Source organism: Micropterus salmoides, unplaced genomic scaffold, assembly GCF_014851395.1.
Source record: "Micropterus salmoides isolate LMB-PRFRI ecotype aquatic unplaced genomic scaffold, ASM1485139v1 Ms_hic_scaffold_17, whole genome shotgun sequence".
Lineage (NCBI taxonomy): Eukaryota > Metazoa > Chordata > Actinopteri > Centrarchiformes > Centrarchidae > Micropterus > Micropterus salmoides.
This window is the reverse complement of record NW_024040817.1, coordinates 4,397,179-4,451,649: the sequence shown is the minus strand read 5'-3', so window position 1 is coordinate 4,451,649 and position 54,471 is coordinate 4,397,179. Positions and strand designations below refer to the sequence as shown.

General features: G+C 40.6%; 1 long non-coding RNA gene and 13 gene segments (V, D, J or C); 9 read left to right on the top strand and 5 right to left on the bottom strand.

The window, feature by feature from the left end:
- Positions 1-608: 608 nt before the first annotated feature.
- LOC119907700 lies at positions 609-6,645 on the bottom strand. The segment is given in 3 exon segments: positions 609-1,127; positions 1,886-1,937; positions 6,568-6,645. Coding segments are annotated over 3 exon segments (477 nt in total).
- Positions 6,646-8,918: 2,273 nt separating this feature from the next.
- LOC119907560 lies at positions 8,919-9,542 on the top strand. The segment is given in 2 exon segments: positions 8,919-8,973; positions 9,190-9,542. Coding segments are annotated over 2 exon segments (372 nt in total).
- Positions 9,543-10,356: 814 nt separating this feature from the next.
- Positions 10,357-11,810, bottom strand: LOC119907699. The segment is given in 3 exon segments: positions 10,357-10,857; positions 11,598-11,649; positions 11,781-11,810. Coding segments are annotated over 3 exon segments (411 nt in total).
- Positions 11,811-12,178: 368 nt separating this feature from the next.
- Positions 12,179-12,673, top strand: LOC119907698. The segment is given in 2 exon segments: positions 12,179-12,234; positions 12,342-12,673. Coding segments are annotated over 2 exon segments (384 nt in total).
- A 4,420-nt stretch (positions 12,674-17,093) lies between these two features.
- On the top strand, positions 17,094-17,698 carry LOC119907559. The segment is given in 2 exon segments: positions 17,094-17,148; positions 17,290-17,698. Coding segments are annotated over 2 exon segments (372 nt in total).
- A 787-nt stretch (positions 17,699-18,485) lies between these two features.
- LOC119907697 lies at positions 18,486-20,177 on the bottom strand. The segment is given in 3 exon segments: positions 18,486-18,992; positions 19,965-20,016; positions 20,148-20,177. Coding segments are annotated over 3 exon segments (417 nt in total).
- A 368-nt stretch (positions 20,178-20,545) lies between these two features.
- On the top strand, positions 20,546-21,101 carry LOC119907549. The segment is given in 2 exon segments: positions 20,546-20,601; positions 20,709-21,101. Coding segments are annotated over 2 exon segments (384 nt in total).
- Positions 21,102-27,798: 6,697 nt separating this feature from the next.
- On the top strand, positions 27,799-28,418 carry LOC119907562. The segment is given in 2 exon segments: positions 27,799-27,853; positions 28,070-28,418. Coding segments are annotated over 2 exon segments (369 nt in total).
- Positions 28,419-30,170: 1,752 nt separating this feature from the next.
- On the bottom strand, positions 30,171-30,663 carry LOC119907585. Its single transcript, XR_005445118.1, has 2 exons — positions 30,508-30,663; positions 30,171-30,239 (listed from the first exon to the last, which is right to left on the bottom strand). It is a non-coding gene; the product is annotated as an uncharacterized LOC119907585 (long non-coding RNA).
- Positions 30,664-32,667: 2,004 nt separating this feature from the next.
- LOC119907548 lies at positions 32,668-34,060 on the top strand. The segment is given in 2 exon segments: positions 32,668-32,720; positions 32,828-34,060. Coding segments are annotated over 2 exon segments (390 nt in total).
- A 621-nt stretch (positions 34,061-34,681) lies between these two features.
- On the top strand, positions 34,682-35,186 carry LOC119907695. The segment is given in 2 exon segments: positions 34,682-34,745; positions 34,843-35,186. Coding segments are annotated over 2 exon segments (393 nt in total).
- Positions 35,187-40,185: 4,999 nt separating this feature from the next.
- Positions 40,186-40,940, top strand: LOC119907572. The segment is given in 2 exon segments: positions 40,186-40,240; positions 40,457-40,940. Coding segments are annotated over 2 exon segments (360 nt in total).
- A 2,543-nt stretch (positions 40,941-43,483) lies between these two features.
- On the bottom strand, positions 43,484-44,960 carry LOC119907694. The segment is given in 3 exon segments: positions 43,484-44,002; positions 44,748-44,823; positions 44,931-44,960. Coding segments are annotated over 3 exon segments (453 nt in total).
- Positions 44,961-45,328: 368 nt separating this feature from the next.
- LOC119907547 lies at positions 45,329-45,860 on the top strand. The segment is given in 2 exon segments: positions 45,329-45,383; positions 45,491-45,860. Coding segments are annotated over 2 exon segments (390 nt in total).
- Positions 45,861-54,471: the final 8,611 nt, after the last annotated feature.

The window sequence follows — 54,471 nt, the reverse complement described above, 5'->3', positions numbered from 1 at the left end:
TTTTCATTTGTCTTGTGGTTGAGCTCTTCAGCAGAAGCCGTATGTAAATATTTCCAGCTTTACATTTGAAGATGACTTATTTTGTATCTATGCTGATGATACACTACTTATTTCAGATGTATAAAATATTTTTCATACTAGTTATATTTGAAGAAGAATACATATTATTTGGAAACACCTAAACTATTATCATATTAAAGAGAGTCTTTAACAAATGTTATTCAGTGATAAGAGATGATTGGAGGCTTTTCATTGAAATTTTCCTACCATTGGTTTTGTTTTATTTGTTTTATATTGCACACAAATCTGTAATGATTATAACAGAAAAAGGTTTTACAGTCATGAAGGCATTTTAATTGATTGGAACAAATACTGGATTTTACTGGTTTTTACAAAATAATAAAGATATAATGGGGAGTTTTGTTTGAGTGTAAAAACTCTTCAGTATACATTATTTTTGTCTTTTCATTACACAGTCTTACTAATAATTTGTAAAATCATAATGGAGATTCTTGTTAACATTTTTGCTGGACGTAAAACAGTCACTGACACCATGAAGAGAACATTTATTAAGACACTTTGATAATAATAAACCTGAAAACAGCTGATTGGATGAAGAGGTCTTTATTATCTGGAAACACTGAAATAATATTGAAACAGTGCAACAAGCTAGTAAATCTTGCTGTTGAAAGATGTGAAATAAAAGAGAGAGACAGTTCCAGAGTGCAGAGTGAGAGCAGGAGCAGAGGAAAACCAGTAGCAGAGTCCCAGTGAGTCAGGTCAGGACTGGGAACACTGGTCTCTCCTCAGTGTCTCTGAGAGCGGAGTCTGGGAGCCCTGGGTGGCCTCACAGGTCACAGAGCCCACCTTCCTCCACTGGTCTGCAGAGAGCCTCAGGGTGCTGCTCCAGCTGTAGTGGCCGTCCTTCTGCAGCACCCCGGGGCTCCTGCTCTCCTCCCAGCTGCTGCTGCTGCTGCTGCTGCTGCTGCCGCTGCTGCCGTCCACCTTCCAGGCCAGACTCCAGTCTGAGGGGAAGCCCTTGTTGGCCAGGCACATGAGCGTGGCCTTCCCCTGCTGCAGCTCCTCGCTGGAGGGGGGCAGCACCGTCAGGGTGGGACGGGCATCACCTAGGAGAAGAACCAATCGGCTTAGAGGACGGGGACCACACAGCTGGTTTCTGCTCCACCAGTCACTCACTCACACATTGTTTCACTTCCTTTAAGAAACCTCTCATGCATATCAGCACAGAAAGAGTCCTCATATGAGCAGAAAGATATCAAACTGCACTGGAAATAAAACAACCAGGTTTTAAATTTGGAAATAAAAAAAACATATTTACTGTTAAAACTCTCAAAAGGGCAGAAGTTAATGAGATCCACTGTTAAAGGACATTATCAGCCCAAAATAAGAGACGACCACAGGTAACCTGTTCCTCAGACAGATTTAAAAACAGCGTCAGAGAACTGTCAACATTATTTCAAACTGAGGTTAAAAGACAATTTGAGCCATTTTAGAAGATCAGAGATTTGGAAACATTTTTATCTTCATTCACACTATTCAAAATAATTTTAACTCAACTTCTAAACAGTTTAAAATGCAGAATTAAAGGCTGAATCATTTTTAAAGTACGAGTGTTGTTCTTTAATCTTTGCTGCAGTTCAAGCTGTTCACATTTCACAAATTAAATGGAACGTTTAAAGAGAAGTTCAGTAAAGCTGCTTTGAGTTCAGCTTCATGGTTAAACAGGAGAAACGAACAATAAGATTGAGTCTTTAAAGTGATTTAGATCAGTCCAGAGGAAATTTATATCTACTACAAATGTTCAGACACAGAAATTAAAACCTTCGCTGATGATACGATATTTAATATTTGTGCAGAAACTTACTTCCAAACTCCAGTCTGGTTCCTCCACCAAAAGTCCACCACAGTGATACAAACTGATTGAGTCGTCGTACAAAAACCTCTCACTGTAGAGAGACACGGCTCTCTGACTTTGAACACAACAAACTCAACAAAAACACTTGCTGTTTTTAAAAGAATGAACTATTTCATGTTATATTTATCAAACAGTGACACAGTTGTTCAGAATGAATCCCATTTTTACGTATATATTGTTCCATTGGTGTGAAAGTCAAATTGATCCCTCTAGAATGAAATGAAAGCAGACAGAAGATGTTGTAAAAGAAAATCTTTCTGCAGTCATCAAAGCAAATGTCCATAAAAATGATCACTGACACATTCCTAATCAATCCTCTGGTAAACGTATTGATCCATTGAGAAGCAGCATCATCAGAGTAATCCAAGTCCCTGTTGGAGTCAGTCAGAGCATTTCCATAGAGAGCCACTTTGCATCAGCAGCACCATGCTCCAGTGCTCTGGGAGACTTTATAGTCCTGAGAGTTGAACACTGGATGACTGACAGCTGTCCTTCATGACAACAGAAGCCACAGAAATCCTCCTCATCAAAAACATGACTTTGGTCTCCGTCCTCATCTGGACTCTCCTCTGCTGCTGCTTCACAGATAAAGTCCAGAGAATCAAACTCCTCTCCTCTATGAACATCCGTCCCTCTGAAATGAAGCCCACAAAACCATGACGCTGCTTTATGTGTTTGTCTCTGTATCCTCAGAGTCCAGAGGCCAGATCACAGTGACTCAGCCTGGAGCAGTGAGCTCTGCTCTGGGAGCCTCCGTCTCCATCAGCTGTAGGGTCAGTCCACAGGTTCGGAGCTGTAGCAGTGCTTACTGTTTACACTGGTACCAACAGAGAGAAGGAGAAACTCCTAAACTACTCATTCGCAACACCAACGAGAGAATGTCAGGGATTCCAGGTCGTTTTTCAGGCAGTGGATCTGGGACTGATTTCACTCTGACCATCAGTGGGGTTCAAGCTGAAGATGCAGCAGTTTACTACTGTCAGAGTACACACTATATCAGTCAGTGGTTGTTCACACAGTGAAGAAGCATCGTACAAAAACCTCCCTCAGTCAGACTGAACAGAAACTGAACTGACTGCTGCAGCTGGAAGCTACTGCAGAGACTGATACAGTTCACTGAGGACACACACACACACACACACACACACACACACACACACACACACACACACTAAACGTTAATATCCAACATGTCAGCTTCATTGATGTCGACCAACAAACCACAGCTGAGTGAAAACAGCAAGCAGAGGATCAAACTCAGATGATGTCTCTTACTTTTCATTTCAGTGTATTAATTAATTTGGTTTTAATCACTTTTATCCAACACTGTCCACTCACCAAATATACATTTTTCAAAAGGTGGTTCCACTGTGCTCCAGCAAACATCACCCTGACCTCCATCAGACACAGTATACAAAGCTGAGACAGGAGACAGAGATCGACATCATGGAGCTGGAAGAAAATTACAAATTCACAGAACTGAAAACATAAAATATGAGCATATGTTGATCAATGTGGTTGCACCATGAGTCCAAAAACTAGATAAGTTCTTTGTAGGGGTGTGATTTACATGTATTCATGTAGATGACGTTTTCATCCAAAGCAACTTACTATTGCTATAAATGTCAGAGGTCACATACCTCTGGAGCAACGAGGGGTTAAGTTCCTTGTTCAGGGACACATTGGTGTGTTTTCGATGATGCATGAGGCGGTTTGAAGCACAACTTGAGGGATCTTCAGAAGAAGTTTCAAAAGCTGTCTGACCAAACAATGCTGAATGTTTTGGGGATGGAATGCACCATGTGAAGTGAGGTTTGGACAGTGGACATCATGCGGTGCATGAGGTCAGTGAACCGCTTGACATTTAGCACAGAGATTTCAAGTTGTTCTAAATATAATAAATTCTGTTTTGTCTTTCATTAACAGCGTGGAATTTGTCACATTCAGTAATGATTCTGATGAAAAAATAAGCACATTTTTATCAACAGAAATCATTTGGTGAAAAATGTACGACTGTGTATTATCTGCATTATGTGTATCATCTGTGTTTTCCAAAGTACCACAACTTTGAGTTTTAATTGGAACAAATAACTTCAGAAACCATCAGTTCTGTTTCACATGTTCACAATTAAAAGATGAAGTTGTTAACTTCCTCTTGACTGTTTTGCTCCCAAAATGAACTAAAGGGGCAGTATATAGTTTTCAGCGGTGCAGGTTTTAGATTGCGACCGTGTGCGCTCGTGCTTGAACTCATGAGCGAGCAGAATCTGGCACATCGGGAGACAGCATCACACAACATGCTGAAACGCACATAAACTCCCACTCCACATTTGCTTTGTACAGTTCCATCATTTGTTGGAGTCTCAAATCAACACTTTGACATAATACCGGTTGTACACAGGATAGTAAGATGGGTCACGTTAGCTGGTGATGTGGAAAGCCATGAAACTACAGTATTTAGCAAAGGATAACATTAGCAACTGGTCAGTGTTAGCCGGCGAGCTAATGTTATATAACATGAGCCAACTAAAGCACAAAATCACAATTTATTTAATGTGCCTTGCTGTAATATTAGTTTACCTGTCCAACAGGAAGAAAGCCAAGTCTGGGTCAGTTTTGTTGGTTCCAAAACAAGGTGGATGTCTGAAGCCTCTCTGATGTCGACTGCCCTTTCAACGCTTTCTGTGACTTTTATTCTTGTTTTTTATCCTGACTTGGAGTTTGTTTTGTCGTCTGTGTTGTGCTGGGACCTGGTTGTGTTTTTGTTTTAGGGAACTTCATGTCAGTAGCTGCAGTGTCGTAGCGCTGGGTCAGTAGACAAGGCAAGAGTGCATCAAAGCAAGGGATTTCTGTAAAATCCAACCCTGAGTCTTCCTCCAGATTTCCTCCATATAGGAACTGGCATACTGGCCTTCAGAGGTCACAATAAAACCCAGTAAGTGGATCGTTTGTGTGTGAGGTTACAACATCTTCACCCACAGGCAATAAAAAAGTGATTTGTTAATTTTTTTAAAACTACGTATAGCCCCTTTAAATCCAACTGAAACCTATTGTGCAGGACATCAACTTCAGCAGTAAAGGAGCATTTTCAAAAATGGAAGAATTATAACTAGCTACTATAACTATAACATGTCTGTGAAGGTTCTCAGTCATCCAGGTCATAGTTATCCAAAGAAGGTTAAAGTCAAGGCAACTGGACTTGGTTGAAGATAATGGAAGATGTTTTGTCTCTCATCCAAGAGACTTCTTCAGTTCTGACTGATCGGTAGGGAAACTCAGCTATTTAACCTCTGTGGGGTCGTTAGCTAGGATCATCGATACCGCTGGTTCATTTGTGCTCCTGGCAGTGGTAACAACATCATTGGTATCTTCACCTGAGGCCAATAGGTTACGCTTGTTCAGTTTCCTGGGAAGTGATGAAAGGACAGCATTGTATGTGGGGGATAAGTGGTGGCGTAGACCCCCTCCTCTGTTCAGCGACAGCTTCTCAACCCTGGTGTAGATGCTTCCTTGACACCTCTTTCAAACCATCCATCCTCTCTGTCTAAAATGTGCACCTGGTGGTCCTCAAACGAGTGTCCTCTGTCCTTCAGATGTAAGTAGACTGCAGAGTCTTGACCTGAGGAGTTGGCCCTTCTGTGTTGAGCCATGCGTTTGTGTAGTGGTTGTTTAGTCTCCCCAATGAACAGTTCTGTGCATTTCACTTTGTGTTGAAAAGTGGGGGGACACAAGTGCTCAAATTTGGGGCATGATGATACATTTTGGGTCATGAGACATGATGATGCACAACAACAAGACGAGAAGATTTTTAACACCATTTTGAAGAAATCTGAAATATATGAGTGGGGGTCTGGGGGTCTTCCCCCCCAAAATTGAAGCATTAAACACTTAATTTCCTGCATTCTGGAGACATTTTCTGCTCCAATTTATGGTGGAAATGTCTTTATTTATTCAAAGGGAAACAAAAAAATTCAGCTGAAGGGACAATTCATGAATATAAAATAGAATACAGAATACTGTATAAGGCATTTTTTATAACTTAAGTTACTTTTTTTGAACAGTGCACATTTGTTTCTTCTATATTTAAATTTCATTGCATGTTTTCTTAATGCAAATAAACCTTTCTCAAAACATTTTCATTTGTTAGGTAACATTTTTTGGTACAACCTATTTTTCAGAACATTTTTAACAAATGCTTTCAAAAAGTGGGTTGGACAAAATCAGCAATTTCAAAATGCGGTGGGGAGGCTTGACAGCCATCTGAATGCACAGCAGCATGTGTCAAATGCAACAGCCAGTGCCACTGCAGAGGTCCAGAGGTGAAGTATTTTACAGTGTGCTTTCTTTTGTGGTGTATAACATATGTGCATTTGACGCGTGTCAAGCGGATTTCTTCTCAACACGTCATCGCAGCATTATTGTTCGGACACCACATTTTATTGTAGCTTAGACTGCCTGGTTTGCTGTTATAGCAGATAATGATAATTTAAGGAAACTTTTTGAAACCTTATTTAGACATAGTGGCAGGTAGCAACATGTAGGCTACAGTTCTTGCAGCACTTACAATCAGAAAAAAAGCCTATAAATCTTCACGAGGCTTTGTCACTAGCCCTGGCTGTGCTGTTGCCCACCTCTCTTATGCCTTCAAGAATGGGCGTCATCACACCCTGATTTGCCAAGAAGAGAATCACCAAGCTGCTCTCAATCATTGTTAAGGAGTCAGTTCCCACACCCTGTGCAACAGGTGATCTCAATGATCCCAGAAGACCCAATGTCAACTCAAAGGAATGTTGACATTGAGCCAAAATGTATTGGAAACAGGGGATTTAAATTAGTGATGGGCAAAGCGAGGCTTTGTGAAACATTGAAACGTTTGAAGCAATTGTGCCGGAATTGTGTCGAGGCTTCGAAATCTTCGACTCCCGTCTCCACGGTGACACCTACTGGTCACTTTTGATATCGACACATCTTGGTCGGGGTTTCATTGAAACAATGACTGACCCGCGTTTACTATTCTAAATGTCTTATCAATACATGACCAACAGGATTTCGGAGAAATCACCATACAACAAAGAAACGCTTTCAGATTGTCAGAGACAGCAGATGGGGATTGCAATAAAAGTGTGTTTAAATAGGCTAAAACACATCTGTGTGTTGTTTCGTAAGTAATCACTCATTTAGCACACCAAAGGCATGTGTATTAACCACTACCCCATAGAGACAACTTGTTCGTGTTCAGAATCGGAATACTTTATTGATCTACCACGGTGAAGTCTTTGTTGCAGATACTCGCAAGGCATAAAAGGAATAAAAATACTAGGTAGAATTTAGTGATTAGAGAATATAATATAGTATACAAATCTAAGAATATAGCCTAATAATAAATGACAATAAATGTGAATATCTACGGTATTATACAGTAGCTTATTAATAAAGGTGGAATGATAATTAGCAGAAAAGATATTGGCCCTAGTGTAATAATAATTAATAATAATAATGAGTGCTGGCAGTGATGAGGTGTAATGGATTAAAAATCCGTAACTGAGTAAAGTTGAAGTTGTTTTAAGAAAAGTGGAACAATGTCTCATATTTGTTATATGTCAAGAATAGTATTCAGAAATATTCAGTTGTTTTGGGGCTGAGTCGGGTTTTTCCCCAGCCTTGGAAAAATTTGGTCACATGGAACATTTGTTGCTGGCAAAGATAAATATTTTTTTGCCATCATAGGCCTACAGGTGCGGATATACTACAGCACGCTCCAATAAATCAAATGATTGTGTGTCCTTGGAACAAATCTGTCAAATGAGTTAGAGGCTGATGTGCGGTTTGTTCCAAACACTGCGAATCAAGTGTAGAAACGGCAGGTGTGCCACCTGTCGAAACAGGGGTGAGACGCTCTGAAGCCTCGCTTCACTGCGGTCACGTGACATTGACGTTTTGAACCATGGTTTGGAGCAGTGTTGCGAAACGTCTGTGCTTCGGGATCTCGACACAGCCTAATTTAAATACCACCAAATACGTAAGAAGAGACTGCTTGTTACGACCCTACGGGTCATGTTTGGGTTGGGTTGTGTTCTCTCTCTCTCTCTCTCTCTCTCTCTCTCTCTCTCTCTCTCTCTCTCTCTCTCTCTCTCTCTCTCTCTCTCTCTCTCTCTCTCTCTCTCTCTCTCTCTCTCTCTCTCTCTCTCTCTCTCTCTCTCTCTCTCTCTCTCAGGTAGTGCCCCCCCCATGCCTCGGCTGCATGAGTGAGTGGCAGCAGGTGTGCCTGATCACATGATGTTTTTTCACAGCACTCGGTCTGTTTCCCTTTCTACCTGTTGCGACCACACTGCAGACCAACACCCGTGAACAGACCACTGCCAGCCCGTCAACCCAGCGGACAGAGGCAGCCCATTCAACCAGTGGGTTGAACACCGGCTTAGATCTTCTGTGAGTCCAGAACAGTGTCTGGTCACCTCCTCAGTGGAGAGCAGGAAAGGTTAACAACTGCTACATCCTATCTACCTGTACCCCTTACCTGCAACATTTCTTTTACATTGATTTAAATCTGTTCTGACTTGCTAACCTGCCAGGAAGCCGTTTCATCTTCACTTCGATCTATAAATTACTGTGCTTGTGTGCCTTGATTGTCTAACTTTGAATTGTCGTCACTCTGCTGCATGAATTCAACCCAAAGACAGTTTGAGGTCAATTTGAAACCTTTACAATGAAAAGACATCTCTTTTTTAAAACAAAGTTAAACTAACAGAAGCGTACATTTGAAAAATTTCAAATTTGTTTTTTTCATGTCACAAATATAGCCTGTTTGTGAGGCAGCTGTCCCAGCAGTGAGGAGGAAACAGCATGATATGTTGAGGACAGCTACAGTTCACTGACTCTGTGTGTTTGCATATCTGTCCTGCCTCTCTGCTCCCAGCCGTTAAGAGGCCAGTGTTGATCAGTGGCTGTCCAGGCCTTTCAGAGCCACTGACACGCCGGCAGCACAATGATGATGTCACTGATTCTACTGCTGGCCACCCTGGGGCTCCTTGTTCAGGGTGAGACTCTCTTCTGAAAACTTTGCTTCAGGATGCAACCAGCTTCACCACAATGATGTTCTGCTGTGATGGAGAAACACTGAAACAAGCAGCATTTACCTTCTTCCATCTGTTCTCCATCTTAAAGAAATGAGACTCTTCTGTTTGGATGCTGATCATCTTTCTCCAAGCTGGATTTGTCTCAATAACCCTTCTCCTCTTTTTCATCTTTTCCAGGTTCATCAGGACAAATCACGGTGACTCAGTCTCCTGGATCTCAGTCTGCTGTTCCAGGACAGGCTGTCTCTCTCAAATGTAAAACCAGTACAAGTGTTACTAGTTATGGGTCTAGCTGGCTCCACTGGTACCTTCAGAAACCTGGAGAAGCTCCTAAACTCCTGATTTATTATGCTACAACCCGTCAGTCTGGAGTTCCAGATCGTTTTAGTGGAAGTGGATCTGGGACTGACTTCACTCTGACCATCAGTGGAGTTCAGGCTGAAGATTCAGGAGTTTACTACTGTCAGCAGAGTAACAGCAGACCGTTCACACAGTGATACAACGTCGTACAAAAACCTCCCTCAGCTGGAGAGGAACTGATCTGACTCAACAGCTGCACTGAAACTAAAACAGAGGTTTATAAAAAACATTTAGACAATAACAACAACACTTTAAACATTTCAACACTAAATATTCTGTATTTAAGCCAAACATTTATAATCTAATTGAACTATTCTTCTGAAATTCACAGAGTATCATAACACTAAAATTGTAAATTTTTATGATTTTATATCTTACGATTTTTCATAGGAACTTCAACATACTTAACGAAATATCATCTCAATAAAATCTAATTTCATTCATCTAGTCAAAATGACCAATCATGTCTATAACAACATGTATAAATAACTTAATTTGTGTTTTTTATTCCAGCAAACACATTTATTTCATAATGGAACCAAAAGGTTCATGGAGTAAATAAATCAGCAACATTTGAATTATTTCCTTTTATCATCTTTAGTTTTATTCAAATGAAAAGGTTCTTTGGATAAACAAACAATTACAAGATTAAAGTTATTACCATTAAGACAGTTTTACCAGGGATTTTGTTCCAAAAAGGTTTATTATTACAGAAAAATCTGTAACGACAGCAGGAAAGGTTTTACAGTCATGAATGAATTCAAATTGATTGTGAAAAAATATGGAATTCTACGACCATCACTGGTTTGTACTAATCAAAATATAATGAGGAGTTATGTCTGACTTTAAAATCTCTCAATATACTGTAACTTTAGAAATATATTGATGTTAAACTGTTGTTCTCTGGATGTAACACAGTCACTGACACCATCAAGAGAACATTTATTAAGACACTTTGATGATAATAAACATGAAAACAGCTGATTGGATGAAAAGGTCTTTATTATCTGGAAACACTGAAATAATATTGAAACAGTGCAACAAGCTAGTAAATCTTGCTGTTGAAAGATGTCAAATAAAAGAGAGAGACAGTTCCAGAGTGCAGAGTGAGAGCAGGAGCAGAGGAAAACCAGTAGCAGAGTCCCAGTGAGTCAGGTCAGGACTGGGAACACTGGTCTCTCCTCAGTGTCTCTGAGAGCGGAGTCTGGGAGCCCTGGGTGGCCTCACAGGTCACAGAGCCCACCTTCCTCCACTGGTCTGCAGAGAGCCTCAGGGTGCTGCTCCAGCTGTAGTGGCCGTCCTTCTGCAGCACCCCGGGGCTCCTGCTCTCCTCCCAGCTGCTGCTGCTGCTGCTGCCGTCCACCTTCCAGGCCAGACTCCAGTCTGAGGGGAAGCCCTTGTTGGCCAGGCACATGAGCGTGGCCTTCCCCTGCTGCAGCTCCTCGCTGGAGGGGGGCAGCACCGTCAGGGTGGGACGGGCATCACCTAGGAGAAGAACCAATCGGCTTAGAGGACGGGGACCACACAGCTGGTTTCTGCTCCACCAGTCACTCACTCACACATTGTTTCACTTCCTTTAAGAAACCTCTCATGCATATCAGCACAGAAAGAGTCCTCATATGAGCTGAAAGATATCAAACTGCACTGGAAATAAAACAACCAGGTTTTAAATTTAGAAATAAAAAAAACATATTTACTGTCAAAACTCTCAAAAGGGCAAAAGTTACTGAGATCCACTGTTAAAGGACATTATCAGCCCAAAATACCTGACGACCACAGGTAACCTGTTCCTCAGACAGATTTAAAAACAGCATCAGAGAACTGTCAACATTATTTCAAACTGAGGTTAAAAGACAATTTGAGCCATTTTAGAAGATCAGAGATTTGGAAACATTTTTATCTTCATTCACACTATTCAAAATAATTTTAACTCAACTTCTAAACAGTTTAAAATGCAGAATTAAAGTACGAGTGTTGTTCTTTAATCTTTGCTGCAGTTCAAGCTGTTCACATTTCACAAATTAAATGGAACGTTTAAAGAGAAGTTCAGTAAAGCTGCTTTGAGTTCAGCTTCATGGTTAAACAGGAGAAACGAACAATAAGATTGAGTCTTTAAAGTGATTTAGATCAGTCCAGAGGAAATTTATATCTACTACAAATGTTCAGACACAGAAATTAAAACCTTCGCTGATGATACGATATTTAATATTTGTGCAGAAACTTACTTCCAAACTCCAGTCTGGTTCCTCCACCAAAAGTCCACCACAGTGATACAAACTGATTGAGTCGTCGTACAAAAACCTCTCACTGTAGAGAGACACGGCTCTCTGACTTTGAACACAACAAACTCAACAAAAACACTTCCTGTTTTTAAAAGAATGGACTATTTCATGTTATGTTTATCAAACAGTGACACAGTTGTTCAGAATGAATCCCATTTTTACATATATATTGTTCCATTGGTGTGAAAGTCAAATTGATCCCTCTAGAATGAAATGAAAGCAGACAGAAGATGTTGTAAAAGAAAATCTTTCTGCAGTCATCAAAGCAAATGTCCATAAAAATGATCACTGACACATTCCTAATCAATCCTCTGGTAAACGTATTGATCCATTGAGAAGCAGCATCATCAGAGTAATCCAAGTCCCTGTTGGAGTCAGTCAGAGCATTTCCATAGAGAGCCACTTTGCATCAGCAGCACCATGCTCCAGTGCTCTGGGAGACTTTATAGTCCTGAGAGTTGAACACTGGATGACTGACAGCTGTCCTTCATGACAACAGAAGCCACAGAAATCCTCCTCATCAAAAACATGACTTTGGTCTCCGTCCTCATCTGGACTCTCCTCTGCTGCTGCTTCACAGGTAAAGTCCAGAGAATCAAACTCCTCTCCTCTATGAACATCCGTCCCTCTGAAATGAAGCCCACAAAACCATGACGCTGCTTTATGTGTTTGTCTCTGTATCCTCAGAGTCCAGAGGCCAGATCACAGTGACTCAGCCTGGAGCAGTGAGCTCTGCTCTGGGAGCCTCCGTCTCCATCAGCTGTAGGGTCAGTCAGGAGGTTTGGAGCTGTAGCAGTGCTTACTGTTTAGCCTGGTACCAACAGAAAGATGGAGAAACTCCTAAACTACTCATTCGCTACACCAATGAGAGAATGTCAGGGATTTCAGATCGTTTTTCTGGCAGTGGATCGAAGACTGACTTCACTCTGACCATCAGTGGAGTTCAGGCTGAAGATTCAGCAGTTTACTTCTGTCAGGGTATCAACACTGTCAACAGTCAGTACGTGTTCACACAGTGAAAAAGCGTCGTACAAAAACCTCCCTCAGTCAGACTGAACAGAAACTGAACTGACTGCTGCAGCTGGAAGCTACTGCAGAGACTGATACAGTTCACTGAGGACACACACACACACACACACACACACACACACACACACACACACACAGATGATTTGTGATGCTCATTGCGTCTCCAGCAGTTTTCCTCCTGAAGTTCAAACAGTCCTCCTCAACAAGCTGAAAGTTTCCTCAGATGAAGAGAACAGTTCCAGTGAAGAAGCCCAGTCAGACCATTAAAACCACAACAGCAGCAGAGTCAGCTCCACTGATGTAGAGACACAAACCAAATTCACAATATATCAAACATCAACGTCCACACATCACACTGAAATCTCAGGACACTGAAGCTCCATATCTGCAATGCAACAAATGTTTTCTGTGGCAGAAACACTGACACTCAGAAACATAATGGATTCTGGGCCACAGTTCATACAGTACATGTCACTGAACAACCTGCGACTGTCTAAAGGCAGAATAACATTTAGGATTGGACACATACAGTAGAGGTCAGACAGGTCCAGTCTGCATCTGACCTGTGGTAAACCTACCTGAACCTGACATTCATAACTTACTATCCAAAAAACAGAGATTGGATCAGAAGGGGTCCTGAGCTCAACCAGTCCCGGTATGGATAAAACCTAATAGAGAGAGATTACACCTTCATGGCAGCAGCATGATGAGCTAACAATTAACAAGCAGCTGTGGTCAAAAACAGCAGCAATAATTCAGTGTAATTATGATAAAGTGCTATAACCCAATAAAGAGAAACTATCATCAAACATAATATTAAAAATCGTGTTTTCACCCCGTGGACCAACAGATAGACTAAAGGTAATGTATTTCGAAGCACTTTAATCCGAATCAGTTTCATTCTCTTCACACTGAGTCTCGATTCATGCAGATCCACTCAGGTATTAAACTCACAGACCTGAAATATTTGGCAGTAAAACAAGACCCTGCCTGACCTGAGAAGACCAGATTAGTATGTAAGTGGAACCCAGGATGACTTGGGCTCTGGGTCAGGTCTCAGTTCTTCAAGATCTGTGAAGCTCAATGATCAATGAAGACCTCTATCATACAGCATATCAAGATCGTCAGCATTCGTCTTCCTATTTAGTGTCTGAGAGTTTAAGGCGCTCCAACAATCAGAACTTACTGAGGTACTGGTCCAGCTCTCTGGCAGAAGAGTCAGATCCTCAGGTCTAGAGGTATTTACCCTATTAGGTATAACTGGAGACTGTTTAAGCTGGTTGTGAGAAGATTCAACTAGCTTCTAACTTTCTTCATCAGGATGCCTACACTGCTTACTCTGAAATAGCACCTGACTGAACAGCCCTAGAGCCAGATACCACAACATGGCAGCTCTCCTCTCATTGGTCAGTACACTTGGTATGGTTGCTATAACAATATTTAGTGGCCAGGAAAATAGGCCACAAGGATTTGTTCATTTATTTGGCTAGAACAACTAAGAACCTTTAAAGACGTTAAACACACTATACCTAGTAAATTCTTTCCTTGGTAAAGAAACAATCTAGGTGTCTACAACTTTTTTAATTAAGCAAGAAAAATGCACTCATAATGATTAAAACTGATTTAGGCTATTCTATTGTTCAATATCAATATCATCATAACATTAGTTAATCACATAATGTTTTACTTCAAAGTCGTCTTTCCTAGGTAATCTTTTTACATGTAAGTTCTGTGTCTCTAGATGGAAAGCACTTTACCCTTCCCTTTACTCACTCACTGTTGTTACCAAAGAGAAAAAGGCTCCAACTGTTTTGCAAGCTGATAAAAAGTCCCATTTCCCTTCATGGTGGTTTATGCATGTAGAGGAATCTCAACTTTCTCAGTCTCATCTCTGTTCAGCTGCTGGAATTTGTGATAAATATGTATAATTAACACAGAAATGTACATGTTTATTGACCAGGCAGAGGTAATTTTGTGATAAAAAAAATGCACAGGTGTTTATCATCTACATACATATACAAATGATATGGGGTGGTGATGGAACAGTGGATAAGACACATGCCTTTGGTGTGAGAGACCCAGGTTCCCCACTGTGACACATCCACCAGTGTGTCCCTGAGCAAGACACTTAGTGTTAGTTGCTCCAGAGGTGTGCGACCTCTGACCCATATAGCAATTGTAACTCGCTTTGGATAAAAGCGTCAGCTAAATGAAGTGTAATGTAAATGAATTCCATGTCTCCTGCTATAAAGCAAATGCAGCATGTAAAGTCAGCAGAGATTGAGTCTTGTGGGACACCGAGTTTATAACTGGCTGTTGCTGATGAATGTGACCAAGTGAGACAACATCACGTCTGCCTGACAGATAAGGACTGAATCAGTTTAGCACTGTGACACAGAGGGTAACATATCTCTGCAGTCTATGTAGAGGTTCACTGTAATTTACACAACAGTTTCCATCTGTGCTATCTTCACAGCTGCTGGAGGTGGTCATGCATATGAATCCCTGCTGTCCCTTAGACAATATTCTGTCAAGTCAAGTAAGTTCTCAAGACTCAAGTCTTATTCAGGTGATAATTAGCAGTTCCTTAACCAAGGGTGTTGTTCCCTCCAGTTTTAAACATGCAATTCTGCAACCCCTTTTATGGAACCCTACCCTTGACTCCAGTGACAAAAACTACAGGCTCTCTCCAAGCTTCCATTTATTCGTCCTCGTACTTGAACACATTAAACATCATTGACAAATTCCAAACTGGTTTTTAGAGAACATCATACTACTGACTCTGCCCTGTTAAGATACATAATGACATCCTTCTCACAGTGTTGGTTTACCCCTTACCTGAGAGAAATAATTCTCACTGCTATGAAATGCGGCATCCCTCAAGGCTCAGTTTTAGGCCCTCTTATTCTGGCTATACATGTTATGAGTCTACAGTTCTCCTCCCCGACCCCTTGTGTTTATGTTCTCTTCCCTCCCTGTGTCTCCTGTTAGTCTGTCTATCTCTCTGTGTTGTCTGGGCGTGGCTTCTCACTCTGTGCCTGGCGCTCCACCTGCACACCTGATCCACATTCCACTAATCAAGACTCTACAGTATATCAACCCCGTTCTTCACCTCACTCGTTGCCAGATCGTCAGCTTACCTCAGTGGTATTTGCGCTGCGGCCAACTAGTCTTGTGTTATATATTCTATTGGTTGTTTCTTGTGAGATCACTTACTTTGTCTCCCTGTGCTCAGGATCGCTGACTGCCTGGAAATTCTGCCACTGCCTCACTCAGCTCACGGCCTGCCTGGAAGTTCACTCGCTGGTCTCCATTCCCTGGTCTGCCCTCTACTCTGCAGTCACCCGACTTTTCAATAAACTTTAAATTCCTGGATTTTAACCGGTCCCGAGTCTGCTTTTGAGTCCATTTGCCTAGTCTGCCATAACAATACATGCTTCCCCTTGGCACTAGCTTTCAGAAGTACAATGATTTTTATCACTGTTATGCTGCAGTTTTACATACCAGATGCGCAATTTTTTTTAAGCCCTCAATAGTTTAGCTCCACAATACATTATTGTCGGTGTTGGCCGAGTGCAGAGGCAGGTTAGGACCCAAACGCAAGACCCAAACAAGCAGGATGCAGTTCTTGTGTTTACTGACGATATGCTAAGTACATATTCTGTGCCTAGGTCACTTAGTCCTGCCCCACCATGGAGATCTTCAAATCAAATTTAAAGATCTACCTTTTTTTTGGCATTTACCTGATTCTGGCCCACATTTTCAGGCCCATATTGAATTATTTTAATCGTTCACTTGCACCATTTCAATCTGACGTTGTTCTTATTTATTTCCTTTTATAGTTTCTTTGATTTTGATTTTAACCATATACTTGTAATTTTGTGCAGTGAGTACCTGTAAAGCACTTTAGGTGAGCTCCTGTTTTTTTACATGTGCAATATAAATAAAGTGACTTGACTTGATTAATGGCAGCACTTGAAGTCTAATGTCATAAAATCCATGAATAATCTCAGGATTTCTACAAGATTTAAAGTGTTTGGTCTCATGTTTTTCTAATTCTGTTTTCATGCTGCCCTCTTACCCAGATCTCTCTTATAAAAAATAGTATTATCATTATAAGTCTTTGTAAATTTGTTATTAAATAATGAACAAAATAATTTCCTTGTTTAAAAAGATTACTTGTCAGTTACTGTATAGCATACTGTGTTTGGGTTAATCTGCATGAGGATGTTTTAAGCAGGCTGCTGTCCCAGCAGTGAGGAGGAAACAGCATGATATGTTGAGGACAGCTACAGTTCACTGACTCTGTGTGTTTGCATATCTGTCCTGCCTCTCTGCTCCCAGCCGTTAAGAGGCCAGTGTTGATCAGTGGCTGTCCAGGCCTTTCAGAGCCACTGACACGCCGGCAGCACAATGATGATGTCACTGATTCTACTGCTGGCCACCCTGGGGCTCCTTGTTCAGGGTGAGACTCTCTTCTGAAAACTTTGCTTCAGGATGCAACCAGCTTCACCACAATGATGTTCTGCTGTGATGGAGAAACACTGAAACAAGCAGCATTTGGATTTGTCTCAATAACCCTTCTCCTCTTTTTCATCTTTTCCAGGTTCATCAGGACAAACCATCCTGACTCAGTCTCCTGGATCTCAGTCTGTTGTTCCAGGACAGGCTGTCTCTCTCAAATGTAAAACCAGTGCAAGTGTTACTATTCTTGTTTATAGCTCCCTCCACTGGTACCTTCAGAAACCTGGAGAAGCTCCTAAACTCCTGATTTATTATGCTACAACCCGTCAGTCTGGAGTTCCAGATCGTTTTAGTGGAAGAGGATCTGGGACTGACTTCACTCTGACCATCAGTGGAGTTCAGGCTGAAGATTCAGGAGTTTACTACTGTCAGCAGGGTGACAGCTTCCCATCCACACAGTGATACAACGTCGTACAAAAACCTCCCTCAGCTGGAGAGGAACTGATCTGACTCAACAGCTGCACTGAAACTAAAACAGAGGTTTATAAAAATGCTCATTTAGCCAATAATTATTCACATTAATGATTGCAACACTAAATCTTCTTTAATATATATATTCTAGAAGTTATACTTCTAATATGTTTATTAAAACAGATTTTGAACCATTCTTCTGAACATTAAAGCTAACCTCTGTTGAATTATGATGTGTGTGATATTCATGAAAACTGAAGGACACACAGATTGTAAATATTATTTATTATTTTATATCTTACCATTTTTTCATTGAATCTCAGATATACTATAAATTCATTTGTTTATGTATAAAGCATATCATCAGCATTCTAATTGTTTGCTTTCGTTTAATTTGTCTTTGTGGTTCATCAGCAGAAGCAGTTTGTAAATAGTTCCTGGTTAGAACAGCAGATTACACTCATTTCACTTCTCTCTATACTGATGATGTTGTGCTTTTTATTTCAGATTTAGAAACTATTTGACAAACGTGTAGTTTTATTATTTTATGACGTTTAACATTTCATTCATTACCATTAAGACATTTTACTATTTAAAGATATTTGAAAGCAGAAAAAACTTTTACAGTCCTGAAGGCATTCGTGTCGATAACAAGTTATGGCCTTATAAAAATCAATCAAGTCGATTTATAGCCATATATACTGTATTTTGAGAGTACATATAAATTTGTCACTAGTGTCTGATTAGTGAAAATCAGTGTTTGTTTTATTATAAGTCACTGTGGGAATATTACTGCATTTTGTGTCAGCTCAGTGACAAAAGTTTTTTTTAAGACACTTTGATAATAATAAACATGAAAACAGCTGATTGGATGAAAAGGTCTTTATTATCTGGAAACACTGAAATAATATTGAAACAGTGCAACAAGCTAGTAAATCTTGCTGTTGAAAGATGTCAAATAAAAGAGAGAGACAGTTCCAGAGTGCAGAGTGAGAGCAGGAGCAGAGGAAAACCAGTAGCAGAGTCCCAGTGAGTCAGGTCAGGACTGGGAACACTGGTCTCTCCTCAGTGTCTCTGAGAGCGGAGTCTGGGAGCCCTGGGTGGCCTCACAGGTCACAGAGCCCACCTTCCTCCACTGGTCTGCAGAGAGCCTCAGGGTGCTGCTCCAGCTGTAGTGGCCGTCCTTCTGCAGCACCCCGGGGCTCCTGCTCTCCTCCCAGCTGCTGCTGCTGCTGCTGCTGCCGTCCACCTTCCAGGCCAGACTCCAGTCTGAGGGGAAGCCCTTGTTGGCCAGGCACATGAGCGTGGCCTTCCCCTGCTGCAGCTCCTCGCTGGAGGGGGGCAGCACCGTCAGGGTGGGACGGACATCACCCACTGGAGGAGGAGACAGAGAGACAACATGAAGAAAGTTCATGCACAGAGAAAATAAACTCCACCCTGTTGGTTGCAGCAGAGGAGGCTGCTGGTTCTGTTGGTCTTCCTCAGACTGGATGAAACTGGTCTTCAGGGTTTCACTTCCCTCTCTCAGCTCAGTAACCATGGCAACAGACAGGCATCACTGCTGAACCATGAAGATAAAGTTTCAGGCGGGAAACTCTTTCTTTAGCTGAATTAACATCTTAAACTTCAGAGTTCAACAATTTAAGACTTTTATTTGTTCTTCAGATTTTTCAGCTCAAATCCAAACTCATCAGAGACGGTGTGTGTTTGCTGTCTTCATTTACGCAGACATCACTACTGAACCACAACAACAGACGGACTGAACTACTGAAAACAGTTTGAAGTGCTACAAATGCTTTTTCCAGATCAAACAAATATTCTACCAATACAGCATGTGATTAAACTAACTGCAGTGATATTATGATATTCATTGGTTATAGTGAGGATGTGACATGTTGTTAAATTCATCAGTCTGGGAGGAAGACTGAGTAAAACACATTCAATGTTTCCAGATAAAACACTCACTAAATAAATGCTTGATAGATTTCTTCAGCTGAAAATTGAAGATTTTTACATTTAAATCAATTCAGTATATTTTCTGTTTTTCCATCAGATTTTTTCTGAGGACAAAATTACGAATCAAAATATTTTCTTTAACAACTAACTGTAGTTTTTAAGAACAGTAAAACAATGAAAATATACAAACTGTGTAAATGAACATTTTAAGTGTAACTAAAGAGTTTCTTCATCAGACAGAATTTTATCTGTATCACAGTGAAGTAATGGTCACTGCAATAATATTAAATTTCAACTATCAACCAACATCTTTAACTAAAGCTTGATTTTATTCAATATAAAAAGAAAATGAAAAGAATCTGAGTTCATGTAGAAGTCAAAATTACTTACAGTTAACATCCAGTCTGGTTCCTCCACCAAAAGTCCACCACAGTGATACAAACTGATTGAGTCGTCGTACAAAAACCTCTCACTGTAGAGAGACACAGCTCTCTGACTTTGAACACAACAAACTCAACAAAAACACTTCCTGTTTTTAAAAGAATGAACTATTTCATGTTATATTTATCAAACAGTGACACAGTTGTTCAGAATGAATCCCATTTTTACGTATATATTGTTCCATTGGTGTGAAAGTCAAATTGATCCCTCTAGAATGAAATGAAAGCAGACAGAAGATGTTGTAAAAGAAAATCTTTCTGCAGTCATCAAAGCAAATGTCCATAAAAATGATCACTGACACATTCCTAATCAATCCTCTGGTAAACGTATTGATCCATTGAGAAGCAGCATCATCGGAGTAATCCAAGTCCCTGTTGGAGTCAGTCAGAGCATTTCCATAGAGAGCCACTTTGCATCAGCAGCACCATGCTCCAGTGCTCTGGGAGACTTTATAGTCCTGAGAGTTGAACACTGGATGACTGACAGCTGTCCTTCATGACAACAGAAGCCACAGAAATCCTCCTCATCAAAAACATGACTTTGGTCTCCGTCCTCATCTGGACTCTCCTCTGCTGCTGCTTCACAGGTAAAGTCCAGAGAATCAAACTCCTCTCCTCTATGAACATCCGTCCCTCTGAAATGAAGCCCACAAAACCATGACGCTGCTTTATGTGTTTGTCTCTGTATCCTCAGAGTCCAGAGGCCAGATCACAGTGACTCAGCCTGGAGCAGTGAGCTCTGCTCTGGGAGCCTCCGTCTCCATCAGCTGTAGGGTCAGTCAGGAGGTTTGGAGCTGTAGCAGTGCTTACTGTTTAGCCTGGTACCAACAGAAAAATGGAGAAACTACTAAACTACTCATTCGCTACACCAACGAGAGAATGTCAGGGATTCCAGGTCGTTTTACAGGCAGTGGATCAAAGGCTGACTTCACTCTGACCATCAGTGGAGTCCAGGCTGAAGATTCAGCAGTTTACTATTGTCAGGGTGCCAACACTGTCAGTGGTCAGGGTGTGTTCACACAGTGAAAAAGCGTCGTACAAAAACCTCCCTCAGTCAGACTGAACAGAAACTGAACTGACTGCTGCAGCTGGAAGCTACTGCAGAGACTGATACAGTTCACTGAGGACACACACACACACACACACACACACACACACAAACACACACACACACACACACCCCAAGATCTTTTGAGTTTAACAACAGCAATTTTTCAATTCATATCTGTGGTTAATTTGCAAAATGCTAACTCTAAAAGAAAGAGAAATTGCTGAGCTCAGTACAGCACCTACTTTAATGAAGCCTCAGTGACTCCATGGTCTAGGCACATTTCAAAAAGTCCAGGGGTCTCAGTTATAAAACTGTGTGTAGAATCTTCACTAAAAGTGTCCATACACCCAAAAGCCAAAAATGGCTACGCCAAAAAATATTCAGACTTATATAAATCACAATAAACTTGAAATGTGGCGCATGGGAGGGAGCTCCATGTCTGACCCTCCAAACGTCCATAGTTGCCTATAAATGGTCAGTGAAACTCATTAATATTAATACATGCTGACTGCAGGAAGAAAAGGAGGCAAATTCTGAATAAAGCTCCAAAATGAATGAATGACGTTCCTTTTGGTGAAGCTGAAGCATGTTGTTTGATGGGTAAAAAACAACAACAACAATTCACTTTCACACTAGGTTGTGCACAGGAGGAAAGGGCTCTCGTATTTGCTCGACTGACGTATTGAAAACGGCATCAATTTAAATGTAATTTGTCCTCCTGTTCACCTTACTTATGAAAATGAATTGCACTGCATGCAAGTAGCCTATTCATTAATGGGATTCCTGATTAAACTGTTCAACATACAGTAATTGAGACATTCTTTTGCAGAAACAAATGTTTATTATCCCACATCTGGTTCTTTGTGTGCCCTGCAAAAGATTTTAAATTGTGTTTTTTTTCATATTTCAGGAAAAATCAAACGGGTGTTTGTTTATTCACAAAGGCTTTAAGCCTATAATACTCAGAGGTAAAATTTCGATTTATTTCGTTGCCTGCTTGTTCTCTGTTGTATTTGGTTTCACATGTCCTTGTGTATTGTCGCTAGCTTTACTTCCTGTTTTATGTTGTAGTGATCAGTTTCTCGTGTTTTGTCTAGCTTTGCTTCCCGTCTGCTGATTGATTATGTGTCTCACCTGTGTTAACTGCCCTGCCTGCTTGTGTGTATATGTTGCCCTCAGTTCTGTTTAGTCCTCGTAGTGTCATTGTCTTATGTTGAGTGTTCTGCCTTGCATTCTGTTTTCTCGGATTACTCTGCGTTTCCTGGGTTGCCCCTTTGTTTGGAATCTCACCTTGTGTTCATGTAAGCTTGAAATAAATCTTTATTTGAACTGCAACCTCCTCGTGTCTGCAACTTGGGTCCACACCTTTGTTCCTCTGCCACTGCACTCGGCCTCCCTGATATCATGTGAGTCGCTGTTTCTTACAGGGCCACACATTCTCCCATCAAGTTTTTTTTGTAGATCACAACCTTTGCTTGGGAAGTGGCGTACGCATGTTTCCAGTCCTGTTTTCTACGTACGCACCGTTTATAAATGAGACCCCAGGAGATTCTTTCTGAACCTGAAGGACAGGAATTGTACGATGAGAATAGCTGAAAATCAGGACTAGAGGTTGATCCATCAATTCATCTGAAACCATCAACAGACTAAATGACCATCAGGAACACAAAGATTTTAGTATCAATAGATTTGTGGGTCTTTAATAGTTCATAAGGAAAAACAGAACCTGAAGGTTCAACATCAGCAGGTGGAGGTTTAAACAAAAACTCAGCAGTGATGAAGTGTTCATTACGTTTAGCTCTTCAGGCAAAAATCAGATATCAAAAAGCAAAACACAGAGGATTCAGAGATTAGACCGTAGCATGAATACCACAATAGAGAAGAGACAAGCAGGCAAAGACGAAGGATCCGAGCTTAAGTGCAGCAGGGCTTGATTGCTGGAATGAGTCTCAGGTGCTAGGTGATCACAGGTGTGTAGGTAATTGGACAACCAGTGAAGGAACTCGAGCACCACACCCAGATAACATTTTCAAGTGGCCTTTTATTGTGGCCAGCCTAAGGCACACCTGTGTAATCCCCATGCTGTCTGATCAGTATCTTGAAACGCCACACCTGTGAGGTGGATGTATTATCTCGGCAAAGGAGAAGTGCTCACTAAGATTTTGACAGATTTGTGAACAATATTTGAGAGAAAAAGGCCTTTTGTGTACATAGAGAAAGTCTAAAATTGAGCCAGATTATAAAACTTTACAGATCCGACATATCTACACAAACATACAATGTACAAAATTTCCTTTAAAAAATGTTTACAACGTATATTTGTATATAAGTGCAACATGTGCGCATATACAGGATGTGCAATTAGTATCACTTGCATTAACTGTATTGTAATGTCCTTTAGCTCTCACATGTCCTTCAGCCTGCTCTCCCTGCACAGAGGAGAGTTGTTGTGTATTGTAATGGCTGGGTAGAAATGATTTCCTGTAACGGTCCTTGCTACAGCCAAGTTGTAGGAGTCTCCAGCTGAATGCACTCTGCTGCCCGACCACCAGGTTGTGCAGCAGATGTGAAGTGTTGTCCATGATGTTAAACAGTTTGTGTAACATTCTTCTCTCCACAACCAACTCCAGGGGCTCCAGAGCAGACCCCAGAGAGCCAGCCTGAAGCTTTTTAAGTGATGGAGGTTTGGAGGCGTTAATGTAGATCCAGGCTGAACAGACATTGATTCTGCCGTCATCACATCTTGTTATGTCGTGCAGAAATGTGGGCAAACCGATTTAAATGTATGTTGGGGGGTCTAATATCACTCGATCATTGGCAGACTTTCTGGGGAAGACCTGCTCTGATTCCAAGAGATGGGAAGGAGCAGTTCTCATTTCTAGAAATCTGGCCAAGTTCAGTGGTGGATCAAATGCATGACAACCCAGAGTTGAGACCAGGAGGCAGAGTCACAGTCTAACACACTTTTCTGCCCTTCTATTTACATTTACATTTACATTTTATTCATTTAGCTGACACTTTTATCCAAAGTGACTTACAATTGCTATATGTCAGAGGTCAAGTTGGAAATCACCGCAACCAATTCTTTTTGTTATGGTGTACCGAGCACCTGGTCCGTACTCTGAATTCTTATCTGAATATGCAGAGTTTTTGTCAACTTTAGTCCTTAAAACGGACAAAGTTATTATTGTAGGGGATTTAAATATTCATGTGGACGTTGAGAATGACAGCTTCAGTACTGCGTTCATCTCTCAGATTCCATTGACTTCTCTCAGAGTGTTCATGAACCGACTCACTGTTTTAACCACACCCTCGACCTTGTTTTGTTATATGGTATTGAAATTGTTTAGTTAAATTTAGTGGTGTTCCCACAGAATCCCTCTTTATCCGACCACTGTTTGATAACTTTTGAGTTTGTATTGCTGAACTACTCGCCATTGGGCAAAAATTTCTATACAAGATGTCTGTCTGATAGTGCTGTAGCTAAATTTAAGGATGCGATTCCATCAGCTCTAAATTCATTATCAAGTCACAAAGTAACGGAGGACTCCTATGCTAATTTCAGTCCCTCCCAAATCGATCATCTTGTTGATAGTGCTGCAGGCTCGCTGCGAATGACACTCGACTCTGTAGCCCCTCTAAAAAAGAAAATACTAAAACAAAGACGGTTAGCTCCATGGTATAATACTGAAACTCGCAAATTAAAGCAAATATCGCGGAAACTTGAGAGGAATTGGCGTTCCACCAAAGTGGAAAATTCTCGTTTAATTTGGCAAGATAGTCTTAAAACTTATAGGAAGGCCCTCCGTAATGCCAGAGCAGCGTACTACTCGTCATTAATAGAGGAAAATAGGAACAACCCCAGGTTTCTTTTCAGCACTGTAGCCAGGCTGACAGAGAGTCACAGCTCTATTGAGCCAAGTATTCCCATAGCTCTCAGTAGTTACGACTTCATTAGCTTCTTTAATGATAAAATTCTAGCTATTAGAGACAAAATTCACCAAGACCTGCCCTCAACTGGCACCAACTTATCTCTAAACTCAGGAACCTTAGAAACAGCTGTAGAACCAGATATATGTTTAGACTGTTTTGCTTCCCTCAATCTTTACCAACTAACTTCAATAATTTCTTCATCTAAACCATCAACCTGCCTCTTAGACCCCATCCCGACTAGGCTGCTTAAAGATGTTTTACCCTTAGTCAGCACCTCTATACTAGATATGATCAATCTATCTTTATCAACAGGCTATGTACCACAGTACTTTAAAGTAGCTGTAATTAAACCTCTTCAAGCCCAAACTTGATCCAGATGTTTTAGCCAACTATAGACCTATATCTAACCTTCCATTTCTCTCTAAGATCCTAGAGTTGCTAAACAGCTGTGTGACTTTCTACACAGCAATAGTTTATTTGAGGATTTTCAGTCAGGATTTAGAGCTCATCATAGCACAGAGACAGCACTGGTGAAAATTACTAATGACCTCCTCATTGGATCAGACAAAGGACTTGTCTCTGTACTGGTTTCACTAGATTTTAGTGCTGCATTTGATACCATTGACCATCAGATCCTATTACAGAGATGTGGGCAAACATTTAATTGGCATTAAAGGAACCGCTCTAAGCTGGTTTAAGTCCTATTTATCAGATTGATTTCAGTTTGTACATGTTAACGATGAGTCCTCCATGCACGCCAAAGTTAGTCATGGAGTTCCTCAAGGATCTGTCCTCGGACCAATCCTCTTCACTTTATATATGATTCCTTTAGGCAATATTATCAGGAAATATTCCATAAACTTTCATTGTTATGCAGATGATACTCAGTTATATCTATTGATCAAGCCGGATGAAAGTAATCAGTTAGCTAAACTTCAAATGTGCCTTCAGGATGTTAAAACCTGGATGACCTGTAATTTTCTAATGTTAAACTAAGATAAAACTGAAGTTATTGTTCTGGGGCCTAAGCACCTCCGTCACGCATTATCTAAAGATATAGTTTCCCTTGATGGCATCGCCCTGGCCTCCAGCACCACTGTGAGGAATCTTGGAGTTATCTTTGATCAGGACATGTCGTTGAAGTCTCACATTAAGCAAATTTCAAGGACCGCCTTTTTTCACCTACGTAATATTGCAAAAATCAGGAACATCCTGTCTAAAAATGATGCAGAAAAACTAGTCCATGCATTTGTTACTTCTAGGCTGGATTACTGCAATTCTTTATTATCAGGCTGCTCGAAAAAGTCCGTTAAGACTCTTCAGCTGATCCAGAATGCTGCAGCACATGTTCTGACAGGAACCAGGAAAAGAGATCACATTTCTCCTGTCTTAGCTTCTTTGCATTGGCTTCCAGTAAAATCCAGAATAGAATTTAAAATCATTCTTCTTACCTACAAAGCTCTTAATGGTCAGGCACCATCTTATCTTAAAGAGCTCATAGTACCTTACTACCCCACCAGAGCACTGCGCTCCCAGAATGCAGGGTTACTTGTGGTTCCTAGAGTCTCCAAAAGTAGACTAGGAGCCAGAGCGTTCAGCTATCAAGCTCCTCTCCTGTGGAACCAGGTTCCAGTTTGGGTTCAGGAGGCAGACACCATCTCCACATTTAAGAGTAGGCTTAAGACTTTCCTCTTTGATAAAGCTTATAGTTAGGGCTGGCTCAGGTAGTCCTGAACCATCCCTTAGTTATGCTGCTATAGGCCTAGACTACCGGGGGATTTCCCATGATGCACTGAGCTCCTCTCTCCTCTACTTTCTCTCCCTCTGTATGCAACCTCATCCCATTATTGCATGTTACTAACACAACTTCTCCCCTTTCCGGTAGTCTTCTGCTTTCTCGTCTCTCTCCTCTCTCCTCCTATCACTTCCTGCAGGTGTTTCTGGCTCTGGAGCTGTGGAGTCTGGATCTGTGGCTGCGGGTCACCTGCTGCCCCCGTGTTCCTGCTCGGCACCCTCTGCTGCAACGACTATTGTTTCTAGTCCTATTGTTATTATTGTTATTATAATCATTAACATTACTATGAATATCTGTGCCGTTTTTCATTTAGTCTATGGCAACATCACCTTTACTGTCTGTGGAGGCAGATGGCCGCCCACCCTGAGCCATGGTTCTGCTCGATGGTTTCTGCCTCTTAAAAGGAAGTTTTTCCTTGCCTCTGTCTCCTAGTGCTGCTCTTGGTGGGAACTGTTGGGCTTCTGTAAATAGCATCATAGAGTACGGTCTAGACCTGCTCTTTTATAAAAAACGCTCTGAGATAAATGTTGTTGTGATTTGGCGCTATATAAATAAAATTGAATTGAATTGAGACAATCGTTTTAAAAAATAACTCACTCCTTAATATATATATATTATTTGAGTTAAAATAATAGGTAGAATTTACTGTATGAGAGGAAGTCTCCCAAAACCACTAAATTCAGTACAACTAAGCTGACACCTGGAAAACAAAGCTCAAGACGATCCTCTGAGACAGATGGAGAGAAATGAAAGTTTGGATTCTAAAAAGATCACTTGTCAGTTACTGTTCAGCATACTGTGTTTGTGTTAATCTGCATGAGGATGTTTTAAACAGCCAGCTGTCCCAGCAGTGAGGAGGAAACAGCATGATATGTTGAGGACAGCTACAGTTCACTGACTCTGTGTGTTTGCATATCTGTCCTGCCTCTCTGCTCCCAGCCGTTAAGAGGCCAGTGTTGATCAGTGGCTGTCCAGGCCTTTCAGAGCCACTGACACGCCGGCAGCACAATGATGATGTCACTGATTCTACTGCTGGCCACCCTGGGGCTCCTTGTTCAGGGTGAGACTCTCTTCTGAAAACTTTGCTTCAGGATGCAACCAGCTTCACCACAATGATGTTCTGCTGTGATGGAGAAACACTGAAACAAGCAGCATTTACCTTCTTCCATCTGTTCTCCATCTTAAAGAAATGAGACTCTTCTGTTTGGATGCTGATCATCTTTCTCCAAGCTGGATTTGTCTCAATAACCCTTCTCCTCTTTTTCATCTTTTCCAGGTTCATCAGGACAAATCATCCTGACTCAGTCTCCTGGATCTCAGTCTGTTGTTCCAGGACAGGCTGTCTCTCTCAAATGTAAAACCAGTGCAAGTGTTACTAGTTCTGGTTACAGCTACCTCAGCTGGTACCTTCAGAAACCTGGAGAAGCTCCTAAACTCCTGATTTATCTAGCTACAACTCGTCAGTCTGGAGTTCCAGATCGTTTTAGTGGAAGTGGATCTGGGACTGACTTCACTCTGACCATCAGTGGAGTTCAGGCTGAAGATTCAGGAGTTTACTACTGTCAGCAGGGTTACAGCTCGTTCACACAGTGATACAACGTCGTACAAAAACCTCCCTCAGCTGGAGAGGAACTGATCTGACTCAACAGCTGCACTGAAACTAAAACAACAGAGTTATCCAACGAAGGTTAAAATCAACGGCAACTGAACTTGGTTGAAGATACTGGAAGACGTTTCGTCCCTCATCCAAAGGACTTCTTCAGTTCTCCTCGTCCTTTGGATGAGGGACGAAACGTCTTCCAGTATATTCAACCAAGTCCAGTTGCCCTTGATTTTAACCTTCGTTGGATAACTATGACTTGGATGACTGAGAATCTTCATAGACATAAAACAACAGAGGTTTATAAAAATGCACATTTAGACAATAATTATTCACATTGAACATTGCAACACTAAATATTCTTTAATATATAATATTCTAGAAGTTGTACTGTACGGTAATGTGTTTATTAAAACAGAGTTTGGACCATTCTTCTGAACATTAAAGCTAACCTCTGTTGAATTATGATTTAAATTTTTTTTTTTATAATTGATATTCATGGAGTATAAAAACACAACACACAGATTGTAAATATTATTTATTATTACATATCTTAACATTTTTTCATTGAATCTCAAATATACTTTGATGCAAAAAGTAATTTCATTAATTGCAGTTAAATTACTTAAATTGTGTGTTTTATTCCAGCAAACAAATTCATTTTAATATTGAAATAGTAAATCAGTAATATTTGAATTATTTCCTTTGGTCAACTTTTACTTGTCTTTGTGTTTCTTCAGCAGAAGCAGAATGTACAGTATCTCACAAAAGTGAGTACACCCCTCACATTTAGAGTGTACAGCTTGTATAACAGTGTAAATTTGCTGTCCCCTCAAAATAACACATCACACAGCCATTAATGTCTAAACCGCTGGCAACTGAGTTGAGTAGGCCTACACCCCTAAGTGAAAATGTCCAAATTGGGCTGCCATGGCGCTCAGCAATCCCGTTGTGGCAATTGTTTAAACCAGTGGCGGCTCCTGTCAAATCTCTCAGGGGGGGCAATTGTTGCGATGATGGCTAAGGTGACCAGTTCATTGGTCTTAGTCTGCTATAAGACAAGGATTGTTCCATAGGCTACATACTGTACAGTATTTGTGAACAGCTACATCCTGAAGCTCATTGTCAATGTCTACAATGAATGAACAGTCCACAGTTAAGATCAACAGATCGTTAGGCCTTTGGATGTAAAGGCAACTACTTTAGCAATAATGAAAAAAAGCATGACTCTCACAATCATTTGATTTAGCTGTGACAAACCTTTTATTTAGGAACAATAAATCCAGAATAAAGCGCAGTGGCACTGGGTTGATGATGTGCAATGAATAAAATTATTTACAGTTAATCTTGCGTTGCAGCTAAGGGACCCATCTCAAGTAATAGGCTACAGTTATGTAATAATGTCACGTGCTGTATATAAAGGTGGATCAAACATAGCTAATCTAAAATGTTTAATGGGCTACAGAGGAGCACAGTATTTATTTTCATTCTTTAAGTTGAACACATTACACAAGACTAATATGGTAAGTAGAGAGGAGTAAAAAAACACTTGTTATCCTGTAGATACACAGTATTATTTAGGGGTGTGGGCTGTATTAAAGTATCCACTGTTCTCCTGTATAATCACACAGTAACAACGAGCTATGTGTTGTTCTCCCATTCTCACTCTGTATTTACACATAAACATCAAGGCGTGTAAGGGGAAATATAAAAGGTATATTCTATTATTTTTGGTTTGCTTTCTGTTTTGCTTTCCTTGTTCTTCTTCTTCTTCTTCTTTTTACCCTCCTCTGACAAGATGCCAGTGGTGGCCACATCATGCTACCTCCTCTTTCTTCTTCGGTTTCTGGCAATAGAAGAAAAAACAACACATCAAATAATTGTTACTGGTTAAGTGCAGCTAACTTTAAATTGACTCCACCACCACACATAAAACATGGCTTAATAACAATCACATTTAACACAAGCATAAAATTTGGCTTAATAATAACTATCAAGATTATTAGCTTAGCCTATGGCATTTTACAGAGCATAAATTAGCCTAGCGGCTAGCGGACGTTTCCTCTCCTCATAGCTTAACAAATGACATGTATTATTTATAGTGTCTTACTCACCGCTGGTAAAGTTGCTGCATCTCCCGACACCACGGTCGAATTTTCAGCCTGAACGTACATTTTCTACAGCAACTGCTCGTAGTGAGAGCAACAAGCTGGAGGACCGCCGAGTCGTTTTCAGGTGGCAGAAGCTTAGCTCGGCTGCTGGGCGCATGACGTAAACACGTAAGCGCTAGCCCTCCCGGAACCCATAGAGAATGCATTGCAGCAGCCGCAGCTCGAAAAAAACTGCCTTTACATGAAAGTCTATGAGAGAGATCTGGGCAATTTACAACCAGACTGAACCAGACAGCGATATTCAGAGACAAACTGTCTCTCAAAAACAGTCACAGCTAACTAACAGTGTGGTAGAAAGTGTGAGAAAAATCTCCTGCCTTTTCCCCGGCTTGGCGGTGCATCACCCTAATGAACAAGCCGCCCCTGGTTTAAATGTGTGTTGATAAGCAGGCTGTCATTTCATGAGCTACAGCTATGTATTTCAAAGATAGAAGCAGAACAGCAGAAGAAGGATAAATGCCCAAGAAGTTCTGCTGAGTGAGGGAGGATCAGATAGGGGAGAGATAACAGCCGGCATGGGTGCTTCTGTCTGTGTGTGCGCGTGAGAGAGAGAGAGAAAAAGAGAGAGAGAAAGTGATTAAAACCAATTATTTGATTTTAACTTTGTTATGGCAAGGCTAGCAGAACCAAGTGCAGGACTAAGAGAGAGAGAGGATTTAAATAAAAGAGGAATATTTATTGCAGGGTAAAGGGATGTCACACAACTCAGGGCTTCGTTTTGTTTTCCCTTTGATGTGAACTGGAGTGTTGGATTATGTTCACTGCTGTCGGCGGAGTTCAGGAGCGTGAAAAAAACCCTCAATAATCAAATCTCGACATTGAAAATCAAATATGTTCCCAACAGTCGAATATTCGAATATTCACATATTCGGGTCCAGCCCTAATGAATTTACATTACATAATGTCACACATTCTTTGTAAAATCATCCCAGAGAAAGATTTCTCTCAGTGTTTCTCTGGATGTAATATCCCTTGGGTGTGAGAGACCCAGGTTAGAATCCACTGTGAGACACCAATGTGTCCCTGAGCAAGACACTTCGCTCCAGAGGTGTGCGACCTCTGACATACAGTGAGGAAAATAAGTATTTGAACACCCTGCTATTTTGCAAGTTCTCCCACTCAGAAATCATGGAGGGGTCTGAAATTGTCATCGTAGGTGCATGTCCACTGTGAGAGACATAATCTAAAAAAAGTAATCCAGAAATCACAATGTATGATTTTTTAACTATTTATTTGTATGATACAGCTGCAAATAAGTATTTGAACACCTGAGAAAATCAATGTTTGGTACAGTAGCCTTTGTTTGCAATTACAGAGGTCAAACGTTTCCTGTAGTTTTTCACCAGGTTTGCACACACTGCAGGAGGGATTTTGGCCCACTCCTGCTCCAGCTGTAGTGGCCGTCCTTCTGCAGCACCCCGGGGCTCCTGCTCTCCTCCCAGCTGCTGCTGCTGCTGCTGCTGCTGCTGCCGTCCACCTTCCAGGCCAGACTCCAGTCTGAGGGGAAGCCCTTGTTGGCCAGGCACATGAGCGTGGCCTTCCCCTGCTGCAGCTCCTCGCTGGAGGGGGGCAGCACCGTCAGGGTGGGACGGGCATCACCTAGGAGAAGAACCAATCAGCTTAGAGGACGGGGACCACACAGCTGGTTTCTGCTCCACCAGTCACTCACTCACACATTGTTTCACTTCCTTTAAGAAACCTCTCATGCATATCAGCACAGAAAGAGTCCTCATATGAGCTGAAAGATATCAAACTGCACTGGAAATAAAACAACCAGGTTTTAAATTTGGAAATACAAAAAACATTTACTGTCAAAACTCTGAAAAGGGCAAAGTACGTATTTTTACGTTTATAAAAATGATCACTGACACATTCCTAATCAATCCTCTGGTAAACGTATTGATCCATTGAGAAGCAGCATCATCAGAGTAATCCAAGTCCCTGTTGGAGTCAGTCAGAGCATTTCCATAGAGAGCCACTTTGCATCAGCAGCACCATGCTCCAGTGCTCTGGGAGACTTTATAGTCCTGAGAGTTGAACACTGGATGACTGACAGCTGTCCTTCATGACAACAGAAGCCACAGAAATCCTCCTCATCAAAAACATGACTTTGGTCTCCGTCCTCATCTGGACTCTCCTCTGCTGCTGCTTGACAGGTAAAGTCCAGAGAATCAAACTCCTCTCCTCTATGAACATCCGTCCCTCTGAAATGAAGCCCACAAAACCATGACGCTGCTTTATGTGTTTGTCTCTGTATCCTCAGAGTCCAGAGGCCAGATCACAGTGACTCAGCCTGGAGCAGTGAGCTCTGCTCTGGGAGCCTCCGTCTCCATCAGCTGCAAACACAGTCAGAGGGTAACTGTCGCAAGAAACAAAACTAAAGATGTTCTCTCCTGGTACCAACAAAGAAATGGAGAAACACCCAAACTTTTGATTTACTTGGCTGATCTGCGAGAATCAGGGATTCCAGATCGTTTTACAGGCAGTGGATCAAAGACTGACTTCACTCTGACCATCAGTGGAGTTCAGGCTGAAGATGCAGCAGTTTACTACTGTTTTGGAGAACACTTAATCAACAGTCAGTATGTGTTCACACAGTGATACAACGTCGTACAAAAACCTCCCTCAGTTGGAGAGGAAATGATCTGACTCAACAGCTGCACTGAAACTAAAACAACAGAGGTTTATAAAAAACATTTAAACAATAATAATAACACTTTAAACATTTCAACACTAAATATAGTGTATTTACTTTAACTTAATAATGTTTTAATTAAAACAGGATTTGAACCATACTTCTGAACATCGAGCTAACCTCTGTTGAATTATGATTTAATTTCTTTGATAAGTAAAATTCATGCAGAGTGATAACACAAGGACAGACAAATTGTAAATATTACTTATTAATTTATATCGTACATGTTTCATAGAAACTCAAACTACCTTAAAAATATTATCCCAAATCTAATTTTGTTCATGTGATAAAATTACTAATCATGTCTATAACAGCATATATTTATAACTAAATCTGTGATTTATATTCTAGCTATCTTATTATTCTATTTTTTTATTTTAATTTGTCTTTCTGTTTCTTCAGCAGTAGCAGTATGTTAATAGTTCCTGGTTGAAATAACAGATAACACTCGTTTTATTTCTCTATTCTTTTGAAATAATAATTAATGTAATGCAATTAAAATAATAAAGTGATTACCATTAAGACAGTTTCAAGTCTTCCTGCCATGGGTTTTGTTCATTTGTGCCGTCAGCCATTACGCTCCACACACCCACAGCACCAAACTGACAGACTTTTTCCTGATTAAATCTGAGACGTTTATCTGGTTGTAAATGGTTGTAAATAATTATTATTGATTGTATAGTGTAAATAGTATGTTAATACTTCTACAATACTGCATCTGTTTTTTTATATTCCTTTGTGCTGCTATATTGAACGAAATTTCCCCTAAAGCAGATTAATAAAGTTATATCTTATCTCACTGCTGCCATCACTGGTTTGTTTTAATCAAACAAAAATGTTAAGTTTTGTTTGACTTTATAAACTCTCTTAATGTCGTGATGGAAATTTGATATTGTACATATGTTTACTGTACAGTATAAATGGTTATAAACAATATTACATATTCTTTGTAAAATTATCAAGATGAAACATTTGTGTCAGCCTAGTTTCTTTCTGGATGTTGTTAAAATGACACAATCAAGAGAACATTTATTAAGACACTTTGATAATAATAAACCTGAAAACAGCTGATTGGATGAAAAGGTCTTTATTATCTGGAAACACTGAAATAATATTGAAACAGTGCAACAAGCTAGTAAATCTTGCTGTTGAAAGATGTCAAATAAAAGAGAGAGACAGTTCCAGAGTGCAGAGTGAGAGCAGGAGCAGAGGAAAACCAGTAGCAGAGTCCCAGTGAGTCAGGTCAGGACTGGGAACACTGGTCTCTCCTCAGTGTCTCTGAGAGCGGAGTCTGGGAGCCCTGGGTGGCCTCACAGGTCACAGAGCCCACCTTCCCATTGCTCTGGGAGACTTTATAGTCCTGAGAGTTGAACACTGGATGACTGACAGCTGTCCTTCATGACAACAGAAGCCACAGAAATCCTCCTCATCAAAAACATGACTTTGGTCTCCGTCCTCATCTGGACTCTCCTCTGCTTCACTCAGGGTGAGGAAAATCATTTTTCTGTGATGTGAAAATCATTTGGAGTGTAGCTGAGTTTCACCTCACCATCTCATGTCCAGTGTTTCTTCTCTCTCCTCAGGGTCTGTTGGACAAAATCTTGTCGTGACTCAGCCAGCAGCCAAATCAGTGCAGCTGGGTCAGACTGTCTCTATTGACTGTAAGGCCAGTCCAAAGGTTGCTCACTACTCTGGTTCACAATACTACCTGTCCTGGTACCATCAGAAAACTGGAGAAGCTCCTAAACTTCTGATCTACAGAACATCAGACAGATATTCTGGAATCTCCTCCAGATTCAGTGGAAGTGGAGCAGGGAATGGAGTTGACTTCACTCTGACCATCAGTGGAGTTCAGGCTGAAGATGCAGCAGTTTACTACTGTCAGAGTTATCATGTTATCAACAGTCAAGCTGTGTTCACACAGTAAAAAAGCGTTGTACTAAAACCTCCCTCAGTCAGACTGAACAGAAACTGAAGTGACTGCTGCAGCTGGAAGCTACTGCAGAGACTGATACAGTTCACTGAGGACACACACACACACACACACACACAGATGATTTGTGATGCTCATTGCGTCTCCACCAGTTTTCCTCCTGAAGTTCAAAAACAGTCCTCCTCAACAAGCTGAAAGTTTCCTCAGATGAAGAGAACAGTTCCATTGAAGAAGCCCAGTCAGACCATTAAAACCACAACAGCAGCAGAGTCAGCTCCACTGATGTAGAGACACAAACCAAATTCACAATATATCAAACATCAACGTCCACACATCACACTGAAATCTCAGGACACTGAAGCTCCATATCTGCAATGCAACAAATGTTTTCTGTGGCAGAAACACTGACGCTCAGAAACATAATGGATTCTGGGCCACAGTTCATACAGTACATGTCACTGAACAACCTGTGACTGTCTAAAGGCAGAATTACATTTTGGTTTCGACACATTATTAGGCTAAAAATAATTTAGCCTAAAAATACTAATTACCAACAAAGAAACTAATGACAAAAAATAAATATTCAAAACCCTGTTTTCACCTCCTGGACAAACAGATTGACAGAAGAAAATGATATTTGAAGCAATTCAATGTGAATCAGATTCATTCTCTTCACACTGAGCTCTTCCTTAAAGGAGCTACGCTGCTCTTATTACACCGTCTCGATTCATGCAGATCCACTCGGGTATTAGACACACAGACCTGAACCATTTGGCAGTAAAACATGACACTACCTGACCTGATAAGACCAAATTAGTATGGAAGAGGACCCAGTATGACTTGGGCTCCGGGTCAGGTCTCAGTTCTTCAGGATCGGTGAAGACCTCACATCATATCAAGATCGTCAGCATTGGTCTTTATATTTAGTGTCTGAGAATATAAGGTGCTCCAACAATCAGGCCTTTAGTCTGTTAGATCCCAAGTTACCCCTGTCCAGGAGGTACTGCTCCAGATCACTGGTAAAAGGGTCAGATCCTCAGGCCTAGGGGTATTAACCTTTAGGTATAACTGGGAAGTGTTTAAGCTGGTTGTGAGGAGACTAGCCTAGCTTCTCACTGTCTTCATCTGGACGCCTTTCCTGTTTAATCTGAAACAGCACCTGACCAAATATCCCTAAAGCCAAATACCCATGCCCATTAATGGTAGCTCTCTTGTCATTGTTCAGTGCACTTGGTATGGTTGCTATGACAATATTTAATGGCCAGGAAAATAGGCCACGAGGATATGTTAATTTATTTGGCTGGAGCAACTCATAAGAAACTTTAAAAATGTTGAATACACTATACCTAGTAAATTATTGCCTTGATGAAGAAACAATCTAAGTGTCTACAACTTGTACTTTAAATTAGGTTTTAGGATTTCACTCTTAAATTAAGAAAGAAAAATAAAATTGATTTAGTCACTTCTAATGTTCAGTATCAATATCATCATAAAATTAGTTAATCAGATAATATTTTACTTCAAAACCATCTTTCATAGTCAATCATTTTACAGCTCATACATGTATGTTTCTCTAGATGGAAAGTACTTTACACTTCCCTCTACTCACTCACTGTTACTCACACCTGATAAAACGTTCCATTTTCCTTCATGCTGGTTTATGAATATAGAGGAATCTCAACTTTCTCAGTCTCATCTCTGTTCAGCTGCTGGAATTTGTGCCAAATATGTATTAACATAGAAATTTACATGTTTATTGACCAGGCACAGGTAATTTTGTGATAAAAAATGCACAGGTGTTTATTATCTACATACATATACAAATGAATTCCATGTCCCTTGCTATTAAGCAAATGCAGCATGTAAAGTCAGCAGAGATTGAGTCTTGCGGGACACCTAGAATTTAACTGACAGTAGATGATGAATGTGACCAAGTGAGACAACATCATGTCTGCCTGACAGATAAGGACTGAACCAGTTTAACACTGTGACAGTGAGGGCAACATATCTCTGCAGTCTATGTAGACGTGTCCCTTATTTGCCGTCTTATTGAGGTGATAATTAGCAGTTTCTTAACCAAGGGTGTCGTTCCCTCCAGTTTCAAACATGCAATTCTGCAACCCCTTTTAAGGAAACCTAGCCTTGACTCCAATGACAAAAACTACAGGCTCATCTCCAAGCTACCATTCATTTCCAGCATTTTAGAAAAAGAGGTCCTCCTCGTACTTGAACACATCAAACATCTTTGACAAATTCCAGTCTGGTTTTAGAGAACTTCATAGTACTGAATCTGCCCTGTTAAGGTACATAATGACATCCTTCTCTCTGTCAACTCTGATTCTAGTGCCATTTTAGTCCTGCTTGATCTTAGCTTAGGACATAGTCGAACATGGAATTCTATTCAAACGCCTGGCGGACAAAGTTGGTCTATAGGGCGCTGTGTTAAAATGGTTTAACTCCTACCTGAGAGAAATCATTTTTACTGCTATTAAATGTGGCATCCCTCAAGGCTCAGTTTTAGGCCCTCTCTTATTCTGGCTATACATGCTTCCCCTTGGCACTATCTTTCAGAAAAACAATGTTTTGTATCACTGTTATGCGGATGACACACAGTTTTACATACCAGATGCACACAAAATGTTGTTATTTATTTAAAGCCCTCCATAGTTTAGCTCCACAATACATTGTCAGGACTGGCCGCGTGCAGAGGCAGGTTAGGAACCAAACGCAAGACACAGACAAGCAGTAAGCAGTTCTTGTATTTATTAATGATATGCTAATTACATATTCTGCGCCTAGGTCACTTAGGTCATCCTCAAAACAACTCACTTACAACTAAAGGTGACCAGGCTTTTTCTGTTGCTGCCTCCAGGCTAAGGAATCGTCTTCCGTCCAACATTAAGTCACGCACCACCACTGAGATCTTCAAATCTAATTTAAAGATCTACCTTTTTTTTCTGGCTTTTACCTGATTCTGACCCAATAGTTTTTATCAGGCCCAAATTGAATTATTTTAAATGTTCTCTTACAGCATTCAACCTGACATTGTTCTAATTTATTTCCTTTTAGTTTCTTTGATTTTGATATTAACCGAGTACTCCAAACATGTCACCACTTTAATTTGCTTCAGTGCTTCAGCCCGTCTCTGACACTGACATGTTAATGTTTCAGGTCAAAACTGAAGATAAATTGATCTGAATATTTAAGAAATATAGATATTTTATGAACTTGTAACTTACTATTTGTTCCCATTCCCATTGTCATGACAAAAACTGTGTAGCTGTTCATAACAAAGCTCTTGTTTAAACCATAAACCTCTTGGGCCAGTCCCTCTATGTATGCTTTAAAAAAAACTGTACATTATGTTTTAATGTGTTTTAAAGGTTTAAGGTTTGGCCACTGCCGCTGTATAATGCCTCATACATTTATTATCCACTCACTCTCTATATAATTGAGCCCACATTCCTGAGTGCCTTTTATAGAACCCAGGTGCATGTAGGAGTGGAGGCAGTGTTAGCATCATCATGACTGTAAAAAGTCTAGAAAACATCAGCAAAAGTTTAAATAGTGCAAAAATAAGTGAATTAATGAGCGTTTGGTGCCATGAAAAATCAGTTTGATCCAGTTTTAGTTGGAACGTCCCAGAACCCTCATTGCAGGAAAACAACCAGTTTTTGTATGAAATGTATTGTATAAGAGAAAGTTGGGTTTTGGAGCATTAAAGAGGTGGTATTATGCTCACTTTCTGGTTCAAAATTTTATTTAGGGGTTGTACCAGAACAGGTTTACGTGGTTTAATTTTCAAAAAACACCATATTGTTTGTCATACTGCACATTGCTGAAGCTCCTCTTTTCAGCCTGTGTTGGAGGCTTCGTTCTAGTCTCTAAATGATCTTTATTGAGTGTTGCACATGCACAGTTCCTAGTTAAACACTACTAGCCAATCAGAAACAAAGAAGGGCGGGTCAGTGAGAAGCCGGTAAACAGCTTCGGTTCAGCTATACATGTTGCCGACCAGCTTGGCAACATGGACTGGAGCAAGAGTTTCAGAGTGGTGAGTTATTAATCTGTAACAAAAGTATCTTTCATCTATAAAGTTTTAACTGAGCTCTGTCTCTACATCACGGAACAACTTTATGTCCACTGTCTGCCTGGAGGGTAGCTAGTGTTTGGAAGGGAGAGGAGAGGTGTGTGCTGCAGCTCATTGTTTTTCCACCGCTGTTTTTTGAGGGCATGTCGGAGTAGCCGCTTATATGAGGCGCATTTGGCTTTCATCCCTGTGACTTCACAGCAGAGATTTCTGTGGGAGATGGGAACTCCCTTTGGGCTGGACTTTGGGCTTTTTCACTTTGCAAACCTGTTACATGCACAAAAAAGATATATAACTCAATAAAGGAGAGGGGAAAAGCCAAAAAGCATAATACCACCTCTTTAAGTGTATGTAATGTAATTTCATTTTATGAAGTTGTAAGGGTGTAAAAATGTAGTTGAAATGTAACTGTAATGTCCAAACAATTAAATAAATATTAAACCAGTGAGACAACATCATGTCTGCCTGACATATAAAGACGGAACCAGTTTAACACTGTGACACAGAGGGCAACATATCTCTGCAGCCTATGTAGACGCTTACTAATTTATTCGACTTAATGTCTAAAGTGAAATTAATAATGTTTGGTCTTGTGTTTTGCTAATGCTGTTTTCATGCTGCCCTCTTGGCCAGATCTTTTATTAAAAAAAGGCTTTAATTAGTTAGGTTAGTTTGGTTAGAAGATTTTTACTTAAAAAAGTTAATTTTCAGTTACAGTCGGATGGTTTAAACAGCATCTGTCCCAGCAGTGAGGAGGAAACAGCATGATATGTTGAGGACAGCTACAGTTCACTGACTCTGTGTGTTTGCATATCTGTCCTGCCTCTCTGCTCCCAGCCGTTAAGAGGCCAGTGTTGATCAGTGGCTGTCCAGGCCTTTCAGAGCCACTGACACGCCGGCAGCACAATGATGATGTCACTGATTCTACTGCTGGCCACCCTGGGGCTCCTTGTTCAGGGTGAGACTCTCTTCTGAAAACTTTGCTTCAGGATGCAACCAGGTTCACCACAATGATGTTCTGCTGTGATGGAGAAACACTGAAACAAGCAGCATTTACCTTCTTCCATCTGTTCTCCATCTTAAAGAAATGAGACTCTTCTGTTTGGATGCTGATCATCTTTCTCCAAGCTGGATTTGTCTCAATAACCCTTCTCCTCTTTTTCATCTTTTCCAGGTTCATCAGGACAAATCACGGTGACTCAGTCTCCTGGATCTCAGTCTGTTGTTCCAGGACAGGCTGTCTCTCTCAAATGTAAAACCAGTACAAGTGTTAGTAGCTGGCTCAGCTGGTACCTTCAGAAACCTGGAGAAGCTCCTAAACTCCTGATTTATGCAGCTACAACCCGTCAGTCTGGAGTTCCAGATCGTTTTAGTGGAAGTGGATCTGGGACTGACTTCACTCTGACCATCAGTGGAGTTCAGGCTGAAGATTCAGGAGTTTATTACTGTCAGCAATATCAAAGCTATCCACTCACACAGTGATACAACGTCGTACAAAAACCTCCCTCAGCTGGAGAGGAACTGATCTGACTCAACAGCTGCACTGAAACTAAAACAGAGGTTTATAAAAATGCACATTTAGCCAATAATTATTCACATTAATGATTGCAACACTAAATATTCTTTAATATATAATATTCTAGAAGTTATACTTCTAATGTGTTTATTAAAACAGATTTTGAACCATTCTTCTGAACATTAAAGCTAACCTCTTTTGAAGTATGATTTCAATTTTTTTTTGTGTGATATTCATGAAAACACAAGGACACACAGATTATAAATATTATTTATTTATATATCTTACCAATTTTTCATTAAATGTCAATGACGCAAAAATTATTATTTTGTATTCCAGCAAACAAATTCATTTTAATATTAAAGTAGTAAATCAGTAATATTTGAATTATTTCCTTTGGTCAACTTTTACTTGTCTTTCTTCAGCAGAAGCAGTATGTACAGCATTTGAAAAAAGTGATTACACCCCTATCACGATGTAAATATTTGATTATATTTGAATGTAAAGCTTGTATAAAAACTTGTGTAAATTTGCTGTCCCCTCAAAATAACACATCACACAGCCTTTAATGTCTAAACCGCTGATGACAAAAGTAAGTAGGCCTACACTCCTAAGTGAAAATGTGCAAATTGGGCTGCCATGGCGCTCAGCGGTCCCGTTGTGACACCAAAATGTGTGACCTATCAGATTCTGTCACCCAAATGAGAAGTTAAGCGCCAGAGGCTTTGTTGACGATGTGGAGCGGTTGCAGTTTGGTTGGGTTTAGGCAACAAAAGTACTTGGTTATGGTTAGGAGAACATCATCATTTGGATGTAGTCACAGAATCTGATAGGTCACACATTTTGGTTTTACACCGTTATGCCAATTGTTTAAACGTGTGTTGATAAGCAGGCTGTCATTTCATGAGCTACAGCTATGTATTTCAAAGATAGAAGCAGAACAGCAGAAGAAGGATAAATGCCCAAGAAGTTCTGCTGAGTGAGGGAGGATCAGATGGGGGAGAGATAACAGCCGGCATGTGGGCGTCTGAGAGAGAGAGAGAAAAAGAGAGAGAGAGCGCTCAGTTCATTTATTCTCATATAGGCTAACTAATGGACTGCTGCCAAATATTTGATTTTAACTTTGTTATGGCAAGGCTAGCAGACCCAAGTGCGGGACTAAGAGAGAGAGGATTTAAATAAAAGAGGAATATTTATTGCAGGTTAAAGGGATGCCGAACCGGGTTGATCGCTGCTGTACAGAGCAGGGGGGGAACCGTAACTGAGAGTCCAGAGTGAGAGAGTCTGATCCGAGCAGGTCTAGAGCAGAATCCGGGAATAGTTTAGCCGACTGGGGTCCAGGCAGAGAGCAGACGGGATGAGCATGTTTTCGGTAGCAGAACTAAATCTAACACGTTATAATGCAAAATTCACTTTTATCTTTTATTATAGCGACTAAATGCTCTTCTTCTACAATCGCCTAATATAATTTTTAAAGTGTTCATTATGTTGTTGTTTGTTTGTGGTAGCCTGGAGTTTAGGCCTACTTATTAATTTTAAAATGTAGGAAATTTGGCTGTTTTGATCTGTAATTAAGCAATGTAAAATTAATAAACGCCATAACTTCCACAGTACTGCTGTCCTCACTCAGTTTAAAGTGTTCTCACACAACTCAGGGCTTTGTTTTGTTTTCCCTTTGATGTGAACTGGAGCGTTGGATTATGTTCACTGCTGTCGGCGGAGTTTAGGAGCGTGAAAAAACCCCTCAATAATCAAGTCTCGACATTGAAAATCAAATGTGTACCCAACAGTCGAATATTTGAATATTCACATATTCGGGTCCAGCCCTAATGAATTTACATTACATAATGTCACACATTCTTTGTAAAATCATCCCGGAAAAAGATTTCTCTCAGTGTTTCTCTGGATGTAATATCCCTTGGGTGTGAGAGACTCAGGTTCGAATCCACTGTGAGACACCAATGTGTCCAAAGCAAGACACTTAACCCCTCATTGCTCCAGAGGTGTACGACCTCTGACATATTGTAAGTCACTTTGAAAGCGTCAGCTAAATTTGAGTATTTTGTATTCCAACAAAAAATGTGTTTTATGATTGAAACCAAAAAGGGTTTATGGAGTAAGTAAATCACTAAAATTTGATTTGTCATCTTTAATTTGTCTTTGAATTTCAGGAGAAGAATGTTAATAGTTCCTGCTTAGAATAGTGGATTACTCATTTTATTTCTCACTATGCTGATGATATGGTGCTTTGTATTTCAGGTTTGTAAATTCTATGACAGCCATATAGTTTTATATAAATAACACAATAAGTATCATTAGAGCATCTCTATTAACAGATGATAGGATGATAAATGATTGAGGGGTTTCTACATTGAGTTTTGTTCCAAAGGTTTATTATTACAGACAAATCTCTAACGACTACAGTAGCAAGTGTTTGACAGCCATTAGGCATTCATATTAATTCTGACCAAATGATTATTTGTATAGTATTATTGATAATTGGCCTTATACTGCTAACATCACTGGTTTGTACAAATCCAACTGTAATGTGACTTTTTTTAAAAGTTACTGTGGAGATATTACCATTATGTCAGCCCAGTTTCTCTGGATGTAATACATTCACCGACACCATCAAGAGAACATTTATTAAGACACTTTGATAATAATAAACATGAAAACACCTGATTGGATGAAAAGGTCTTTATTATCTGGAAACACTGAAATAATATTGAAACAGTGCAACAAGCTAGTAAATCTTGCTGTTGAAAGATGTCAAATAAAAGAGAGAGACAGTTCCAGAGTGCAGAGTGAGAGCAGGAGCAGAGGAAAACCAGTAGCAGAGTCCCAGTGAGTCAGGTCAGGACTGGGAACACTGGTCTCTCCTCAGTGTCTCTGAGAGCGGAGTCTGGGAGCCCTGGGTGGCCTCACAGGTCACAGAGCCCACCTTCCTCCACTGGTCTGCAGAGAGCCTCAGGGTGCTGCTCCAGCTGTAGTGGCCGTCCTTCTGCAGCACCCCGGGGCTCCTGCTCTCCTCCCAGCTGCTGCTGCTGCTGCTGCTGCTGCTGCTGCTGCCGCCGTCCACCTTCCAGGCCAGACTCCAGTCTGAGGGGAAGCCCTTGTTGGCCAGGCACATGAGCGTGGCCTTCCCCTGCCGCAGCTCCTCGCTGGAGGGTGGCAGCACCGTCAGGGTGGGACGGGCATCACCTAGGAGAAGAACCAATCAGCTTAGAGGACGGGGACCACACAGCTGGTTTCTGCTCCACCAGTCACTCACTCACACATTGTTTCACTTCCTTTAAGAAACCTCTCATGCATATCAGCACAGAAAGAGTCCTCATATGAGCTGAAAGATATCAAACTGCACTGGAAATAAAACAACCAGGTTTTAAATTTGGAAATACAAAAAACATTTACTGTCAAAATCTAAAAAGGGCAAAAGTTAATGAGATCCACTGTTAAAGGACATTATCAGCCCAAAATAACAGACCACAGGTAACCTGTTCCTCAGACAGATTTAAAAACAGCATCAGAGAACTGTCAACATTATTTCAAACTGAGGTTAAAAGACAATTTGAGCCATTTTAGAAGATCAGAGATTTGGAAACATTTTTATCTTCATTCACAAAATAATTTTAACTCAATTTCTAAACAGTTTAAAATGCAGAATTAAAGGCTGAATCATTTTTAAAGTACGAGTGTTGTTCTTTAATCTTTGCTGCAGTTCAAGCTGTTCACATTTCACAAATTAAATGGAACGTTTAAAGAGAAGTTCAGTAAAGCTGCTTTGAGTTCAGCTTCATGGTTAAACAGGAGAAACGAACAATAAGATTGAGTCTTTAAAGTGATTTAGATCAGTCCAGAGGAAATTTATATCTACTACAAATGTTCAGACACAGAAATTAAAACCTTCACTGATGATACGATATTTAATATTTGTGCAGAAACTTACTTCCAACATCCAGTCTGGTTCCTCCACCAAAAGTCCACCACAGTGATACAAACTGATTGAGTCGTCGTACAAAAACCTCTCACTGTAGAGAGAGACGGCTCTCTGACTTTGAACACAACAAACTCAACAAAAACACTTGCTGTTTTTAAAAGAATGAACTATTTCATGTTATATTTATCAAACAGTGACACAGTTGTTCAGAATTAATCCCATTTTTACGTATTTATTGTTCCATTGGTGTGAAAGTCAAATTGATCCTCTAGAATGAAATGAAAGCAGACAGAAGATGTTGTAAAAGAAAATCTTTCTGCAGTCATCAAAGCAAATGTCCATAAAAATGATCACTGACACATTCCTAATCAATCCTCTGGTAAACGTATTGATCCGTTGAGAAGCAGCATCATCAGAGTAATCCAAGTCCCTGTTGGAGTCAGTCAGAGCATTTCCATAGAGAGCCACTTTGCATCAGCAGCACCATGCTCCAGTGCTCTGGGAGACTTTATAGTCCTGAGAGTTGAACACTGGATGACTGACAGCTGTCCTTCATGACAACAGAAGCCACAGAAATCCTCCTCATCAAAAACATGACTTTGGTCTCCGTCCTCATCTGGACTCTCCTCTGCTGCTGCTTCACAGGTAAAGTCCAGAGAATCAAACTCCTCTCCTCTATGAACATCCGTCCCTCTGAAATGAAGCCCACAAAACCATGACGCTGCTTTATGTGTTTGTCTCTGTATCCTCAGAGTCCAGAGGCCAGATCACAGTGACTCAGCCTGGAGCAGTGAGCTCTGCTCTGGGAGCCTCCGTCTCCATCAGCTGTAGGGTCAATCCAAAAGTGCATGTAGGTACTTCCAGCGGTAAACACTACTTGCACTGGTACCAAAAGAGAGATGGAGAAACTCCTAAACTGCTCATTTCCAGGGCTGATGAGCGGCAATCTGGGATTCCAGCTCGTTTTACTGGCAGTGGATCAAACTCTGACTTCACTCTGACCATCAGTGGAGTTCAGGCTGAAGATGCAGCAGTTTACTACTGTCAGAGTTATCATGAAATCAACAGTCAGTATGTGTTCACACAGTGAAAAAGCGTCGTACAAAAACCTCCCTCAGTCAGACTGAACAGAAACTGAACTGACTGCTGCAGCTGGAAGCTACTGCAGAGACTGATACAGTTCATTGAGGACACACACACCCACACACACACACACACACACACACACACACACACCCACACACACCCACACACACACACCATGGTCTTGGGGGCAAGTCATTCACATAATGCATTCCCTAGCCCCTTACCATAACCTTAACTAAGACAACTAACCATAAAAACAAGTCCTAACCTGGTTGAAAGTTTAGAGGAACATTTGTACATAATATTGGTGGGTTACAATCTGACATCAGCTGAACAATATTGATTTTGATTGAGCCGGCTCCCGACTGAGAAAAGATTTTGCCCCCGCACCTGTTTACAGAAACACTTGATCATCATTATAGTTTATTTCTGATTGCTTAGCAAACTTTTTGAAACTATTGGCTATTTTGGCCAATCTCTACACACTAACCACAAACCCTTACACCAAAAAAACAAAACATTATATATCTCTTGCAAACCCCTTTTTAAAGTTCTGTTGTTGTTTTTCCAGTACACACAAACATCTCTGAGTGAGCACACAAAGCAGTAATTACATACTGATACTAAAATTGAAAATACACTTGCGATTGTTTTGCGATTAAGTTTTGTCATGCATGTAGCAAAACTCTCAAACACACAGGTGCCCAAATGTGTAAAGATAACACACAATAAGTTTATTTTGAAAGGGACTCTGTACTGCAGCCTCACCCAGTGTAGAGACACTCAAGCTGATGATACAAGGGGCAACTTTTTGAGCAATATTGCTGGGCAATCTTGCTCGTGGCAAGTCTGACTATGTTTTGAACGGATAGCGGCGGTGCGGGCAGGTGGCAGAGTGGTGGGGGAAGGGGATTACAGTAGTAATCTTGCAATGACCATATTTACAATGTGGGTCTCCTGCTCTGGGGCTCTGAACAGTCGACCTGTTCCACCAGATACTGGTTTCCTTGACCTTGTGAAAAACATTTGATTGACAGACAGACAGATTGACAGATCCATGTCATCACAGTACATATTACTGAACCAGTACCAGAGCTGAACATCACCTACGATTAATAACTGCTTCTCATTTCAAAATAATTTCAGATGATACCTGCAACAGTAAAGCAGCTCAGATTTGGGGGAATCTGCTGCCCAGCCTCCCTCAAGCTCATCCCATGGTTGACAGGATGGTCAATCACAGTTGCTCTGATTTCATCAGTTGTTATGTTCCTGACTCCACTTTCTCTTCCTGGTCCTCTTCTTCTCCCCCTATCATACTTGATCTCGCCCTCTCCTCCTCTTCTTTCTTCACATCCTAGTCCATGTCCTCCTCTTCCTCCTCTAATTCTCACCCCTCTAAAGCCTCCATTGTTAGCCAAACCAAATGTTTACCTGTGGCCTTTTTACGTGTAGTGCTCATTCTCAGATTTTATTTTCACGTGCTAATGTGGAATAATGTCACAAAACATTGTAATGTTTACGGTTTTGATATAAGTGTGATATGAGTGTAAGCAGAGAACGTGCTTCAGTCTGGCACACTTGGTAAACGATTTAAATATAAATGTTGATGGTTTCACAAATGGAGCTTAAAGAATGACTGTTTAAGTGTTTAAGTACTCAGAGAAAACTGTAAGAGATGTATTCACTTAAATACTCAAAAAGGTCACACAGGTTTGCACTGTGAGTGGACTAGAAAGGCCATTTAATCCCAAACTGAATGAAGGGCTGTTTGTTATTGATCACACATAACTGACCAAACTCTTTTCTTTCTTCTCTGAGGGGGGGGGGGACTATCCCTTTTGCGTCAATTATTGACATTTAGGGCTCTGAGGTCAAGTTGTGAAACGTTGCAGTTTTGTTAGTTTTAGGCAACAAAACTTGGTTAAGGTTAGGAAAAGATCATGGTTTGGGTTACAATAACTACATACGTCAGTTAATACGTAAGTTAACTAAAGTCAATTTACGTAACTTGCTTAAATAAAAATATTTAATGATGAGTTTTTGTTTCACATGGAACCCCGGTCTCCTGGTTCAAAATCCGGGTTCTGGCCCTCCTTCCACGCCCACCACCTCCTTACTCAGTCTTTTCTGTTAAATATCATTTACCTGCCTTTAACGTCAAGAACTGACGCTACAGGGCTTCCCCAATACGTCAAACTATGATGGCAAAGGGATTCCCAGTGCGTCACAAACTGACGACTATGGCTCTTGACCATACGTTCATGTGTGACGACTTCAGAGTGAGAACGGGTTGGAGGGGGAGAGTTTGGGTGAAGTATAGGAGAAGGTCCTAGCACCCATGGTACTGAGGTTCAGGGCTTGACATTAACTTTTTTTGCTCACTAGCCAATGTGGCTAGTGGTTTTTCAAAGTTACTAGTCACGCAGCATTTTCACTAGTCACATTTTCGTTGTTGGGAAATTACTTTTTATACGATTAAAGTTGACAATGGCACACTTAAATTGGCGTGCTAAAATGTACTAATATTGTCATTAGCTCTGATAAGGTTGTGTAAAGCTCCTTTTGTTAAAAAAATGTCTATTAAGATAAACACATTAAAATAGCAGCTTCTTATTGTATATAATAAAAGTGCTGCATGGGTGTAAAAGATTAACTGAAAAGATAAAAACTAAAAACAAAATTCACCAGAAACATTGATTAAATCCTAGGCTAATTACTGTAATACAGAGTAGAAAAGTTATCTGCATTAGAAACAAAAAATGAAAAAAAATCACACACAATTAAGGCAATAGGATTAAAATGTTATGTATAGGCCTATATTATTTTTGTGCACTTTTGGAGTGTTTGTTTTTCCTCAGAGCTCTGACTGTATTTATGTTTATCATCACGAAGCTCTGCAGTAGCTCTGAGTAACTGGAGATATGAATTGAGTATACAGGTATTTATTTTCCAGATTATTCCCCTGCAAATACATCTTCTGCTTTCAGACATGGCATGAAAACTTTTTATTAAAACACAGAATCAACTCTAGAAAGGTAGTTGTGATATGACGATCTGGGGCTGTCCTGCTAGCAGGAGTCTGTTTTCTTTTATGAACACTAGCATGACGGTAATCATGAAGATATCTAGATTTTACAGCATTTAATGGCACTTTCTTCCTGCTTTTCTCCGCCTCTGCTCTGCCTTTTCTCTTTCCTTCGTTCTCCGGTGCATTTTCAACGTCTTGTTTACAGTGTCGTTCGTCAGTAGCGCGCAAGACAATAGGCTTCACTAATGGACCAATGAGCAAACACTATGTGCAGCAAGTACTCATGGGAGTTTGCTATTATGCCTTTTGACAAGACTACAATTTTTCAACACGCCAAAGTGGCTAGTGGGAGTGACTGTGTTACCCGCCACGGCCGAAATTCACCCGCATTTGGCGGGTATGCGGGTGTTAATGTCAGGCCCTGCTGAGGTCGATGGTTGGTAGTGCCAAAGACTTGTTGCAGAAGACCTCAACGAACGAGATGGAGTGTAGGTCTGAATGAGGTCAGACTGTGGAGGGCTTGAATGTTAGTAATAATGTTTTAAAGTTAATCCTTTTGTGATACAGGGAGCAAGTGTAGTTGAATCAGCAGAGGAGTGATATGTTCTGTGGACTTGGAACGTGTTATGATCCTTGCTGCAGTCGGTGAATAAGTATGCTAGGAATACCTGCTAAAATTGCACTGCAGTAATCAATGCGTGATGTGACCAAGGCATATCCTAGGACTTCCGTTGAGTTTTGAGTTAGAGCAGGACATGGTTTGGAGATGTTTCGTACGTGGAAAAAGGCAGTCCGGGATACGTTATGCATATGGCTGGAGTAAGACAGGGTACTGTCCAATATTACATCAAGGCTCTTAACCTGTTTCCAAAGTTCCTGTGTTTCCTTGCTGATGTTGGTTTTTGAACCAATGAGTAGTAGCTCAGTCTTACTATTGTTGAGTTGCAGGTAATTAGTTGTCATCCATGTCTGTATGTCATGTAGACAGGCAGTGAGTGTACTGGAGGGGAGTGTGGAGCTGGGGTTAGTGGACAGATAAGGTTGTATATCGTCAGCGTAACAGTAAAAATGGATATTGTAGCCCCGGAAGATGTTGCCAAGAGGGAGGAGGTAGATGATGAATAGTAGTGGTCCAAGCACTGAACCCTGCGGTACTCAGTAATGGACGCTGGAGGTTTCCGACCTGTAGTTTTGTATTTTTACATATTGTGACCTTTCTGAGAGGTAGGAAGAAAACCATTTCTCACTTCTCTATCAAAATGAAACTCTACAGTCAAAACCTTTTCAATCCTTTTTCAAAACAGCATTTTTGCGACAAAAGGATGCACACACTGTTTTTACTCTTTCAGGCAGGTAACAACACACTGATGTGCTGTAAAATGTTATCATCTACTAACATTTCAATGAATACAAAAAATAGAAAGGGAAAAAAAACATTTATAGATTTGTTCTCCTTTGCAGGTTTTTACATTAGCAAAAACACAAAGAAAAGTAGAATTAGAGTACAGTAGTCAATACAATGTTACTGCAAACTACCGAAAACAACGGCAATGATATACAAAATTATTATTTTACAGTAAGGGATGGTTTATGGATCCTGCCTTCTGTTAGGGTCTGACCACATCACCTCATTCACATCACACGCAATTTCATCCCTCGGTAGACAATGGGGAATATTTCGTCTTGTGTGCTGTATCCAAAGCAAACCCGTGTCTCTGCATGCCACTTTCATTGTTTGCAGAAGAGGCATGTGGGCATGTAGTTGGTGGTCGTATGCCAACACCAAGCCAAAAAAGATTTCCTCAATTGGATAAAGGAATGGGGAGTAAGGGGGGAAATATACAACTTTGAAGCTATCGTGTTTTGTGAACCAGTCCTGGACCAGAGCAGCCCGGTGGAAACTAACGTTATCCCAGATTACAACAAACCTTGGCTGCTCTGTAAATACTGTAATGCTGAAATAGTCATTAGATAGTTGTGTACCTGTTCTCATTTCTGAAAGTTCAAATTATGAACACCACTGTAAAGTTACTCAAGTTGGGCTGGACGCTCAGTCCTGCTTCTCACATGATCAATAACTGTGTGTCTGAACTCTTCCTCCTTGAACTTGTCATCGTTTGTCGTCACCTGCCTTTCCCTCCTAATCCAGTCAGGAGGTTGATGGAGATTTATTAGCCTGGTACCAAAAAAGAGATGGAGAAGCTCCTAAACTGCTCATTTACTTTGCTAGCACTCGAGAATCAGGGATTCCAGATCGTTTTTCAGGCAGTGGATCAGAGACTGACTTCACTCTGACCATCAGTGGAGTTCAGGCGGAAGATGCAGCAGTTTACTACTGTCAGAGTTATCATGAAATCAACAGTCAGGTTGTGTTCACACAGTGAAAAAGCATCGTACAAAAACCTCCCTCAGTCAGACTGAACAGAAACAGAAAGAAGGATCAGTTCAGGGCCGTATTGGTCATCTGTACCAGGCTCCCTGGATGAAGCTAAGAGTCTCTGTTTATTTTTGTGGAGACTCATTACTGTCTTGTGTAATACACGCCTTTATATCATCATGCCTGGATTACTGCAACAGCCTTTGTACTTGCTTCATTAAAAAAAAAAAAATCAATTGATCAACTCCAGATTGTTCAGAACTCAGCTGCCAGGCTTTTAACCAGAACAAAGAAATATGAGCACATCACTCCTGTTTTAGCTTCATTACACTGGCTCCCAGAATATATTAGAATAGACTTTAAAGTTTTATTGATTACCTTTAAAGCTCTTCATGGCCTCTCTCACTGTTATATCCCTGACCTTTTAGTCCCATACCCACCTGCACATATCTTGAGATCCTCGGGCAGAGGTCTTTTGTCCGTTCCAGAGTCTCGACTGAAAACTAAAGGGGACAGTTTGCAGTCAGGGCCCCGAGGCTCTGGGACAGCCTGCCTGAGGAAATCAGGGCGGCTGAGTCAGAGAACTCCTCTTCTTCTTTGTTACGTTTTATGGCGAGTGGCCCCAGCGTTAAGGTGCATTACTGCCACCTTCTATGTATGAGTGTGGACCAGACTTTCTATTCCTTGATAAAAAAATAAAATAAACACAACAAAGCAAAACAAAAACGTAAAAGATAAAAAAGTTTAATTACTGAGTTATTTCACAGTTCACTAAACTCTATTGATCAATCCAGTTTCTTTCAAATAATGAAATAGTTTCCCTACCTCAATGGCAAATACATTTTTTAGACTCAATTCTTCCTGTCCAAGCTGTCTGATTTCCCTCCTTAATGTTTCTCGTTCCCGAGAGAATTTTTGACAGTGAAGAATTACATGTTCTACTGATTCCTCCATTTGACAGTGTTCGCATAATCCTGAAGGGTTCTTGTTTCTTAAGTGCAGTGTTTTATTAAGTCTAGAACGCCCTACCCTCAGCCTTGTCAAGATGTTCTCCTCTTTATTGATTCTTCTAGCGGTCCTTCTTGTGCCCACATCCTGCTGTAGTGTATAGAGATGTCGCCCTGTATTTCCTGTATCACTCCTTAATGATGTTTCTTTTGATTATTCCTTTGGCTTCAGATTTACTGAGTGCTACGCACAAGATCTCCTCGTGTTTCAGAGCCTGTTTTGCTAATGCATCCACACCTTCATTTCCCTTAATCCCTCTGTGAGCTGGGGTCCACATAAATGTTATCAGCGTGTTCATATTTTTAATTCTGTACAACGTCGTAAATCTCATTAACCATATCTTGCCTGCTGTCAGATGTAAATGACTGCAGTGACATTAATGCAGAGCAGGAGTCTGTACAAAGAATAACTTTTTTAATTTGTAATTCTTCTATCTGCTGTAATGCTGTTACAATTGCCAACATCTCGACTGTATATACGGATAAATGATCTGATGTTCTTCTTTTAACAGAAACATGTAAGGCAGGAATACTGAAAGCAAAACCGGTTCTGCCTGTATCAGGATCCTTGGATCCATCTGTATATACCTGGACAAATGTTTGATATAGTGTCTGTAACCTATCTTCAACCAATACTGTAATATTCCCACAACCCTTTTCAACCTGCATTATCCCAGAAAATATAAGTCAGCTGACACTGAAGGAAACATCCAGGGTGGTGTTACGGATAATGGCACTGTAGGGATATATCTTCCTTGACTTAATGTCATGTCTCCAACTATTTCCTCACATTTCCATGCAAAACACGCTTGCTTGGCCCTTTCTCTCTCCCAACATGGGAGAAGTATCTTTGTTGTAGGATGTCGGTCCTCAGGCTGCCCTTGCAGATTTACCCAGTAGTGCATCATTAACTGTTTATATCTAATATTCAGCGGCATTTCCCCACCTCAACCTGAAGAGCAGACACAGGAGTTGTTTTTACAGCCCCGCAACAGAGTCTCAAGGCTTGAGCTTGCACCACCTCCAACTTCTTTAATGAAGTTTTTGCTGCCGATCCATAAGCGATACACCCATAGTCTAATACTGATCTAATCAGCGCTATGTTAACATTTTTGATAGCAGCCCTACTTGCTCCCCACTCTGACCCTGTTAAGCATCTCATCACATTCAGTATCTTTTTACACTTGGTGTTTATCTTACTGATATGTTCATTCCATGTTAACTTATCATCAAACCACATACCCAAAAATCTAAAGACTTTTACTTGCTCTATCTTTTGCCCATACATCTTTAACTGAACATCGACCCCTCTCTTTTTAGTGAAGACTACGGTCGTAGTTTTCCCAATTGCAAACTTGAATCCCCATGCAAATGACCATCTTTCCACCACATTAACTGCCTCTTTTATTTTACCCTTAATATGGTTAATGTTCTTTCCCCTTTTCCACAAGGCTCCATCGTCAGCAAACAGCGACTGTCCAATGTCACCCTGAACTTGAGAAAAAACATCATTAATCATAATGGAAAAGAGTACAGGGCCAATGACACTGCCCTGAGGAGTACCGTTCTCTACCATATACCTTCCTGATACAGCTGTTCCGATTCTGACTTGTATACTTCTCTCAAATAAGAATTCTTTAATCCAGTTATATGTCCTACCTGTTATTCCGATCATTTTTAATTTTATCATTAATCCCTCCTTCCAAACCATATCATATGCCTTCTCTGCATCAAAGAACGCTGCCATTACAGATTCTTTATTAACTTTCCTTATCTCTGTTTCTAAGTCCATAACAGGATCCATAGTTCCTCTACTCCTCCTAAATCCACTCTGATGAGGTGATAAAATTCCTCTGCTTTCCATGTAAAATGATACTCTTTCTGTAATGATTCTTTCCATTATCTTTCCTATATGTGACGTAAGTGCTATTGGCCTGTAGTTCACTGGACTTGACGAATCCTTCCCTGGTTTCCTGATAGGAATAAGTATTGATTCTTTCCACCCAGCTGGCAATTTCCCCATTTCCCATACTTTATTATAAAAACCTAGCAATTTAGTAGATGCTAAAACACCTAAATGTTCTAACATTACACAGCAGATATCATCCTTCCCCGGAGATGTTAGTCCAGATCTTGCTATTGCCCTCCTCATTTCCTCCATAGTAATTGGAGCATCCATTGTACTGTTAGTATCAAACCTATTTTCAAGTAAGTCACCATGCGCTGATCTTG